Here is a 72,089-nt window from a genome sequence, read left to right as displayed (position 1 = left end):
ACGGAACGATAGAAGAACTGGAGAAGACCAGAAAGGAGCTAGATCAAGTTACTAAGACTATGCTCAGTGTAGAAGAAGACAATGATATGTGGAAGAAACTGTTTGAAGATTGTACCAAGAAACAGGGTCAAGAAATAGAACGCTTGAGGCAAGAATATAAAAAGCAATGGAAACGGCTGGCGCTGACGACGGCAGTAGAGAAAGCGATACCAGCAAGGAATGTTCCTCGTGGGCAGTCCCCGGTGGAGCTCCTAATGCCTCGCGGACTAAGTCAGACGGTGGAGGTGCGACCCCCGACTACGACAGGAAGAGTGACAACCCCGGACCCAAGTGATAACCTAGATGACCCAGTCATGGAGCAGACATTGCGGACGTTGATAGAAACAGCTGGACGACTAGTCGCTAATAGGAATGCGGCAGGTTCCGGGTGACTGCACCCTGTGGAAGAATAGACGACACGGGCAGAGTGGAACTCTCCCGAGAAACGATAAAGAAAACGGGAGTTGACTGTGTCAAGTTACCAGCAAAGACATTTGGAGCCCGTGAGAGTAAAATAAGAGAAATGCCGATGACGAAAGTGTCCCGAGTGTTTGATGTGCAGAAGAACAACCAGGTGTAGAATAACTTCACAGGAGTTCCGGATGCGGATTCGCAAGCCTGCTTTAATCGTTCGACTTGGCTCGGGTGATAAACATGCAACAACCGCCGCTCGGGTCATCTCATTTGATATTGGGTGCCAGTTTGGTGAGAGTTCTCCAAAACCTGAGAACATCTTGGATCACCACGATGATGGCATTTGGAGGTGCCACGATAGCCCAGCTATTTCGAATGGTGGAGCTATTTAACCCAGGGAGGATCCTTAACATAATGATCCTAATAGGGACAAACAACGTTTCCAGAGGCTCAGATGAGGAAGAGGCACAATGGGAATCGATGATGGTGTGCCTATTCACTACTCTCAAATTCAAGTGCGCGGTACTGACCGCCTGCACCGTACCGATGAGTACGAGAACGTTGACATCTGCAGGAATGAGGCATAACGAAGGAGTCATCAGGTGGAACAACATACTGAGATATCTGGCGAGTCGGAATGCTGGATGGATGATCCTTATGGACATTGAACACGAGCTCAGAGCTATGGATCAGGCCAGACTAACAAACGATGGAATCCACTTGATAGTAAGAAGGACAAGCCTAGATGAACCGAGTCTTCCAGAAGCAACTGGATGAAATGGAGGTCGAGCTTTTTGACACGGGAGTGCTAAAGAAAGAAAAACGACGAATGAGCCGGCACTCTCAACCTTCGTGCCCCCTAACCTAGAAACACGTCTGGGAGAGGTCTCAGCCGTGACTTACAGGTCGCAAAGCTTTAGCGAGCCAGGGCATTGAACGAACGTACAGGACCGATTGGGAGAAGCGCCAGCAAGAAGAACCATTCATCCAAGGTGATGATTAGGACTTGTCGACCCGACTACGGAGACAACAAGTACTTCGAGACCGAAAACGAGTTCGGAGACAAGATCAGAGACTACGAGTACCAGCCGAAAGGAGCGACGACCAGACTGAAGCTCTTTGATGTGGTTGAGGCCCATACTTTCTCCCTGGCATGTCTATAAACAGGACCTGATGAAATTGAGCTTTCAGACGGTAAGGTTTAAAGCCGATGCCATAAGGCTATCCGTCCTCAAAGAAGGTGCATTCTCCAAACTAACACCGAGAGCTGAGTTTGCACTGTCTCAGCGATATGCACATCTCTCGGATGGACTGAAGTTTGTATACGCAATGGTGGCCTTGCTCTCGGAAGGGAAATACGATGTGATCGTATCTGCCCCAAATCGCGGAATAGAGATGGAGAACCTAAGACCACTTAGGGCGGAATTATCTGCGGTGTGGTCTGACATCTCGAATGCGATGCGAGGATTTAAGGCCCTTCCACTACACATGTTAATGTTAGACGAAGTACTGGGGTTGGAACTGTCCACTTCAGCCGACAACTTAAGCTGAAACCAGGGATTGAGGATGACCATCGAGTAATTGTAGCGATGTCTAACGACTTATGGTTCCGAGGAATGAAAATAAAAGAGGAAGGAGAAAGAAGGAAGATTCCAATGAGACGAGAGCTGCACTTGACACTTCGAATAGCTGCATTGGGCACGGACGCTTTCCAGTGAGGTCCAGTGATGATCAGAAAGATTACTGCCTACCTGGTGAACGAGGTAAACCTGGCCGAAAATGCTGAAGAGAAGTCAGCCGAGTTTGTAAACAGAGTGTGCCAAGTTACTCTGGAAGCTTTCTGGGCACAGAATGTAAAAGGAGAAGAAGGCTTTGACCGGACTAACAGCATACTGGAAGGGTTGGGAGCCGGATGGACCGCGTCCTTCCTGGCAAAAATTTACCCATCGCTTTCTCGATACCTGATTAAAGAGTTCCTCTAAGCTGTCGTAGAAGTATTGATCGTGGAGCTACTAGCCCTGTTCGTGACGTTTGGACTGGAGAACTTCGTGAGAGGACCAGTGATATTGCTCACCAAAGGAGTGCAGAATTTGCGACCTGATGAACTTCTGACGCTAATTGCGATAACACACGAGAACTTGGGAGGATTGATGATCTGACCCGCTACCCGGTGCAGATGAGAGAGAACGTGAGGAGATTTGACGTGAAGCGACCCACTGATTCCTGGAACAAGATAAGAGACCTGCGTTATACTCTTACTCAATACCTCCTGCAGCAGAATCGCTTCGGAACAGGGGAGGATGAAACAATTCAGAAGGAAGAAGACGTGCGACGTCATGCTGGGGACATGCCCCTTTAACTGACCTGAGCTTGGCCAGTAGGAACGATCCGTTAGCACTGATCAGAGGAGCCACGGAGTTCGTGACAGTCACATACGATCCGGCAGTCACGGTTGCGTTCCCTGACGTTAAGGTGGAGGTGTACAGGAGGTCGGTGTTGCACCTGAACCTCATATCAGCAGTGGACGGAAGTGCACTTAACTGGTGTGAACAGCACGCCCTACGAGAGACAATAGAGAGGACTTGTTATTCGCTAAGATATCAGAGCCGGAGATGACCGTCATACATTTTGATGATCACTTCCGTGATAGGATGGGAGAAGTGGATAGAGGGCACATCGAGGTATTCCCGAAACTCTGGAATCTAAAGCCCTACAATAAGGCGAACGGCGAAACTACAAGAATTCCTAGACTGATTGCAGCATATCACAAATTGAGAGAAGAAACGAAAGGCTGGGGTGACTAGAAGAAACTGTCAGAAGAGATCCTTGATCTTCCTTTGATTAGAAGGATGTTGCACGAAGCAGACTCCGTAGTACAAACCCCCAGGTTAAGAGCCTTCGAAACTAACGAAAGGAGGGTAGCGAAAGTCTCCGAGATGATGGACCCGTGCTTTGTGGGCAGAAACGCCGCAGTGCTGCAGTATACGCAGTTCGCCTACACGGATGAAACAATGAGGAGACGGGTGAATAATGCAGCAACTCCGAAGCCTGGACAATTTGACGAGGAATGGGCGAAACTGGATCTGGCACCAATGGTCATGAGAGGCACGGCGGACTTACAAGAAGCCTCACTAACCTTGACGAGTGTAAAACCAGAGTTAATGGTGGGCGGAACACTACAATTTAGAACCATGCTAGCACCCTTCGGCTGTGAAGAAGTCAAGGTAATGCACGGAGAGGAGGAAGATCCGTCAGCTGGCAGACTAGTTGTACTGAAATTTCCAGATAGAGTAAGGGATGAAAAGCAAGGGCCCTCGAGTTCAGGAAAGAATCTAAGACGAGACGATGGGCAGGGAGGAAGCCGTCAATTGGAAGAGCCTATGCAACAGGAGCCCGATCAGGCTGAGAAATAGAACGACAAGGCTTCGACAGGCGGGATGTCCAGCCTGGACTTCAACTTCCTCAGCGCCTTTGAAAACGGCACAGGCACGTTAGAAACAACGACTGAGCCAGCAGACGAGGGAACTTCCACGCTGGAACCTCCGTCGGCCTTCATGGAAATGAACCGGAATTTGCCGGAGAGCAGCTCTCCGAGCAATTCTAAAAATGCCGAAAAGAAACTCTTAATGGAATCATCAAGGAGAAGAAGAATAGAAGGCACTGCCAGAGTACCTTTCTTGGGAACGCTGTCCGAAGAAGAGTGGGAAGTTCATCATAGAGACCACGAGATTAGGACGGATGCAGTATGGACAGAGTTGCCTTCATGGAAGAGGTCTGGACAGTCGTTCAGGGCAACGGGACTCAGTCTATCCTGAAAATAGGTCTCAGCAGACCACTAATGCGGAAAGTCCTTGACAAACTCGACTATTGTGAAGGGAGATTGAGCGAGTTATTGATTGACTCAGCCACTGACGAAAGTGAGGCGAATTCTCCTACAAAGACGACGCCGCAAGAAGGCAAGGAAGAAGTAGTATATCTGTCGAGAACCCGAAGGGGAACGATGCGATCAAAGATGGTGATTGACAAGATTAATGATATGAAAATGAAACTTGGCAGCAAATTGACATTGAGGAAAGCCGGAAAAACAACGGTGGATTCTGAAATCTCGATAAAAGCCGTCAACTCAGCCAAGAGAAAACGCGTCGAAGAAGCCATGGACATGGGACAGGGTGATGACCAATTTCCTGGCACTGACAGAATGTTGACTGACGTAGTGATGGTTCCACCCATTCTCATGGCAGGATTAAAATCAGCCAGTTACAAAACCAAGAGGATTGACCGCACTCTGACTGGAGCAACGTTAAAATGGAAATACTCAACCAATGTGGAGAGAGTACCCTACAAGATTTCAAATCATCTTCCATGAACCATGCAAAAGGAAGCGTCGTAGGACAGCTAGTCCCAGTGGAATATTACCGACTGACAGTGTCGGAAACTGTATCGATTGATGAACCCGCTGCTGGATACATGGAGATGATGGACTACAGAAACTCGGCTAGAGGACACTTAATTGCTCTGGAAAACAAAAGTGCTATTGAAGGTTATTTAGAGACAAAGATGCAAGGCACAACCCTGAAGCAGGAGGCATACGGAACTCTGGTATTGTCTGAAATGCAAGCGGAAACGATAGAGCAGTTGGTGAGCCTACCATGGAGAGCAGTAGTGTTACAGTACTTCGAAGAAGAAATGAGAACCACTCCAAAGATACCCGCTCTGATAGCGATACCCTATGTGAGAACAGAATTACAACTGAGGTTCGCTTGGTGCATGACTGGACTGATACGCGGGGAATACGATTCGGAAGAAAGAAAAAGATCAAAGGGAGAGAAGGTGTTCTTAATTACGAGTACCAGGGATTTAATCACCCAAGAAGGTTGATAGAACAAATATCAGTTCCAGCATTGAACACTTGTGTCAAGATGCTAAGAGAAGGCGATGAACGAGCAAAAGCCTTGCTCTTACTAGCACTTTTGGACATCCATCAGCGTAAACCGATGCGAGTGAGCATAAAGGAGCCCCTGGAGCTGAAACCGATGAAGAAGATTGACGAAATAAGGAGATTATCTCACAAGGAGATGAGGCTCATAAAAGAATCTATGGGAAAACTGCCGAAGTCCAGTGAATACTGTGGACCGATCAGGAAGAAATCGTATAGTTATGTATCTGAAATTGTAGGGATGGCGTAGAACCCTTTCATAAATGAAGACATACGCGATTGCTTCTTTGATTACGAGCAAGCAGTGTTGCTTAGATTCTGGACGTCAAGAATTGCAACGATAAGAAGCGCTGCTAACCAGCAGAGTAAGCCAGGACTTGTGTTGGAAGAAAAATTGACTGCCCCTTCAGTGCCAAAATCTGACAACCGAGTGGAATTTGGATTGGGATTTTCGGACGAGCTGCTAAGAACAAGTCTAATGGTGGTGTGGGAACTGATGAAACCATCTTGGTGTCCGAGTCCTAACGCAGATTCGATATTGCGTGCAACACAGGACGGGCAGAGGGAATTGAATTCAGACTGAAACTAGCCTCTAAGAGCAACAGAAAAGAGAAAGTAGAGTTGTCTGGCTGGGGACTAGAGGACTGCTCAAACCTGGTAGCTGTCTGGCGGAAGTCTGTGGACTGGAAGGTCACATCTGTGGAGGTCTGGATTGCGTAAAGACCCTAGAGAAACAACACAACCAATTAACGAAACGGAAAGCAAAAACGGAAACGGAAACGGAATTGATTGCAGATTGCCATGGAGGAACCGAGGTGAATCTAGTGACTGCACTAGGATTCTACAGCATGTTTGGTTCTTTAGAGTCACTATTGAATCTAGAATAAAAGCATGAGATGATCACGACCATCAGTGTAGAAGTGTTTCCGGTAGTAAAAGTATATTGGAAAGTCGATTGAAGCGCTCGAGGCGGAAATGAACATCCGGCATAGTGGAATTTATCGTAGACCGACGGGAGCGCGATATTTAGTGGGATCAACATTAGCTCCGATGTGCAAAAGCAGATACCCAGTGCATTTTGTAGCGGTGGATGTGAAGATTACGAGGACTATCGTGGATCAAGCCTTTTCAGTGCCGAAATGCTTAAGACTAGCGAATGTCAAAAAATTTGCAAAATGTTCTCAGCAGTTCCAGACAGAACCAAAGAAGAATTAGAATCGATACTGGGAAAGAAGTTCTTAGGGTACGCCCGTGGGAACTTCAGTGACTTTGAAAGACAGAAGCAGAAAGGGTCAACAGTCACCAATTACAATGCAGTAGATGAGAAAGATGAAGTCCAGCGAGTGATGATGGAAGTGGAACCACTACTGGAAGCGTAAGGAAAGCGTAATTGGAGGAGCATCATGTTGACACATGATGAGTTCCCCAGCCATTGCTTGCTACAAACATGGTGGTACCCCGGGCGTAGTAATCTGGTGTTGATCTGGGACTGTGGAGAGCTGCTCTCCATGGGTTTACCAGATTCATCACAACAATAACGATAGTTATAGTGGGAGTTATGATGGCGATACGATGGCTGGAAGCTCATGTAAAAGAGAACAATCGACAAGAAACGCCAACGAAAGAGCAATTGCAGGAATTGGAATGTCTAAAAGATTTAGATCTTTTTGAGACAACGTGCAAAATTTTGAACATTCCGATGGAAGTGAAAAAGATATGGGCCAGAAGAGCCAACATGACTGCATGGTTGTATGAATATGCCAAGAAGCATATGTCGAAGCACAGCAGAGTGTACAGTGCTAATTAGCTGGAGAATGGAGCAGGAGCTTTCAAGCGAGCTTTTGTAAATCATCGGAATGCAGTAACCACCGCAGTGAAGAGGGCGTCTAGGACAAGTGAATGTGCCGGGAGAGAAAGAGAAGAAATGTTGAAGGAAGACTTGGAGAGAAACGTGACGTTGTGCCTCCACAACAGCTTCTGAGGGAGACTAAAGTTGATCCTCTACCTTGTTTTGAATAGCTACCGACGTGTTGCAAGACACTGAGACTGAAAGTGCGGAGTCAATGTCGCAGGAGGAGGAGATGGAGCATTGACAATTAGCCGAAAAACAAGATGCAAAAAGAAGAAAAATTAGAAGAAATTTGAAGTTTTAGAACTTCTAAACGACGAAAACAAAGATAGAAACAAAGAAGCAACGAATGAGAAGATGTTAAAGATGTTTTGTATGAGAAAAACTCAAACGAGAGACAAAGCATTTAAGTTTGCAATTGAAACTGAAGAGAAAACATTTAATTGAATTTTGGAGATTAAAGAAATTGTTGCAATCATAAAATTGCATTGTGATTTTAGTTAGTGGCTTTAGAGACACTAACTTCTTATAGGAAAGGCTTGAGTGGCTAGTATATTAAATATTCCAGACTGCATGGTTGTTTTTAATCAACTAAGACGACTGATCACTTTGTTGTGACATGAAATGTTTGTGTAATCTCTTGAAAAGGGAGATTGTTTTATTGTTTCTTCTAACCACCGAGTCCCCTAATTTTAATATTCAGGACCAATAACAACTAATTTTCCGAAGGGAAGAAGCATAGTAGGATAATTTTAGTTTGTTGGTTGTCAGGACCGTCCTGCGTTCCAACACTGATTAAACCTAGGAGAAAAAGTTTTAATTCGGGACATAGACTTTAGAAGTCAGAAAAAACGTTTTATTTTAAGTCATATCCTCGAAAATGCAGATTGTTGGAAGAATTTGGAAGGCTATAATAGTGTAGTATGGTGCCTTTGTATTTTGCAGTGAGTCGATATGACGTGGATAAAAGTGATTTCATGCATTTTGTAACTTCTGTTCGATGGCACTGTACAATTTTGATGAAGACTACGAGACTCAATGAGGACATTGACCGGGCTGTCCGGGGAGTATGTGACATTCGAACACAATGTACGGAAAAGCAAAGTCAGAATTCGAAATTTTATTGTGACATCGGAGTTCGAAGATTAACGGTTTCAACGAATTAGAGGTCTCACTCGTTCATTTCGACGAACACGGAAGGGTTAATGTGAAGATTCATGTTACTTTTTAAAAATTCGTTCAAAAAGAAAGACACAAGACAACATTGAAATTTTGCACCAGCTGAAAAGGCGAAAACACAGCAACAACAGTATTTTCGACGAGAACAACTTTGAAAATAGACAGAGAAGAGTCAGACGAGAAATACGAACGATAAAACGATTATTGTGTTCCACAACCATTCCGAGTTGTAACGATTGTGCCGCTACAATCGTTACAACGCGAATCCCCAGAACAGGTAAGGGTGTTGGGACGGCGTGTCCAGCCTTCCTGAAAGAAATAAAGACGTTATTTGCTCGGAATCCAGAATCCGGAGGGGTCTCGGGAGGAGAACCAAAACTGTATTTTATAAACTTTTAGCTTCCTGGAGATGACCTGATTTGAATTAATAACATCTAAATTCGTTTTCAGATCATGCGAAGCTAGGAGTTGAGGGAAAGGAATGATTCATCTTCGATGGAGATAATGATTTTATCTACTGAACAAAAACACAGGTAATATAAAAAATAAGTAGTAGCCTTAATTTTAGGAGTGACTTCGTGGTCTGGGTATACTGAGACCCAGCCATGAGCTCACTATTTTTTCAAATAATTAAGTTAATTAGAGCGTTTGATCGAAGACGGAAACAGTAACTTTTTTTGTCGACCAGATGTTAGAAAGACTACCAAAAGAAGTGGCTTTGGCAGAGACGGTGAAAAGCTTGTAGAGCTGTGTTTAGACGCTAGCCAGTTGTTTTAGAACCTAGCTTTTTCTCCGTACTTTCGGGCGAATGTTAAATCATTCGTTGTTTTAGAGTTCATGACGTCCTTTTGCTGTGCGTTCCTGGCTCTTGCTGCTCGAAATGTAAAGTAATGTTTCCGTTCTTCTAGACTTGCCTTCTTCAATAAAACTTTGCTGTCGTTTGTCCTAGTGTCTCGTTTGTTTAGGTGAAACATTTCTTTCGTCGCTTTCGGATCATAGCGGTTGTACCCAATATTGAACATTTCAATCGCTTGTTCCTCGTCTTCTACGGTACTCAAGGGACGCAAGATCTAGTTTTCGCAAAGGCTGGTTATGGCTTAAATCTTGTAATCCAATAACCAATCGTGTTCCCCGTCGTTGAACATTTTCTATCAATGTTACATGTTTTTTTTTATCGCGGATGCCATAGTTGGTTAATATACTCAAAATCTGCATGTTTTCTTAATTTTGCTTTTTTACTGTTTTTTTTTAGGTAGTATATTACTTTTTTCTTGGTAATATAATGTTCTCTGTTTGGTTTCCGTTTATATATTTAGTTCTGTTTGGTCTTGTACCGCTAAAGGAAGCCTTTACAGTACGGGAGTTTTTGGTCTTAACTAGATTAAAAAGGCAATTCGATGAATCGAAAAAGTGTTTGCAGAAGACAATACATAACGACGGAAAATAAAACCCTCAAACAAACGACAAGCGTCAAGTTTAAATCCCACTTGCACTTCACCGTCTCAACTCTAACTAATTCGGCGTAGAAGTAGTCTTTCGTAAGATCAGGCCGACAAAAATGTCATGATCTAAAGCCCAGCGGCCGAACCGCGCAAGTTAATTAGTTATATAAAAATTAGTGAGGTCTCAGCATCATAGTTGGGTCTCAGCATCTTCAGAATACGTGTGCCATTCTGCCAGATGACACAGCGCAACCTTCCGGCGACATAAAAAAGAGTGACTAAAGGCCTTATGAACAAAAAAGTGTTGCGACGGAGGGTCAGAATGTTCTGGAATTTTTATTTTTAAAATTTCGATTGGGAGAAGAACATTTCTGAGAAATAGAGAAAAGACGGCCATTTTGAATAAAAAGACGAAAAACAGAACCACGATAGAGATTGTGAAGAACAGTCGTGCAAGAAAATTACGGAGCCTCTTATCGTGGCAATAAGACACGATAAGGACCTTAGCGACAGATATTTGTGGAGACGGAGGCTTCAGTGGGGGGAAGAGAAATACCACGGAACCCTCCCGGGACACGAAATATAAGAGATAAGAGTGTTATCTCAAGAAAATCACGGGAGCGGAGGCTTGGTCCCCCCAGAGACTGTCTATGTGAAGGGACTGTATAGACTGACTATATAGCTGCTATAATGTCATAGATCTTAATTAACACCGTTATTATTTAATATTTCAGAGCATGAGTAGCTAGAAAAAGGAAAGGGTCAATCCATCTCCAATGGATTTAATGTAAAACTGTCACACAAAAACATGTTAAAATAGGTTGTTCGAGCCGTGTTTTTAATGACAATCACGTAGTCTGAGGATCCGAGACTCAGCTATGTGGTTGTTTTCGCATGTAAACGAAAGCTGATCAAAAGTCGTTTGACTGATGGCCTAAAAATGGTAACTTTTTACTTTGCCCTAGACAGACCAGAAAATCAACTGGCAAGGTCGAGACGGTAAAAAACGAGTAGAATGAAGGTAACTGACGCCTGCCAGTCGTTAATAGGTACTTTTTCTACGCTCCGTCGCTGTGTGATATTTGGGCGAATGTTACATAGGCGTTTTTATGGCGCTCCTGGGTGGGCCTGTTAAAGGCATGAAACCATCATGATCAGCAAGCGTTTCAGCGACGAACCCTCCGCTCCGGGCGTATGCCCGAGTTAGAGGTCTTAATGACCGTTATTGTACTAGGGGGAAGGTGCGTACCCTCCGTCTAGTACAATTTAGCTTTTTAACTTGGTTAACACCGAAAATTCCGGGGGCCGGAGGGTTAGGTGGGAAGTCATGAACCCGCTTGTCCCGAGGTCCCGGGACCAAAAACAACTAAAGAGAAAGCGTAAAACCAAACAAAAACAGTGTATAACCAAGAAAAAGCCAAAAACATAATTATTTAAAAACAAAAAAGTACAAAAAACAGTAAAAAAATCCAAAAAAGACCAAAAACAGTAAAAAACATAAAGTGACAGTTTGTATGTTATTTCCGGACGAGATGTGATCTGACCTTACTATTTGTTGTTGTTTCAGATTGATTTATATCGTTTCTGATAGAAAGATTGTGTGTTTTGGTGAAGGGTTGGATACCCTCCCTCGAGTGTAATTTGAGTGTTTAAGCACGTTAATGGTGATTTTGCCGGTGCCCGGAGGGTAGAGTGGCAAGCTGATCAGCGTGTTCCACACTCAACAGGGACATCAAGGACAACATCCGCAACGACTGTTGGGTATCGTTGAAGCAATTTTAGTATCGTTCGGGTACTATTTCATTAAAACTTAAGTGGTGGGGGGCACGATTGGCGCGGTCCGATTGTACCCTCCATCGATTACAAATTTCCGAGTTAAGGGCCTTAATTCGGATATTTTGGTGCAAAGGAGGGTATAGTACTATTCATTAACGACTATTAATAGATTATTATCCTTATTATATATTACTTATCTCCTATTTAGACCCAAGAAACACCCATTTTTTGTCGAAAATTACCAATTTTCGACCAAACTGTAGACCCCCAAATTTTCGGATATCCGAGCTTTTCCGATAGGCAAAAAGCTTTTATATAGAGAGTAGCTACGTAGTTCGATCCCCTTCACTAAAGAAATCGCGTGAGCAAAGACTCAGTAGAAGTTAGAAAAACGAAAATTTTTCGATCAAAATTTTGATAAATTTTTGTATTTTGTCAATCTGTTTTGGGGATCGAGTTTTTGAGTTTTTAGAGTTAGAGCAATAAAATTTTTTGCGTAAGGAGCGTGCTAGCATAACGTGCTCGGTTACTAGAGAAATTTTTGGGTAACCCTCCGAGTAGCTCCGTGGATAGAGCTAACGACTTAAGGTTTGGAAAAGGAAGGAATCGGAGGGTCCAAATTTGATAGTTTTTGGCCAAATTTTTGTTTCTAAACCAATTTTGGTCCGGTTTTTTGCATTATTCCAGTGCCGTACAGGGCTGCTACGCTCATTTCAAGTATTTTTAGGCATTTTTGACCGGAATTGCGGAAAAAGTCTTTCAGAACCTATATAGGTGGTGAAAAAGGCCATTTTGACGAACGCGTTTTTGGCGATTTCTCAAAGACTAGTTATCCGATCGGGATAATTTTGGTACCATAAGTCGACGTTTTTGACCACTTTTCCGAATCGCAACCGTTTTGTGGTTGATTAATTCGGAAAAGAAAAATTTTTTAGGATTTGTTTGTTCGGAGGGTCCAAATCACGGGCAACCCTCCGAGCGGCGGAAAAATTTTATCAAAACATCTTTTTATTCAACTGGGAAGGTTGACCGTGTCAGACAACCTAGTTTTAAGTCAGGTAGACCGCTTTCAGAGGCTTTACTGCGGTGATATAACCCTTTTTCTTGATTTTGGGGTAACCCTCCGAAGTGGCCCTCCGGAGTCAGCTAAACCCTTTAGCAACCCTCCTTAGTGGAAAATTTCCACGAGATCACCCTAAGAAGTTAAAACAGCTCCCCTGAGAGCTCCTAGCTTGTTTTGACGCTTTTTGAAGCTAGTAGGAGAACCTTCTAAGCGAGATCAAAAAATTTGAAAATTTTGGAGGTACCCTCCGAAGTAACCCTCCGGAGCGTATTAAGCATCTTATTGACCCTCCTTAGTAAGTTTAGGGGGACCCTCCGAAGTAACTTGGGTGATTAAGGTACCCTCCGAAGTAACTTGGGTGATCAAGGCACCCTCCGAGGTAACCCTCCGGAAGGTCTTAAACCTTCAACGATCCTCCTTGCTAGAGACTTGAGTAAACTTTCTGTGGCAATTTGGGAAACGGATAATATCCATTTAATTAGGATCATATTAGGATATTAGGCGTGCTTATCAGGATCATAAGAACCCATTCTGACCCGGAAATTCGTGATCAACTTTGGATTCTACATTGGGTGTATCAGAAGTACCCGAACAAAGAAAATTTTTTTTTTGATTGTGATTTTGGTTGTGTGGTTGCCTTGAGCTACTTAATAGGAAAGTTCGGGCAATCCGGGAACAAATAAAGGAAGACCTCGGTGGGTGTATTAGGCAAATACACACCCACTTGAGAAGAAAAATTGTTCCCTACTCTCGTGCACTTGGAGCAGTCCGAGTGTGGGAGAGCTTTTTCATAGATTTGAAGAATTTTCGATCAGAGGTTGCCTTGATCTACTTAGTAGGACAGCTCGGGCAATCGCAGGACACCTAAAAGAAGACCTCGGTGGGTGTATTAGGCAGACACACACCCACTTGAGAAGACTGTGTCCTGGGCTTCGTTCTTTCGGATCGTTCCGATTGGGGGAAGTCTTTTTCTTTAAGACTAAGTTTTATTTATCTATTTCTGAATCATCACTGCTTTTTATCAAAGATTGTTTAATTTTAACAAAGCAGTGACTTGATAAATTGTGTGGCGATAAATTGATACTGACAAAAGGTCGCTGTCACCTGTAGGATATTCTTATCTGATTATCGATTGTGTTTTGTGTGTCGATTATATCTTGTGGAAACTTAGTGATACTGTTATACTATACAACCGGGTTGAGTTAGCATTATATCAATACTGGGTAGACCCTGTGTGTAACTTTAGCTGAGTCACTAATTTAGTCGTGAGAGATCTAAGAGACATTTTGATACTGACGGAATCGAGTAGGCAGCGTTAAGTGATTTAACTAAATCTTGTTTGTGGTACGTTTGCATTGCCATCAAATTACGAATACTTTCATTTTGTTAAAAACTATGCAGCGCAGGGACTCGCTAGGATCGACTACTAAAATTCCCAAGCTAAGCAAGGGAAGCACGCGGAAGTTTAGAACTAGGCGTAGCCAAACCTCGTTTAGCAGCGCTTCCGACGCGTTTGCTGAAGACGAATCGACTAAAGGTCAACCTGATCTTTCAGTGAGCGAAATGAAACTAAGGAGCGAGAAAAACCTCGATGGCAATCAAAGGCGGAGCGCCGAGGCCGAGCCTGCGAGCGAAACGCTGGTGGATCCCTTTGACGAAGGGGAGCGAACGCTCATTCGACCCGACTTTGAGCCAGACGAGGTCCTCGAACGGGAGGAAGCCGAGAGGACAGAGGAGACCAGGTCGAGTATAAGCCCGAGTGGAGAACAAACGGGTTCGAAGGCCAAGAAGAGTTGGAAGTCCTTGTACGACGAACGCATGGCGTCACTACCAACTGTCGGTTTGACTTCCAGTGATGACTACCCGGAGATAACCCATCCGGATGTGAACTTCACACCGTGCCCAAGGAATGATATGAGCAGGAAGGCGTCATCAACCTCGCCGACCAGGCCCATGTCAGATGGGATAACAATGGGAGCGTCGTCAACCTTCGACAGATTAATGACGTCGATGAGCAAGCAAAGAGGCGGTGCGTCATCAAGCACCAGGCTGCAGCCGCCGTTGACCTCATCTTCTCTGGGATAACCCGGTCATTTGGGGCCACTGGCGACATAAGTGACATGTTCGCTGGCGTAATGAATGGTCTGGATGAACTGAGACGGGACATGACTAAAAGAATAGATCAGGTGGATGAGAGGGCTCACAAGGGTCAAGAGAATCTGAGAGATGAACTAACGCACGTGAAATCGCAGGCGAGGGTTGATCAAGCTCAGTTGATTCGCAACACCGATCAATGCCTGGCGGAGAGCCTGGCACAGGCAAACAAAGAGTCAGAGGAAAGAGAGGCTAGGATGACAAGAGAGATCGAGCGATTGTTGAATGATCATGATAATACCTACGCCCAAACGATGACTGGCCTGGAAAGGAGGTTGGACGCCAAATCTGACTTGATGATGCGGAAGCTTGACGCGATCCTGAATGGGAGTAGTTGGCAGGAGCGTTCCAACTCAAGGGAACGCTCACGCAATGCGAATGTTGGAGATGGTACGGGCAACAGTGCCAGAACCCAACAAGGCTCGAGAACGAACTACGAACATAGAAACAAGGAGCGGCCAAGGGCAGCCCCGCAGAGGCCTGGCTGGACGAATCCAGTCCCGTCGGAGGCAGATGCCACCCCGGAGACAAGATTGCCAACCGTGCCACAAGTCAGTTCAGTACCAGATCTGACTACAGTCTCGCAAGACACAACGATGTATGCCTCGATGTTTGAGCCTCTGAACAGATCTCTTGAAACATTCATCACCAAGCTCTCGAAGTCAACCGAGAGAGGAGAGAGGTCAAGAAGAACACGGTCATATAAAGACGAGTCAGACGGCTGCATTGATAATTGGATAGAGGTGATGAAGTTACACTTTGAGGAAGAGAATCTCTCCAAGAAACAGGAGTGCAGCGCGCTGACAAGCAACCTGGAGGGTACTGCATTAAATTGTGTAATGGCGAAAAGAGCCAATGAGAGAGACAGCGCTCGCAAGATATTCGACATCCTGCTGAATCGTTTCGGCTCTGGAGTACAAGGGCACCAGGCTATGGTGAAGTTCGAGAAGAGGCGTCAGAGAGATGAAGAATCAATAGATAAATTCTTGGACGACCTTGAATTGCTCAGGAGGAGAAGCAACCCGGATGAGAGAATATCCGAGCGAAACTTGGCGATTGCTTCGAAGTTTATGGATGGAGTAAGGAGTGAGGAGCTGAAGACGATGTTGGCCACTCATTTCACCCTGTCGCTTGACCAGGTACCCACGCCCGATGACTTGCGTATGAAGTCACGCGAGTATTTACTCATAAAACCGAGGGCGCAAAACCGTTACAGCAATTATGGTAACTATAGCGGGACAAACACTGGTGCGAATTCCAGTTGGTACAAACCTCGCGATGACATGGACAAGAGGAGGTCGTGTGCGAATTGTGGTTCGATGGACCATCACGTTTCTGCGTTTTCTGCATACAAACAGAACATGAAGGCCATAGGCCACTTTCTCGAGGACGCCAACGCGACCGACGAGGATCATGAGGAGTACGTCAGGGGGCTCATCATGAAATATGGTCCGAGGTGTTTCTTCTGTTATTTGGAGGGACACTTCAAGTCGGATTGTACTCAATTTTGGGACGCAGTAGCGGACGCGAAACATCCCCGCCACGAAGAGGCGCTTTCGGGTGTCAAGGCCAGTCGAGCACGTCTGATGAACGAGGCTGAATCTCGGAGAAAGGAAACGACACCGAGCACCTTTGCGACCAAAAAGGTTAAGACATGGCCTGACGAGGTGGTAGCCTCGAACCTCGAAGCAGAGTCGTCTAGTCCACTCAAGGTGGATTACGGCCTGGCGGCAAGGACAGCGCTGCAGAATGTCAAACAGGACCTTGCCACGAAAGAAGTGGAGCAATGGGTAAGGTCGGAGCTGGAAAGCACAGATCTTCGGGAGAGTCTTAATGTCCTCGGTAAAGCGACAAAAGCAGAAGACAAAGAGGAGCCCAAGAAACAGGGACTAAAACTGAACGTTATATCTGGCAAGACTTTCGGCATGACGAAGGCGGGGACCAAAATAATGTCCATCATCTCAGTCGCAGGGCACCAGGTGGTCAAGAACTTGAGTGAACCATCCGAGATTACGCTAATCCACATGGACATCTATGCCGACTACCTGAAGGAGAAGGATCCCAAACTGGACTCCAGGGCAGTGCGAGCGCTGCTCACAACGGGAGGTCCGAGGCTGATGAAAGTGGACGGACATTATATCGATGTCTATGGCCCTTACCCGATTCTGATGAATGTGGATGGCATCAATATCTACACGAAAGCTCACATAACTGATGCGAACGATCAGGTTGGCCGGATATACATTGGTCAAGAGGAGCTGAAGGTCAGACGAATCGGACACAACGCGATGCTCGAACAAGATGCGGTGCATATTGGTTGCGAGGCCGATCTGGCCGCACATGTTCTGGACGTGCAAGGCAGACAACTTTCAGTAAAGGGACTGCTAGACACGGGAGCAGTGGTTAGTGTCATGCCAGTCAAAACTTGGACCAACATGGGTTTCGAAAGGTCGGATCTCATATCGACAAACATCAGGTTGGCAGCTGCCAATCAGGGAGCGATCTATGTCGCCGGACGAACCCCGATCATCTCACTGCAGCTCGGAGGGAGACATCTTTGGATGAGCTTCCTAGTAGTAGAGAATTTGGACGAATCCGACCAGTTCATCCTAGGAAGGGATTTCGTTCGCAACTTTGACGTCACGATTGATCTCAATGACGGATTGATTAGGATCAAGGATCCTGATAGAAAGTATGAAAAAAGACCCCTTAATAAGATCTTAATTAATCAGGCCAAGGTGCCGATCTTTCTGGATCGAAAAGTTAGTTTAAAACCGAACCAAGCCTTAGTAGCGACGTTTAGGATGAGGAACTTGAATGAACTCAGCAATGACAGACAGGTGTGTCTGGTACCAAATCCAAACAGTAAAAGCTCGGCTATTTTAGGAAGAAGCTTCTCACTCACTCAGAGCGGACTGTGTGTGAGTGTGTTATTGAACACAGAAGCAACGACAGTGACAATACAGAGGGGAAAGAAACTTGGCTACGCTTTGCCTCTGAACACAGACTTTCTGAGTGTGGAGAACTTGAAGAAGTTTGATGTAACTAAATGTCCATTACATGCGAACCAAGAATGTATAATGAAAAGAGTAAATGAATTGAAATCTTCTAGGAAATTGTTTTCAATGAAGTCGGAAACAGATGATGGGCTGTCTAGTTGTTCCAACTTTCCTGAGAGGCCGACGGAAGCAGAGTTAGCAGCGAATAAGCCTGTCCTACCTGATATAGAACATCTGAAGGGTAAAATATCTGACAAGGAACTAGATTCGCTCAGGGCGGTGCTAAATCGGAACGCAGACGTTTTTTTAAAGCATAAGGCCGATATAGGTTGTTGCAATTTTGTATAGCACGAGATTGAGATAGAAGAGGGCTCGGTACCTCATAGGGAAGGGGCGAGAAGAATGACCCCAAACAAGTCAGAAGCGTGTAGGAAGGAAATTGAAATGTTAATGGAGTACGACATGATTGAGCCGTCGAAGTCCCCATGGGCTTGTGGCGTGGTCATGGCGAAAAAGAAAGGGGGACAACTCAGATTTTGTTGTGATTTCCGTTATCTGAACGCAGTGACTATAAAGGACGCATACCCGATTCCCCGCATCGATGAGAGCCTATCCAAGCTGGGAGACGCTAAGTTCTTCACGACGTTGGATTTGGGCTCCGCATTCTGGCAAGTGCCACTCAGAAAGCAAGATCGAGAGAAAACAGGTTTCGCGTGTGAGCTGGGACTGTTCCAGTGGAAGAGGATGCCATTCGGATTGTGCAACGCGACGGCCACATTCCAGCGACTGATGGCCCAGGCACTCACGAGCGTCACTAAGAAATACGGGAATCTCATCATGTGTTATGTCGATGATGTAGTGATTGCAACACCAACCTTAGAAGACCACATAGAGAGGTTGGAGGAGGTGTTTTCTTGCATGAAGCAGGCGGGTCTGAAATGCAAACCCTCTAAGTGTGAAATCCTCAGGGATTCCATAAAGTATCTGGGCCGCCTGGTTGACAAACATGGAGTGAGACCAGATCCCGAAGCGGTTGAAGCGGTGCTGACCTGGAAGGCACCTAAAACAGATACACAGCTGATGAGTTTTCTTGGATTCGCAAATTATTATCGGGAGTTCATCAAGGGGTATGCTGACAAAATATACCCCATGCAGAGGTTGATGAAAAACAAGGGCAAAAAGTTCACCTGGACTGATGAGGCACAAGTCTCATTTGAAAACATCAAACGTGAACTTTGCGAGGCACCGGTCCTCGGTATGCCAACGGAGAAGGGAATGTTCGTGCTGGACACGGATGCATCAGTGGTTGCGATATCGGGCATACTTCACCAGGAACAGGAGTGGAACGGGAGAACAGTTCTTCGTCCGATAGCCTACGGGAGTAAAGTCCTGAGTGATACTGAAATGAAGTACGGCGCACCAAAAGCGGAGATGTTTGCAGTGATCACGTTCGTGGAGAAATACAGGGCCTACCTGGGGAGTGCTCCCTTCAAGTTACGCGTGGATAATCGTGCCCTTGCCTGGCTGAAAACCTATTCGATGGACCAAAGCTATATTGGTCGTTGGATTGTGCGCCTGGATGGATACCACATGATCATAGAGCACCGTACCCGTGACAAGCACCAGAACGCAGATAGCCTCAGTAAAAAGACAGAATTTTATGAGCGCCTCGAGGAGAAGCAGGCTAACCAATCAGAGATCAAAGACGGGTTTTCCTTTCTGGACAAAGAAACCTACGATAAGCTGCCACTTACTTGGTGGTTAGACAAATCAGGACATCCTATACCTGGACACCCTGACCTTCCAGTGGAGACGGCCGCGGAGATAAAGCTTTTAGCCAGAGGCGAACCCGTTCCGTTGGACCTGCTAGTCCGATCCAACTTGGTACAGCAAGAACTGACCAGGCTGGGTATAAACAGCATCGCTTTATTGAATAAGACGGTGAACGTGGCGCCCGACGTCATGGGAAAACTCCGTGACTTGTTGGATAGGGAAGTGGATAGGCATGATCGTGAATGGATGGAGACCATGCAGAGGTTGACTGTCACCGAGAGAACAGAGAAGAGGCCAGTGTCCATTCGCAGCCGAGGCGTTGAACGGGATTGCAGGTCGATCGTCAACCAGCTGGTGACCTCGATGCCGAAAGAAGTCTTGTTGAGAACTTCGTTCACTGAATATGGAACATTGAACCAGAACCAAACTACTGAGGAAGTCAGGATCAGATCGAAATCTAGCTTCACGAGGAGAGTGCACTTCACGGATGCAAAAGAGGAGTACGAGCCAAGCCCAGATTGTTCGTCCGTGGACGAGACAATGTCCGGGGAGTCTGACACCTTCGAGCCAGTCAAGGACGTCTCCTCTGAGGAGTCAGACACCTTTGAGCCCGTGCAGGACGACTTGTCCGGGGAGAGGCTGACTAGACCACCTAGGGGCAGAATTTTGTCCGGGGAGTCGGCTTTGAAGCGACCGATGGACAGAGTTTTGTCCGGGGAGTCAAGAAACATCTCAGACAACTTGGAATATGATGTTGAGGAATCAGTCGACTCAAGTGTTGACTCGGGACCCCAGTCCCGGGACAACACGTCTGAAACAACTTCCAATTCCGATGTGTCAGAGATCGCAATCCACTCCTTATTGGTAGACTGGAAGCAGCGTGGGCTGGACCGAGAAACACATCAGGATCCAGACAGGGACAGATACACCTCAGATGAAGAGGGCACTGTGATAGATAATGCCGCGGACGAGCTCGAGCTGATAGCAGTTTCAAAACGCCCCACCAGATTGCTGCCACATGGTACGGTCGTCCGTACCAATCTGGAACCATCTGTGCAAGAAGCGACGCCTTTGAAAAAGATATGGTGTGTCAAGTTGATGGACGATGCTCATGCTCCGGAGATAATGAGTGGGCAAATGAACGTGGTGAAGACGTATTTGAAAGCCAGGTACAGGCTGTCGGATCTCCTAAGGGCTCAACGAAATGATAGAATGACGAGCAGTCTGAAGAGATGGATTGAGAATGGAGCACCTGATAAGGGAGACTTGGAAGAAGACAGCTACAAAATCCTGAAGCAATTCTACCTGAAGCGAAACGACTTGTTGTACCTGAATAAGGACGGAATCGTAGCCTGTAAGCGCAAGGAGGAAGACAAGGTCCTTTATAAATACAATTCAATAGTGTTACCACAGTTGTACCAGACCGAATTACTCTTTCGTTCACATGATCAGATGGGTCATCAAGGCGTGGACAAAGTGTATAACAGGATACAGAAACTATTTGAATGGCCGGGATTGAAGAAGGCTTGTGAGAAGTGGATCGCAGCATGCCTGTCATGTCAGCAAGCGAAGGATCCCAGGAAAGTAAGGTTCCCCCTACAGTCAATAGAGTCGTCAGGTTTCAACGAAGTGGTGCAAATTGATCATCAGAAAATTTGTATGACAGCAACGGGTTATAATCAGGTGCTGGTAATGATCGACCATTTTACAAAGTATGCGGAGGCAGCACCCTGCATGACAGCATCGGCAGAAGAAACATGCGATCATTTGATAAATGTGTGGATAGCAAGGCATGGCTGCCCCATCACGTTCCAATCGGACAATGGCAAAGCATTCGTAGGTGATCTCACAAAAGAGTTAATGAAAAGGTCGCAAGTAGCGCAGGCCCACTCGACCACTTATCACCCGCAAACGAATGGCCTAGTTGAGAGGCAGAATCGCACTCTGGTATCCATGTTGAGAGTCTACTGCTCACGCTACATGGATGACTGGGACAAGCACTTGCCGCAAGTGATGGGTGCTTACAACAGCACGGAGCACTCCACCACGGGAATAAGTCCGCATATGATGCTGACGGGTCACGAAAAAGCACTCCCGTTAACGTTCTTCTACCCTGAATATGAAGGGAAGAGGACAGCACCGCAAACGTACGTGCGGGACGTTATTAGAAGACAACAGGACCTCAATGACTGATGCAGGTGGAATACGCAACAGGCGCAAATTAGACAAAAAAGGAGGTTTGATAAAAGGACAGCCGATGCAAAAGCCTACTCAGTTGGCGATTACGTCTGGGTGTTCCAGGAAGTGGTTCCACCAAAAGGAACCAAGAAACTATTAAAGAAATGGCGTGGTCCATTTCAGATAACAGAGGTGCATCAAGGAGGTCGTTTTTATCGACTGAGCACTGGAAGAGCGGCTCATTACGAGAACATCAAACCACACAATACCTCGTCAGAGGATTGGTGCATCCCAGCGGACATGCAAGAGGGAGACTATTTAATAATGGATCCTGCTTGTGAAGTAAATGAAAGGGGTACTCGCGACAAGAACGACGGGAATGAGGTGGTGGACGATTGCGATCTACGAGTTGACTGAACGAGTAGAGGTGGACGATGAAACTCTACCCTATGCCGAAGAAGACTGGGATTGCCCGGAACAAACCGAAATCGACAAAGGAATACAGCCTGACTTTCCTCTCACCATGGAAACACGCCAAAGCAAGAGAGGAAAAAACCAGAAGAAATACAATCCGTATGGCGAGGACTTCGTTGTAGACCGGATGGTAGTGAGTGATGTCATAGACTCGCTGGTGGGACTGGACGAAGTGGCGATGCTAGAAGAAATCGACCTGGTGAACGATATGGATCAAGATTGGATCGACGATCGATCAGAACCGGAAGTGGAGTTCGAACCAGAAGCGGAACAGACTCATGAGCAAGAACTAACAAACTTGCGCGTGCTCGAATGGCTCCACGATCTGCCGACAGATCCAAAAGAGACGATCCTGACGATTCAGGACGTCGATAGAGACGGCGTCAAATACATCAGTCATGACAATACCGAGTCCAACTGGGTCGCCCCAGATGGTCCTCTACGTGTTCCACAATCCAACCTCGGTCTCCTAGACTTTGGGCGATCGACGGGGACGTCGATGGATATTTTTGTCCGGGGAGTGGGGGTAGGACTCACCCACACCAAAAATCTCATAATAAAAAAATTGAAATCGGCAAGAGAAACCGGAGAACTAGAGACAGAGGGCGAGAATGCTAAGAAACCACCTTTTGGACGAATCTTTGAATCGTATTTTGATCTACCGAACCACTATTCGAACAATATCGTCATAACGGACAGCGATTTCATACTCACGGAACGCACGTGCGCCATAGCGATAACGGCGGACGTAAGCTTCAAAACAGCACTAGCGGCCGACTTTAAAAGAGAGTACAAGAATATCGAGTTTTTGTGGAAACAGAGGCCTGGTGTAGGAGGAATGATAGCGTTGCCCCCTGTTGCATCACAGATACCAGGGAAATATTTGTGTTTTTTGGTTACGAAAGCTACTGATAGGCAACACGTGAATCCGGAGAGCTTGGTATTGGCCTTGACTCGACTTAGGGATTTCCTGGTTGAGAGAGGTGTGACCTCTCTCTCGTTACCAGTTTATGATCCCAATAGAGGGAAGCTACACCCTAGAGAGTTGTACGCTCTTGTGCATGTGATATTTTCAGAGACTGACATAGAAGTTTACCTACATAAAAAATACTATCTGAGTATATGCTAAGAATTGCGCTCGGCGATAAGTGGTTTTTATTAAGTTATTCGATAGGAACTAGAGTCAAGTTTTAGGTTAGGTTAGGTTTTAGGTACAGTATTAGGAATTAGGTTTTTATATGATAGTATAGGTGTGTGATGTTTATGTGTTTATGTTATGTTATTGTTATGATATGTTTTATGTTTGTGTCATCAAGGTGACAGCGCTTATTCGTGCTACTCTGACAAAGATAAAGGTGGATGATCCACCTTGGTGCTAAATTTTAAATCAGAATTGTGAAGAGAATTTCAATGGAGACTTTTAAAGAATTGATTGATGTTGCATCCAAAAATGATGGTTCTAAGTCGCGACCTGTTTTTTAGATCTTGATTGATCGAAAATTGTTTACTGAACACTGAATCAGAAGAGGCAGAAAGAAATTACACGACACGACAACAAGAATCAACACGAAAAGAAATGGGTGACACGAACGAACTCATGGAATTCCTCTCAGCGAGTCTAGGAGCGACTCTAGACGAGATCTATCAGCGGCTGATCGATTGTGATTTTACACGAGAGGACCCGGGGTTGGCGATGTTTGTGGTCGCACTCCTCAATGCACTGGGAAGAGAGGGTCGAGGGAATCGCCCTACAGAAGTCGTGTTGATGTTGGCCTTCGGTGAGTCCGGGACCGCCGAGAGAGGCCGAAACCGATTGATGAGATGGAGGCGCGGAGAGATGTCTGGCCACGACCTGGCTCGTGAGCCAGGACTAGGTGAGCAAAGGGACCACCGGCTAGGTGAGATGCCCTTACCCGTCCAACCTGCTCAGCCACTCATTGGAGCGAAGAGACAGCGTGATGGGCCAGGCCCGTCACACTCGGTCGACTCTCCAACAGCTGCTCCTCCCCTGAAGAGAGTGAGAGTGAGCTAGATAGAGATCCAGACGTCGGAAACGATTGAGACACTGGAGAAGAAGGAGAGAGATCAGAGTGAGCTGTGTGCCAAACTTCAGGAGTACAGGGCCATAGCTCGGGAGAGAGACGAATGGAAAAAGAAATTTGAAGATCTGCAGGTGGCCTACAAGGACGATGAGATAAAGCACCTGAAGGAGCTATATATGGCGAAGGTGAGCCAAGCGTCACCGGAAATTCTGGCGAGCATGAGACCCTCGGAGGGATCTAACGACACACGCCCCAGGACAACAGCGCAGGAGCTGTGCGCATCGAGAGGACCTGAAGTTCTGGATTTGCGTGCATCAAGGGGGCCCGAGGCTCCTCAGCAGACGCGATCGTCTGCTTCGAATCAGAGGTTCACGATACCAGACCCTTCTGACACCTATCTAGCTCCTCAATTCCAGGAATCATTTAACCAAGTGGCCAGAGCCGCAATGGATGAAATCAACAGAGGCACTGAGCGGACACTGGCGAGGATCGTTCCTTCCCAGCGTCGTGATCATTCATCAAATAGCTCGGAGCGAGCAACCCGCACGATAGCGTGTTCTGCGCCTGGTGGAGTCTTTGAGAAGTCTCGCGTGGTAGACATCAGGAAGAATCTGATGACACGTCATCAGTTCACGCAAGTGCCAGCCGAGCATCCTCGAGCCTGTTTGAATGACATGAGCTGGAACCCCGCCACGAACGACCAGGTAATTCCCCCAGGGAGTCGCCATTTGATCATTGGAGACAGTTTGGTGAGAGATCTGAATGAGATCTTTGTCTATGGTCAGACTACCATTCTGTCCTTTGGAGGAGCCTCAGTGGCTCAAGTTATCAAAATGATGGAGTTCCAGAGCGAGGATCATCTGGATACATTAGTAATAATGCTGGGGACCAATGACGTCTCGAGAGCCCCCGTGACTCCAGAGAACAAGTGGGAACCTCTATTGGTGTGTCTATTGAACGAATTGAAAGAAAAGTATAGACCCAAGCTCGTGATCCTGTGTACGATACCACCAAATCCTTTGGTGGGCACTATAGCTGCAGATTTCATGAATGGCAACGTGACGCGGTGGAATGAAATGACCCGCAGTCTGGTGAGAAACAATCCTGGCGAGTTGCGACTCCTGGATCTCGAAAATATGCTGCGCATGACTGACCACATCGCGCTCACTAAAGATGGAGTGCACTTCAATACCCAACGAGGGAGGCATTGGATTAACGATGTGTTTCAGACGCAATTGAGAGAAGTAGAGCAAGAGTCGAGGGCGACCGGTTCTTTGGCTCGGACCAATTTGACCGGAGGGAGTAGAATAAGGGCAACCGTGCCCGAATCCCTCGCCAACCGTCTAGGGCCCTTGGCAACGGAGACGGTTGGAGCCGTAACCGTCGCTCCGAGCTCAAACGTGAGAGACAGGCTGGGGACTGCTCCTCCTCCCAGGCCGCAGTCGATTGGAAGCCGACTCGGCAGATCGGTGGAACAGAATAACAGAAATAACTCCCAGACCGCGTCTAGGAGGAACGATTCGCCTGCCACGACAAATCCTGCTTCGACTGCGGGACCGTCTACAAGTACCTTGCCAGCGGAGGGAATCGAATCAGGCAGCAGGCTGCTTTGGAATAGATCAGATCCTAGTCATTGGGGTCAGTATAAGACGGACATGTCAGCGAAGTTGAATATGAATACCTTGACGTGTCGGGAGGATGCGATGAGAATGACTGGCGGTGAAAGTCCCACAGTGTCGCGACTTTATCGGATACCGGGCGTGGATTGGCTGCTAGCAGAGCAGGAGAAATTCAGCTCCTCGACCTCACTCCGAGATGCAGACCTGGATGGATTACCTCATGACAATACCTTTGGACCTTTAAACACCCGGTCGCTCACCGACGTTCGAGATAGGACCCGGGAAAGGACACCACCTGTGCGCAAGGGCAAGTTCCAGACGGAGAACAAGCCCAATAACAAACATCACAAGATGTACAGACAATTCGCTAAACCACCCGGTCAGACGCCGGGCGAGTATTCGAGGGACTACCCCCGAACGACAACAGTGGTTGGAGACGATAAGAGATACAGGAACCTGAAGGCCCCGATAGGCGATGGCCTTTTTGCAGCTTATGATCCCTTGGACATGAAGGCTGCCAAGTATTTGGTTGTGGCCGGCTCCGATTATCTCTACACGCCCCGTTCTCTATTCTGGCCCGATGTGATTTTCTTAACGGCGCCTAAACTGGACTGGGACAGGCGATAGGCATGATGATAAGTGTACGGAGAATGGTCAGCATGGAGCCGCAGGTAATAGTGGTTGCAGGCTCAAATGATCATCTACAAAGCAGAGGCTTATTGTCACGTCTGACGGATGGATCGATCCCGAGTAACGAAGTTATAGGGGAGGCGATAATGACACTGCTCTCGGCGATGGCCGAGGTAGAGGCAGCAGCAAGACAACGTTTCACCATGAATGTGGTGAAGGTGATCTTCGTATTGTCACCAGGCTACGCTGCGTTGCCTGAACCCCTTCAATTTGTGTACACAATGGTCACGACGATAGCAGAGGGGATATTTAACGTAATAATTCCTGCCCCAAACAGAGTGGTGGACCCGGACAATTACTATCCGTCCCGATCTGAGCTTCCCGCCGTTTGGGCTGACATTTCGAATGCCATACAGGGGCTCAGAGATTGTAGCACAACTCGGTTGGTGCTAGATGAAGTTCTGGGGTTGGAGCTGTCCAACTTCGCAAGATTACTGAAGCTAAGACCAGGGGTAGGTGACGATCATCTGTTAGTACAACAGATGGCTGATGATCTCTGGTTCAGACAGATGGATCATGCAGAGAATGAGCAGGGAAGGATGATCAGAAAGAATATGACGTCAGCAGAGGAGGACCTCATGGCAATAGCTTTGCGTACGAAGCCACACAACAACATATGGTTGTATCTGTCACAGAGGCTGTGCACCTTGGGTGAGGACGCGTTTGAGCATGCGCCGGCAATAATTAAAGAGATACACGCGTATCTGAAGAATCTACTTAATGCCCGGGAGTTGGCTGGAGGCAAGATGTTGAAACTGATGCAAGACGTAAACACGATGTCGTTGGACAAGTTCCAAGCTGACGTGCTGGCCACGAAGGCACAGTATGAACGAGCAGATGCTATCTTGGGTGGAATGGGAGTGGGATGGACGCCATCTTTCCTATCGACGCGCTATCCGAAGGCATCTAGGAACCTGATCACGAGCTTCGTCAAAGACATCAGGAAGTTGTTGATTGGCCTGGTGCTAGCCTTATACGTGACATTTGGTCATGAAAACTTTGTGAAAGGACCGGCAAACCTCTTTACCCAAGCGTTGGCAGATTTGAGATTGGACGGACTCCTGACTCTGATTGCCATGACCTATGGTCGACTGGGAGATTTGCTTGTGCTATTACGTTACCCTGAACAACTACAGGGACCCAGTCGTGAGTTCAATGCACAGTTGGAAACCGCTTCGCTCAAGAAGATGAAAGACTGGAGGACTCTCCTGCTTCAATACCTCTTGCAACAGAACAGAAGCGTCACAGGAGAGGACAAGGTGGCGACGAACGCAGGCGAATGTAAGCAGTATTGTGGCATGCCCTTACTAACAGACTTAGCTGTCATGATGCGGATTGATCCGTTGGCTCTGGTCCACGGACTGAGGGAATTCGTCACAGTGGTGTATGGACCGGTGATGTCTTTTGCGTTCCCGGATGTGCAAGTTAAAGCGTACAGGAATTCAGTGTTGTACGTCAACCTGGTCTCAGTAGTGGATTGTTCCGTGCTGAATTGGGTAGAACAGAGTGAACTGAGGAAGCTGGCTAGCGACGATAGGCTGTTCGGAAGAATAGCAGAGCCAGGCTGGGTGTTGATGGACTTCAACAACCACTTCAAATGCAGAATGGGCCGTGAGGATCTGTCCCACATCCAGTTTAACCCAAAACTCTGGAATTTGAGACCAGTGGTGAAAGATACAGGAGAGGCTGTGGGAGTACCTCAATTGCCGGGAGCCTATGCCCATGCGAAAGAGAATCAACAAACATGGCTTCCTGGGTCCAGGCCGCTGCCGGACCAATGCCATCGATATCCACCGATAAGGAGGATGTTGTTGGGAGTCACATCTCCCATTACTGCCCCTCGTATCGGAGCAGCTCGTGACGCAGAGAAGAGAATGCTGAAGTGGAGTGGAGGGATGGAGCCGCGCTTCATCAGCTGGAACGTTGCTGCCGCGCATACGTTCGACTTCTCATTCCCCGATGCCTGGAGCAGGAAAAAGATCAAAGCACTACCCTCCAGGAGACCAGAGGTCTCGGCTGAAACGTGGAACGAAGTATATTCTCCCGCGGATGACTTATCGAGACTGAAGTGGTCAGGAGAAGCGAAAGTGGTGATGCTGGAGGTGGCAAGGGAGAGCAGAGGAGGCTCATATATAACGATAGAGGACCTGGCCCCACATGGCGAGGAGTTGGTAGAATTCCTGGTCGATGATGAATTGTTTTATCATGCAGGAGACATGGCCGTACCGGCTCGGCCGGATTCGGGCACAGACGCGCGACAAGGACCCTCGGGACCTAGGCCGAAACCTGATTCGGACGACGATGAAGTGATGGATTAGGACGATAACGATGATGGGACCGGAAGTAAGACGGAGAAACCGGGAGAGACCGATCTAGGAGCGTTGGAAAGGGACTTGCTAGAGTACCGGTTCAGTGAAGATGACGATGGGGAAGTCGATGGGAGTTTATTGTTAATGGCACCATCGTCCTTCATGTCTCCTACAAAGGAGGCGTCGGCCGATCTATCTCCGATAGACCCAATAAGCCAGGCTAGAGAGTGCCGAAGCAGGGATCCGCAGAAACTGCTTTATGAATCACCAAGGAGGAGGAAAATCGAAGAGTCAATGAAGATATCGTTCCTCAGCACATTACCAGAAGAAGAATGGGAAAGATATCAAATGGAGTTGGAAGGCAAGACAGGAGCAATCTGGAGCCGAGTAAACTTCATGGAGAAATCTTGGGACGTGATAAGGCGATATGGGACGCAGTCCATAATGAAGGTGGGATTGAACCAACCCATCATGCGTGAGGTCCTAGAAAAAATAGTGAGCTCCATGGAGTCGGATGTTCTGACCGAGTCAGTAACAGAAGACAGTGCCGATGATCAGCATGTTGCAAAGAAATTACCTGTCAGACGAGCCAGGAAAGGGCTGAAGCGACTAAAAGGGAAAACAGGAAGTCGAGCCATGAACCCGAGAGTGGTGAAGTCGAGAGCCAGCGCAGTGGTGACCTCTTTAACGAGCGCAGGTCGTTCAGGCGAGAGCGGGCAAGGAGATAGCGCAACGCTGACAGGGGGAGAAAAAGAGAATCTGATACCCCCTATGCTCTTGGCAGGTCTGACCGTAACCGCCACTAGATCGAAGAAGACGGCGCGAACCCTGGCAGACACTAGGTTAGAAATGGAAGTCATCAGTCAATGTGGATCTGGAGGACTTGAAGATTATAGGCCCTCGCGAATCAACATGGCCAAGTTGAAACTGGAAGGACAACTCGACGTGGTCGAGTACAGTCGAATAACTGTGCCGGAATTGGTCCACATGGGAGATCCGGCAGGGGGTTATGTGGAGATGTTGAAAGCGAGGAACTCCGCGAGAGGGCACCTGATGGCTTGGAGTGAAAAGCGGGCCATGCAAGAATATCTGAAAGGGCTTACGGAGAACTCTAACTTCAATCGAAGAGAGTATGGCACAGTAATGTCATCAGAAGCGAACGAAATTGGATTGGAAAAACTGCTAGAAATTTTTTGGAGGGCGGCCCTCCAGAAATACTTCGATGAGACGATGAATGCACCTGCTACTGTGGCAGCATACCTGGCTCATCCTTGCGTGAGAACTGATCTGCAAGTACGACTGGCTTGGTGCTTGATGGGCATCAAAAAGGCGGAGTATGAAGCCAGTAATGACTCGAAGTCACGAGAACAGGAGCTAGAGTTAATGGAAGCTCTACGAGCATTGATTTCGAAAGACGATTCAGCGATAGCATGGGCTAAGCGTAAGGATGCCCTTTGCTTTGTCAGGTTCGTGGTGGATCGCATCCCCACTCCTGTGTTGGGAGAATGTATAAAGATCATTCGGCAAAAGGGAGTTGATTGCGAAAGGAACTTCCTTAGGGCACTCCTAGAGCTATATCAGGACATGCCATTGACCGTGCCAAGCAAGGAGTCGAATGATATGGAAAGCTATCGCAAGTTGGAAGAGATGAGGAGATACTCCAACAAAGAATTGAGAGTGAGCAGAGACTTGATTGAAGCGGCCAGAGGACAAAAGGAGTTTGCAACACTAGGGAAACTGAAGTCGTTCCAATATGTGTCTGGCATACCGGGGATGGCGTATAATCCCTTCGTGAACGAAGAAGCCAGGGAAGCGTACTTCGACTATGAGCAAGTCACAGTGCTCAATTTCTGGGTTGAACGAATTAAGGAAATCGGAATGCTGATGGTGGAACAACCCAAGCTGGGAATTATTCTTTCTGGAAGAACGAGCGGTCGAACCCTCGATTCCCGAGCTAAAAGGGCAAGTGAGTTTTGATTGTGGTTCTTGGGACGGTCCCTTGAAAACCAGTCTAGTAGTGATGTGGGAACTCATGAAGCCTTCCTGGTGTCCCCATCCTAACGCAGGCTTAATCTGGGACATGACCGCGGATATCATGTTAGACCGGGATGATGATGCGAGTTTACATGATCTGGCCATGATACATCACCTGCTGGCCATGAGATTGACGAAGAGGAAGAGCAACCCGTCCACGGAGCTGTCCGAGGAAGGTACACCGATTAATTGGTTGAAGCAAGGCACATGCTTGGCTCAACACAGTGGGATGGAAGGACATGTTTGTAACCTGGGACACTGCCTGATTACGCTGAGCGAGCAGCATCGACAACTGGCACGATTGTACGGGAGATTGAGCATGTCAGATAAGAGTGCCATGGAGTTGGTCGCAGACTGCCATGGGGTGACGGACGTAAACCTGATCCCAGCCTTGGGATTTTATAGCATGACGAGTTCGATAGAATCACTCGAGCGCTTGGAGCGTGCCCATGAGCTAGTGACGTCCCTCAGCGTGGAAATATTCCCTGGAGCATTACAGACAGAGCAGAAGATTGGAGGCTGGCGAGAAGCTCTAGAAAATGAAATGAAATGAATCTGAAGGACAGTGAAACCTATCACAGACCTACTGGTTCAAAATATATGGTGGGTTCAAGCTCAGCGCCGTATTGTAATAGCAAGTATCCTACGCACATGGTGGTGATGGATGCGAGGACGCAACAAGTGTTGGTTGACCAACTTTTCTCTGTGCCAAAGTGCGTGAGGTTGGCCAGAATGTCAGAGAGGTCATATGACTTGTTGGCAAAGATCTTTCGGGTAGTCCCGAAGAGATCCAAAGGCGAGTTGCAAGACGTTGTGGGTGAAGAGTTCATGAGACTGAACGAAGGCAACGTGAGTGAGTTCCAGAAACAGAAAGCGAGTGGAGCGTTACCCACTGAATTCCCCACCATAGAAGAGAAAGACGATTTACATAGAATTCTGATGGAAGTGGAACCGTTGCTGGGAGCCTCAGGGTATCGGACCCGAAGGAACATAGTGAGAACCCATGGGGAGTATCCTTGCCACTGCTTGGCGCAGACGTTGTGGTACCCCAAACGCGGGAATCTGATCCTAGTATGGGACGTGGAGGAGTTGTACTCCACGGGGTTGCCCGATCAGAATCAACAAGTGTCAATCGTGGTGGTTAGCGCCATGCTAGCAGTGAGATGGTTGGAGGCTAACGCGGACACAAGTCAGCAGGAGAAGGCCGTGCCGACTCCTGAGCAGTTGAGCAACGTGAAGATGAGTCATGAATTGGATCTTTTCAGAACTACCTGCAAGGTTCTGAGAATACCTAAAGCCATTGAAAGGATATGGTCAAGGCAGAGATTGATGCCTTGGTTCCGTGCAGTGATGACATCATGGATATATGAACGCGCGAAGCGTCACATGTCAAGGAACACGGAAGCCTATCAATCTTTCCAGCTAGATATAGGACCGGGAGCCTATAAGAGAGCTTTCTTGACGCACAGAAACGCGGTCACCACAGCGGTGAAGCGGGTAGCTGGAGCGCCTTGTGTTACTGAAGATGAGAAGAAAGAGGTCTTAAGAGCTGACCTAGAACGAAACGTGAGCCTATGTCTTCACAACAGCTTTTGCAGGAACCGGGAGCAGAAGGTGAATGTGGACTTGCTACCTTGTTGCAAACCGAGGCTGTTGGAACAGGAGGGTTGGGGCACGGCCCGCAACTCTCTGGACATGTTAGAGAAAGTCCTGGAAGACAGTGACGCTGAACATCAGGATGGAGAAATGATGGAGTGAAGATGACCAAAGAAGAGAAGAGAAGGAGAGAAAAACTTGATTGTATTTGTGTGCTAAAACTTAAACCAATCAACCAAGTTTTGATTATTGAACTTGTTAAACTTTTTGTTTTGATCTAGTTTGGTCAGACCAAACTTCGAAAATTGTTGCAATTGTTAAAATTGTTGAAATTATTGATTTTAGTTACTACTATCTATGTATGTATATAAGGAACATAGGTGAGTATATTTACCTATTTATTCACGTCTGAAGTTTTTAAACTGTGTAAGACACAAATTCACTGTGTGGCGACATGGTAAGTTTGAGTAAACTCGCTCGGGAAGGGTGGGTAACTCAATAACTTTCCTAGCCACAGAGTTTCTTAGTTTTAATATGGAAAGGACCGCATAAATGACTGATTATACTTGGTGAGTAGTGTTAAGTTAATTTTAACGGGTGCGTGGCCGTGCCACGTCCCACTTTTTAATCACAAAGAGCGAAAAGAAGTTTTATGGCAAGACGACGTAAGTAGTCAGAAAAGAAATTTTATCTAGGACACTCCTCATGGTGCAAATTTTGTGAAAATGTTGAAAGGCAGTGAGATGTAGTACGATGCCATTTGTGAACACGTAGTGAGTTGAGGTGGGGTAGATAAATTTCATTTTCTTATGCGATTTGTAAAATTGATTACAGAAAACTGGGTAACTACTTGGCGATAACCCGGTGTTATGCGATCAATAGGGACATTGTTGGAGACTTGTCCGGGGAGTATGTGCCATTCTGCCAGATGACACAGCGCAACCTTCCGGCGACATAAAAAAGAGTGACTAAAGGCCTTATGAACAAAAAAGTGTTGCGACGGAGGGTCAGAATGTTCTGGAATTTTTATTTTTAAAATTTCGATTGGGAGAAGAACATTTCTGAGAAATAGAGAAAAGACGGCCATTTTGAATAAAAAGACGAAAAACAGAACCACGATAGAGATTGTGAAGAACAGTCGTGCAAGAAAATTACGGAGCCTCTTATCGTGGCAATAACACACGATAAGGACCTTAGCGACAGATATTTGTGGAGACGGAGGCTTCAGTGGGGGGAAGAGAAATACCACGGAACCCTCCCGGGACACGAAATATAAGAGATAAGAGTGTTATCTCAAGAAAATCACGGGAGCGGAGGCTTGGTCCCCCCAGAGACTGTCTATGTGAAGGGACTGTATAGACTGACTATATAGCTGCTATAATGTCATAGATCTTAATTAACACCGTTATTATTTAATATTTCAGAGCATGAGTAGCTAGAAAAAGGAAAGGGTCAATCCATCTCCAATGGATTTAATGTAAAACTGTCACACAAAAACATGTTAAAATAGGTTGTTCGAGCCGTGTTTTTAATGACAATCACGTAGTCTGAGGATCCGAGACTCAGCTATGTGGTTGTGTTCGCATGTAAACGAAAGCTGATCAAAAGTCGTTTGACTGATGGCCTAAAAATGGTAACTTTTTACTTTGCCCTAGACAGACCAGAAAATCAACTGGCAAGGTCGAGACGGTAAAAAACGAGTAGAATGAAGGTAACTGACGCCTGCCAGTCGTTAATAGGTACTTTTTCTACGCTCCGTCGCTGTGTGATATTTGGGCGAATGTTACAACGAGGCAACTCCTGATAATTATCCTATCTATCGGATCCTATCCTATCTATCTATCCTATCTAGCGTAGACACGGTCACAGGTGATCTGGCCTCTTTTCGAAAGCTGAAACAACGATTCAGCCTCGCCATCCAAAGAGGCAACGCAGGATGCATCATGGAGGCGCTAGAAGCCTAGCAAAAATAAACCCCACCATGTGCGCAGTTTTGCAATATTTATACCTGTATCCTCTCTTAATTGACTTCTTTACATCTATCGGAGATAAATCAACTTTTTCTTGCTCCTGATAACCAAATGAACGCAGATGTTTCATTAATTAAACTCAGGGCATCAGGAGAGCTTAAAGTCAAACTGATACAGTTTAAGAGTTCAACGACAGACCTTTCCGAATTGCCTGTGTTCCTCGGAGAAGCGTCTGCTTCTTCACTGGGAACGGTTATTTCGCGAAATCCCAGCCTTCCCCATTTGTAGATTAACATCAGTAACGATTGTTACTGCACAAGCATTTCTGTCGGGAAGACTTCTTGTTTTCTTGTAATCATAATTCCTATTTTCTGTCGTTTTTTATGTTCATCCTCTGCTTTCTGGCAGCAAAACGTGCCCTGGTTTTCGCGGTTTTCAGTTGTTGCGATAAAATACGTAATGTGCTCTGCAACGCTAAATCGAAAAATTTTTGAGCCTGGTTCTATTAATCTTCACTTTCTGGTTCTTTTCATAGATTTAGCTTATCGTACGTTGCTGATTATCGCGTATCGTACGTTTCACTTTTCGAATAAAAACAACGCACTGTGATCGAATGGCACAACGAGAGATAGTTTGTATCGTTCAACCCCTTGCCATTAAGTTCTTACACGTTTGTGAACCAGGCTTACGAAAAACCACATTGATTTGGCTTAGGTAGAGACAATTAAAAGCACATGGAATCTAATTTGGACGCTAGCCAATCATTATAGGATTAGGTTTTACTGCCCGTCGTATATTTTCCGGACGAATGTTACTTTGCCTCTTTGTGATAGATTTTGCCTTAAGCTTAAACATTGCAAATGTCCATAACAGCCCGAACTTTGTTATTATAGATGCATTGAAAGGTAATTTTGGGGATTTCTGAGTCACAGCTGTACTAATCTTAGTTTCAGTAAACATGGTAAAGAAGTACTTCGTGTCTGGTTTTATGGCGGAAGATATAAAGGGAATATCAAGTATACTCGACGAAAATTGTTTTTCTGCGAATACTTGGCTTCCCTGGGTTAACGGAACGGTTAACCTTAATCGTCTACTGGAAACAGAAAGTAATTTGTACATCCGATCGGAACGATTTTTAACTGAAAATGAAAAGTGTTATGGCGTAACCATCAAAGGTTTTAGTGCAGTTCAACATAAGTTACTTCCTATTCACAAAATCGATCATACATTCTGCGAAAATTTTTTATTTGAATCAAGTTATGATGACATAATCCTTATTTCATCTGACATTTCACATGAAACGGGCTGTTCTCGTGAATCAAGTGTTTTTATATACAAAGTTTCGGAAAATTATTCTTTAACAAAGAGCTTTGTGGTGCCCGAACTGGTGAAGCAGATTAGCGTTGGGCATGCACACGCAATAGCTTTGGCAGATAACGGTAAAAGCCTGTTCACATGGGGTTGCAACACAAGAGGAGAGCTTGGGACTTCATCAAACAAAGTGAACTCTGAGAAGTTTGAGTTGGTTGAGCAACTGAATGGAATGAATTGGGCAATGGTAGGTAATAAGTTAAAGATTTTTTTATTGGTCAGCTCCTACTCCAGTAAAGTATGTTAAATCAATTTATAGCCAAGCATTAAGCTTCTTGGACCGAATGAGTGAAAAAAAAACAGCCTGTGAAAAGCGTCGTCGCATTGAAAGACAAAGCAAATGAATTCAAAATCGGTCTTTTTAGTAAAATAACAGTATGCGCTCCACTTTCAATGACGACTCTTCTGGCGTCAGGAGCTTCTACATTACCGTCAGTCGCGGTTCTTCGTGCAGCCATTTTCAATGTCTGAAACGGGAAGCGTGTAAATGAACACAACTTATATTGTGGTAGATAATCTTAAGTAATGCAAATAGAATAAAAAGTAAGATTTCAGAAGTTTTTATTTCCTTTAAAGTATGTTTGGTACAACAGTAATTATATATCTTTACAAATCTATATAAAACCGCCAACAAAAACATAGTACAAATCATAAACTGTTACATCATAACCAGTTAAGATCTTAATCATCGAGTTACGCGTCGACGCAAAAGCTTCTTCTGATTTCTTGTAAGTTATTAATTGCATCTGAGGTCCAAGGCATAATTTCGACGTTCGCTCCAAGCAACGGAATCTGTCCGTTAAAATTTCGCTTGAATATTGCAGTCAGAACAGCGTCATAAGGCGTGAAATCCCTAAACGCGGCTATTACTGTCACGGATCCTGTCGCCAGAACTGCTGTGTCATTGACCTTGATGGCTGTTCGTGTGGGAGAGGGCCCAATAGGCAGTGCCCGTGTCAATACCACTCACGGTTGTCGTGTTCCAGAACGGTCTGTTACCAAATCTAACTAGATTGGCGAATGACGCCATGTGGTCCAAGTCGAGGGTATTTATACGATGAGCTTCCTTTACTTCTGCCGGCTATGCGTGTGGGCAGATAGTAATATCTAACGTTCCGCAATGGAACGCTCCGATAGTGTTCAAGACTTTTCCAAGGCTGGTCGGGACTTCGAACGGTTTCCGGAGGGCGATGCGTTGAGCAGGTCTTTGTCCAGAAATGGACGAGAAGACGCAGTCAAGGCATGCCTTCAACAAATAAGTGCAAACTTGTCTAAACTCATCTATGGTAATCATATTTTCAGGCTCGTAGCCTGCCATTTCGAACGCTGTGTCCGTAAGAGAGTTATATAGAGTATTAAAGAAATTGTAAAACGAATTTTTCGGGATAATGATGTAGGATATCGATCCACGGGGATTAGGTCCGATTACAGTCTTAGCTACTCCTTCTATTACTCCAGTGCTGGTTTGTGGAGTTATAACATCCCGTTTTTGGTTCTGGATGTTATGCGGCGGTGGCAAGTTATTCCCCGGTTGCGGTCTCGCAGGGGCTGGGGCTCCGGCTCCATTTTCAATGACTCTCCTGGCGTCAGGAGCTTCTACATTACCGTCGGTCGCGGTTTTTCGTGCAGCCATTTTCAATGTCTGAAACGAGAAACGTGTAAGTTAACACAACTTATATTGTGGTAGGTAATCTTAAGTAATACAAATAGAATAAAAAGTAAGATTTCAGAAGTTTTTATTTCCTTTAAAGTATGTTTGGTACAACAGTAATTATATATCTTTACAAATCTATATAAAACCGCCAACAAAAACATAGTACAAATCATAAACTGTTACATCATAACCAGTTAAAATCTTAATCATCGAGTTACGCGTCGACGCAAAAGCTTCTTCTGATTTCTTGTAAGTTATTAATTGCATCTGAGGTCCAAGGCATAATTTCGACGTTCGCTCCAAGCAACGGAATCTGTCCGTTAAAATTTCGCTTGAATATTGCAGTCAGAACAGCGTCATAAGGCGTGAAATCCCTAAACGCGGCTATTACTGTCACGGATCCTGTCGCCAGAACTGCTGTGTCATTGACCTTGATGGCTGTTCGTGTGGGAGAGGGCCCAATAGGCAGTGCCCGTGTCAATACCACTCACGGTTGTCGTGTTCCAGAACGGTCTGTTACCAAATCTAACGAGGTTCTCTGCCGTGTTGATTTTCGCGTCGCCGCTTCGTGCTGATTTTTATTGCGTCTTCCCCCGACGGGTCGTGGTGAGTTCACACTAACCGACGGTACATCCTGTCCTTCGTTCGTCGCACCTAGGGTTGGTTGCCTTCGGCCGATTTCCCACTCACTATCGTATTCGTCGTCGTCGTCTTCGCTCTCGTCCGCCTAGTATTCCACTATTCGTTGTTTTGTTGCTATTCTTGCATTTTCCATTGCGGCCCGGTCCTTTTCCGCTTTTCGTTTATATTTGTTCGAATCGCTTGAGGCTGGTGTACTGGTCACGTTCCTACTCGGTCCAGGGATGCACTCCTCGCTTTTATTCCCAATTAGGCCTTCTTGAGCCGCCGATCTAAACGACACACCACTCCGCCTTAGTAACGACCCTTTTTTCATTTGCACCGTATGTTTAGTCATTTTGTCAGTTTTTAATGGCAAACGTTTATACCTCCTTGGGTCCTTTGGATCCGTCTTCCCGGTCCTTTGATACACCGTCGTAGAACTTGCTTTTTGCCTTTTCAGCCATGTTGGGGTCTTGGGTGGGCCTGGTTCCTTGGGGTTCACAACTTCCGGAGCCTTAGGATCCGCTACCTCGTCATCGTCCAACATGATTGGAGCTTTCCTATTTTGGGGGGGGGGGCGAACACTAAGTCACTTCTCTTCTCCCAATCTAGGGTAAGTTCAACATCTGGGAGGTTTCCCGCCTTGTCTAAACAAGATAACTTTTGATTAACGACATTGTTCCAATTTAGGTTTTTTAATGACGGCCTTTTCGTTAAGTTTCGCAGTGCCGTATTAGCTTCTCGACCATGGTATGCTTCGAATGGCGTTCGTTTAGTTTTAGAGTGTGTCACGAAACGTAATGCACTAAGCGCACGGGAGATCATCTCCCCAAACTTGTAGTTCTTATTTTCCTGGAGATAAGTCAACACGTAATTTTTTATCGACCCAATAGTCCGTTCAACCATTCCTGTTGCACGATGGTCCCTAACCGGAGATTTAATAAGTTCAAAACCTTCGTAGTTACAGAAGTTTTGAATTTCGTTCGAGAAAAACCCCGTGGCTTGATCCATGTGCAATTTCCTTGGGTGTCCATGAGTATTTATGTACTTCCTTAGGAATTTCAATACACTTTTTGATTTGTTGCTTGAACAAACATACGCTGACGGCCAATGCGAGAAAGTATCTACTGCTTTAAGTACATATTTTTTTCGACCCCTAACATAGTTTACTGGACCCCAGAAGTCTAATTGGACCAAATCATTTGGTTCCTTAGGATTGTACGTTTCCCCCATGTCATTTTTGGGAATGTCTGGTTTAAGGTTGTTACCTGCTTCTACACAGCTTTTGCAGTATTTGGCTGTGGCCGCGATATTTCGGCGCATAAGAGGAATCCACACGTCCTTTGCCGCCGCGAACATTTTATCCCTCCCATGATGGTTATAATGGAGACGATTTAGAATTGCTGATGATAGGTCCTTCGGTATCGCTAACCGGCCGTCCATCCACAGGCAATTCTCCCTTACTGCGAAATCGTTGTAATGCTGGGCGTAGTATTGTCCTAATTTTGTAATAATCTCCTTTGCTCGTGGGCTCCTGTCTCTGATGTTGTCTCGGATGGTCTTCATAATTGGGTCTCTTTCAATGTTTGCTTCGATTAATTTTAAATTCAAAACTTCTGGGTGTTCAATTTTCTTCACGATTTTACTATCCGACGGCACTATGGAATAGATCCATTTTTCATTTTGTACAAGTGGGTACGATAAACCGGGGAACTGATGTGGAAAAGATATAATTGTATTCAGTTTTTTAGAATTAGTTTGTTTAGTATCAAGTTTTTCAGGTGGTATCATCTGAATATCGGAATCCGAGCTAACGCTGGGAGGTTGACTTAGACGGTTTAACACAATATTTAGATTAACATTTCCCGAATTAGTTGATGTGTTGACTATTGCCGAAGTTGGAGGATCATACTTTTCTGGCGAATTACTCATGTTATTTCTCCCAGAGTTGCTACTGTATTTTTTCAAAGTAATTGGCTTTTCACTATAATCTTTACTACTGTAAATTTTCAAAGTAGGTGGCCTTTCACTGCATTCTTGTAAGATGGGTGGTTCGCACTTATAATTTGTTGGCACCGAAGGTTTGTACTTGTAATTTGATGAAATGGAAGGGTTTCGAGGGTATTGAATAAATTTTTTGTTTTGGCAACTGTAATTTAAGCAATGAGAACAAAGTCTGAATCTCGTTCTTCGGTATTTGCATATTTCCTTCGGTATGCAAATATCTCGACGCTGATTGGTTAACCGTCGGTTGCATGTAAATACGCCCTCTATTGAGCGTTTGTGCTCACGGTGAATATTTGCATAATTGTCTGTTCTTACATTCTCATTGGATGAAACTGCTTTCGCTGTGTCGACACATGACTTTACGCCCCCTACCGTCGGTTTTCGCTGAATGTTGTTCACTTCTTGACCCCTAGGCTTCATTTTGTCCTTAGGCTTCAACGCCGCGTTTATCATTCTTATCTTTGCTACTGTAAAATTTTCATCGTAATGGCTCGTCTCGGGTGCCTCTGCGGTCGGAAACTGAGACAGATAGTCAGCCATCCCCATTTTTGACCCTTGTCGATGTTCAACCTTGAAGTCGTATGGCACCAGACGATCATACCAACGAGTTAAGCGACTGAAAAATGTTTTATTTCCTTTTGGTGACGAATTCAACAATGTGAGTAGCGCTTTATGATCAGATATCACTGTGAAATATCGACCGTATATATAATTCCGAAAATGTTCCGTGGCCCACACTACCGCGAGTAATTCCAATTCGTTTGTGGAGTATTTTTTCTCAGCCGGATTAAGGTAACGAGATGCAAACGAAATCGGATGCCATCCGGAGGCGCCATACTGTTCTAAAACGGCCCCTAGGCCATCGTGGCTAGCGTCACAAATGATTCTAGTTTCACGGTGAATGTCGTAATTCGACGATATTTTTCACAAGCGATTTTAATTGTTGGAACGCATTTTCGCACACGGGCGTCCAAACAAAATCATTATTTTGGCTCAGTAATGGCCTTAACGGTGCGCTTAACTCGGCAAGTTTGGGTAAAAATTTGTGTAAGCTATGTAACGAACCCATCAAGGATTTCAACTGCTTTCGAGATTTCGGGGTTTTCAAGTCTTCTACAGCTTGTGTTTTTCTTACTAAGGGCGTTATACCACTTTCCCCAATTCGAAATCCAAGCCAATCGCACTCAGTTTTCGCATTTTCGCAATTTTAACGCGACATTGGAGACGTCCAGCTTTTTCAATATCTTTTCCACTAACGCAATGTGTTCGATTTTAGTTCCTTTTGAAGCAATTAAGATATCATCAATAAACGCGTTAGCCTGGGGGAACTCCTTCAGTAAATTATCTATTACCTTCTGGAATTCCGCCGGCATTGACGTAAGTCCGTAAAAACCGTTTTTAAAACGATAACTCCCCGTGGATTTTCCGCCGACTAATGAGAAATTGCATTGCTCGCTTGTTTTCTGTTCTAATGCGACTTGTCCGTACGCATATGTGAAGTCCAATGTTGTAAAGTATACATTCCCCGATTTTTTCTCCGCAATAATCTGACTTACTCCGTCAATTAATTCGTCAATATTCGGCATCTGGTACTTATTTTTGTGTACCTGTTTATTCAATTCTCTTGATTCTAGTGCTAGTTTTATGCTTCCGTCCTTTGTTACTGTAATGACGATAGGAGAGACGAAATACTTATCTGAGCACTCTTGTAATTTTATGATATGTCCTTCATTTATCAGCCGATGAATCCACCTTTATCCACCTTTTCTTGTAGACTGATTGGCACCCTACGCCCTTTTTGTTGTATGGGCTTCAAATTTTCAAAAAATTCAGCTCTTACTTTCGCATTTCGGATCTTCCCTATCCTAGTAAATAAATTTGGGTACAATTTACAAAAGTATGTTTGCAATTCGTCGTATTCCTCCTCCTGTGATCCCACTGGTCCCTTCCCCTGTGATTCCCATCACTTTCTTTCTTTGAACTAGCTCGAGACCCAGGGTGCCCATCAGGTCGCGCCCGAGGATTGATTGATGATTTCCGGATATTACTGACACCCGCGCTGGTGCTGCCCAGCCATTTAGCGACATCATCACTGTTACCTTCCCTAGTATGTTTATTCGATTGTTGTTGTAATCCAGAAATTCCTCCTTTGACGGTTGTAGTTGAATGTTTGCTTTTCCTAACGTTGTTTTTAGGTCGTTTATGCTGAAGATAGTTACTGGAGATCCACTATCTATCCACAACCACATCTTTTTACCTGACACCTCCACTTGAACGCGGGCCCCAGAGATCTTTAATTCAGTCTCATTTTTCTTCCTTTTTATCGACATTACCATGTAATCATCCGATCCCGACGTCATGGACTCGTTTTCCCCACACCCCTGCTGATTCACCCACGATACTGGGTCTTCGTTCAATTCGTTTACGTTCTGCGTACTTTGATGATGCTCATTTTCCTCCCTGACCAATCCGACTCGTCCACGTCCTCTCCACTGGTTAGTACCCCTTCTAATTCCTCGGCATGTTCGTTCAAAATGTCCCAGTTTTCGGCATGAGTTACATGTTGCTCCTTTTGCAGGACAGCTCGCGATGTGGTCCAGGGTAAAATTTGGCGCGTCGCAATTGTAGCACCTACGGTTATTTCCGCTTCCCCCACTACTACTTGATCCTTGGGTATATCCTCCACGTCCCGCACGTCCTCGGCCTCGAAAAAATCCTTGTCCCCTTCTTATATTATTTACTGGTTCCTGTTTTATTGAAATTGCCGGAGCTGATGATGCTGGTTTTCCCGTATATGATTTGTATGCGCGCTCACCACGTTCATATGATAAGGCGATCCGGTAAACTTCCTCCGGTAACTTAGTTGATCGTGACAATTCTCGTTGGCAGTCCGATTCCCGCATATTCATAATGAAAATATCACGAACGTTTTCGGCCGCGTTGGCAAAATCACATCTTCCTGCTAGGGCACTAAGTTCCGCATGAAATTTTTCGAATGTTTCGTTCTCACGTTGTTACATTCCTTTCACGTTGGAAAACATTTTGCATCTCATCTAGAACCCGTGGGTACCGTTCAGTTTTAATGTTAACCGTCGGTTTCCGTGCTTTGAATATCCGTTGCGCCTCGTCTCCGATACATAGATATAGATTAGACTTTAACTTCTTTTCCGACTCGAGACGGTTTTTCCCATTTACTTCTTCTGGCAACGCCGTGATAGCCGTCGTATTTTGCTATCATCCCCCAGTGAATTTTAATTATCCACTCCTCCCAATATACTGGAGGTTCCGGCGTTCGTGTTTCCCAAAATGCTACTGTATTTAATGGATTTTTCCCCCTCCTTTTTTCTCTGCTGGCTGCGCCATGTTAAAGTCGTAAGTTTGGAATTTCAAAAAGGTTGTTAATAAGTTGTATTGTAGACAAACTGTTAGGCATCAAATCGAAATCTTACTGCACTCTTTTATTTCAGATCCCATCGGACATTAGAGATCGCAAGGTCAAGACAGCAGGTCCCCAGACAGAAAGAAGAATTGATAGCACTTACATAAACTCAAACTGGTGTCTATCTAGAAGAATTGATAGCACTTACATAAACTCAAAACTGGTCCCTATATCAATTACTGTCACGGATCCTGTCGCCAGAACTGCTGTGTCATTGACCTTGATGGCTGTTCGTGTGGGAGAGGGCCCAATAGGCAGTGCCCGTGTCAATACCACTCACGGTTGTGTTCCAGAACGGTCTGTTACCAAATCTAACTAGATTGGCGAATGACGCCATGTGGTCCAAGTCGAGGGTATTTATACGATGAGCTTCCTTTACTTCTGCCGGCCATGCGTGTGGGCAGATAGTAATATCTAACGTTCCGCAATGGAACGCTCCGATAGCGTTCAAGACTTTTCCAAGGCTGGTCGGGACTTCGAACGGTTTCCGGAGGGCGATGCGTTGAGCAGGTCTTTGTCCAGAAATGGACGAGAAGACGCAGTCAAGGCATGCCTTCAACAAATAAGTGCAAACTTGTCTAAACTCATCTATGGTAATCATATTTTCAGGCTCGTAGCCTGCCATTTTGAACGCTGTGTTCGTAAGAGAGTTATATAGAGTATTAAAGAAATTATAAAACGAATTTCTCGGGATAATGATATAGGATATCGATCCACGGGGATTAGGTCCGATTACAGTCTTAGCTACTCCTTCTATTACTCCAGTGCTGGTTTGTGGAGTTATAACATCCCGTTTTTGGTTCTGGATGTTATGCGGCGGCGGCGGCAAGTTATTCGCTGGTTGCGGTCTCGCAGGGGCTGGGGCTCCGGCTCCATTTTCAATGACTCTCCTGGCATCAGGAGCTTCTACATTACCGTCGGTCGCGGTTTTTCGTGCAGCCATTTTCAATGTCTGAAACGAGAAGCGTGTAAATGAACACAACTTATATTGTGGTAGATAATCTTAAGTAATGCAAATAGAATAAAAAGTAAGATTTCAGAAGTTTTTATTTCCTTTAAAGTATGTTTGGTACAACAGTAATTATATATCTTTACAAAGCTATATAAAACCGCCAACAAAAACATAGTACAAATCATAAACTGTTACATCATAACCAGTTAAGATCTTAATCATCGAGTTACGCGTCGACGCAAAACCTTCTTCTGATTTCTTGTAAGTTATTGATTGCATCTGAGGTCCAAGGCATAATTTCGACGTTCGCTCCAAGCAACGGAATCTGTCCGTTAAAATTTCGCTTGAATATTGCAGTCAGAACAGCGTCATAAGGCGTGAAATCCCTAAACACGGCTATTACTGTCACGGATCCTGTCGCCAGAACTGCTGTGTCATTGACCTTGATGGCTGTTCGTGTGGGAGAGGGCCCAATAGGCAGTGCCCGTGTCAATACCACTCACGGTTGTCGTGTTCCAGAACGGTCTGTTACCAAATCTAACTAGATTGGCGAATGACGCCATGTGGTCCAAGTCGAGGGTATTTATACGATGAGCTTCCTTTACTTCTGCCGGCCATGCGTGTGGGCAGATAGTAATATCTAACGTTCCGCAATGGAACGCTCCGATAGCGTTCAAGACGTTTCCAAGGCTGGTCGGGACTTCGAACGGTTTCCGGAGGGCGATGCGTTGAGCAGGTCTTTGTCCAGAAATGGACGAGAAGACGCAGTCAAGGCATGCCTTCAACAAATAAGTGCAAACTTGTCTAAACTCATCTATGGTAATCATATTTTCAGGTTCGTAGCCTGCCATTTTGAACGCTGTGTTCGTAAGAGAGTTATATAGAGTATTAAAGAAATTGTAAAACGAATTTCTCGGGATAATGATATAGGATATCGATCCACGGGGATAAGGTCCGATTACAGTCTTAGCTACTCCTTCTATTACTCCAGTGCTGGTTTGTGGAGTTATAACATCCCGTTTTTGGTTCTGGGTGTTATGCGGCGGTGGCAAGTTATTCGCTGGTTGCGGTCTCGCAGGGGCTGGGGCTCCGGCTCCATTTTCAATGACTCTCCTGGCGTCAGGAGCTTCTACATTACCGTCGGTCGCGGTTTTTCGTGCAGCCATTTTCAATGTCTGAAACGAGAAGCGTGTAAATGAACACAACTTATATTGTGGTAGATAATCTTAAGTAATGCAAATAGAATAAAAAGTAAGATTTCAGAAGTTTTTATTTCCTTTAAAGTATGTTTGGTACAACAGTAATTATATATCTTTACAAAGCTATATAAAACCGCCAACAAAAACATAGTACAAATCATAAACTGTTACATCATAACCAGTTAAGATCTTAATCATCGAGTTACGCGTCGACGCAAAACCTTCTTCTGATTTCTTGTAAGTTATTGATTGCATCTGAGGTCCAAGGCATAATTTCGACGTTCGCTCCAAGCAACGGAATCTGTCCGTTAAAATTTCGCTTGAATATTGCAGTCAGAACAGCGTCATAAGGCGTGAAATCCCTAAACGCGGCTATTACTGTCACGGATCCTGTCGCCAGAACTGCTGTGTCATTGACCTTGATGGCTGTTCGTGTGGGAGAGGGCCCAATAGGCAGTGCCCGTGTCAATACCACTCACGGTTGTCGTGTTCCAGAACGGTCTGTTACCAAATCTAACTAGATTGGCGAATGACGCCATGTGGTCCAAGTCGAGGGTATTTATACGATGAGCTTCCTTTACTTCTGCCGGCCATGCGTTTGGGCAGATAGTAATATCTAACGTTCCGCAATGGAACGCTCCGATAGCGTTCAAGACTTTTCCAAGGCTGGTCGGGACTTCGAACGGTTTCCGGAGGGCGATGCGTTGAGCAGGTCTTTGTCCAGAAATGGACGAGAAGACGCAGTCAAGGCATGCCTTCAACAAATAAGTGCAAACTTGTCTAAACTCATCTATGGTAATCATATTTTCAGGCTCGTAGCCTGCCATTTCGAACGCTGTGTTCGTAAGAGAGTTATATAGAGTATTAAAGAAATTGTAAAACGAATTTCTCGGGATAATGATATAGGATATCGATCCACGGGGATTAGGTCCGATTACAGTCTTAGCTACTCCTTCTATTACTCCAGTGCTGGTTTGTGGAGTTATAACATCCCGTTTTTGGTTCTGGATGTTATGCGGCGGTGGCAAGTTATTCGCTGGTTGCGGTCTCGCAGGGGCTGGGGCTCCGGCTCCATTTTCAATGACGACTCTCCTGGCGTCAGGAGCTTCTACATTACCGTCGGTCGCGGTTTTTCGTGCAGCCATTTTCAATGTCTGAAGCGAGAAACGTGTAAGTTAACACAACTTATATTGTGGTAGGTAATCTTAAGTAATACAAATAGAATAAAGAGTAAGATTTCAGAACTTTTTAATTCCAAGACAGAATTAGAACAATTCCTCGAAAAACTAGGTACGAACAAGGCATGCGCTGCCGATAACATAGGCAATCCTATCCTGAGAAAATGCCCAAGATTTAAAGATGTTGACATAGAGCAATACATACCAATCAGCTAACTCTGCAACACCTCAAAATTGCTGGAAACAGCAATAATCGACAAACTTACGAATTTGTTATAAACACTATGCACTACTCGCAATATGGTTTTTTTTTTAAAAAAAAGCGATCAGTAATAACTCAAATGCGTGTTTTTCTTAACCAACTTTACAAACATTACGACGACAACGAGAACGAAGTATTCGTTTTATGCTTAGATTTCAAAAAAGACTTCGACAGTGTCCCTCATCAATACAGTTCAGGAAGAAAATACTCTCAAATTATCTGACAAACAGAAGCAAAATGTAAATGAAATCTGCTCTGAAACCAACGAAGTCATAAGTGGTTTACCCCAAGCATCGCTAGTTAGACCTCTACTTTTTATTACCAATATCAACGACTTGCCTTAACAAGTAGAACAGTGAGAACCATTTGGCTGATGACTATAAATTTTTAGCAACCGGTCTGGAAAACCTCTAAGTCGGCAACGATAAAATAGAAAAATGCTGCAAAGAACAAAATGAATTTAGGTGAGAGAAATTGTTACATATTACCAATCAAAAAATAAAAAAATGAACAGGAGTTTAAGCTTAATGGTCAAAAATTGATACGAAGAATGAACAGAAGGACTTGCTTGTGATAATGTCAATTACATTCTTGGATTTCAAACTGCGAAAAGCGATGCAACAAAGCCTGGAAAACGCACTACTTCCTAAAGGGCAAAATCTCTACCAAGTCTGAAATCAAAACAAAATTGAATGCATATGCGGGCTATATTCTACAGGTGATTAGCTGCGCGTCCCAAGACCGGTCTGTAAACACAACAAATGAAAGAGCTAGAAAAAGTTCAACGCAAAGCTATCACCTGGATCTTGAACGATTGGAGCTTAAATTATAAGTCCAGACTAGACTGGTAAAGCTGGAAATCTTAAATGTTTCTATGTTTTTTGAAATACACGATCTCCTTCTATTACTTTTTTTTCTAAAAGAAAATTGTAACATTGATCTACCAATAAGATCAAAAATAGAAACAACCACTGCGACTATAACTAGACAAAATTAGTCCTACCAAAATACGCACAAGAAAGGCAGACAAAAACTTCTGGCTAAGATCACGCAATCATTTAAAGATAATCACAAAGCACACCAAAATATCAAAAGCGAAATCAACAAATCTCTATCAAAATATACTGGAATAAACTTTACCAAAGGCTATTCGGATGCTAATACATGTTGGTGGACTTTCATGTGCAATTGCGGAATTTGTAACCCAATTCAAAAAGTCAACTCGGCTGGATCCAAAGTCTATACTACTACTGCTACATAACCATCAAAGTTTTTTTAAGCAGTTCAACATAAGTTTGCAAAAGCTTAGCGTTGAGCTTGAAATGAAACTTGCATAGACATCGCCACAAAATGTATATTCAAGCCCGTACAAACGCGACTTAAGAAGTTTTCAGGCGGCCGAAGACGTGAAGCAAAGCAACACGAAACGATTTCATCTTCAAAACATTTCGAATCATACCTCGGTTTGAAACTTTTATAAATGTTCAAAACGATGTAGAAATTATTTGAACAAAAATTTTCTGAGCGAAACCTTTGTTGGTGGCGTTTATTTAGTAACTGTTCTAATTTGTAACAAAAGGGACTAATCTAACCGACAGCATTGTTGTAAATCCACGACATTGACAACAATACATGCAATACAAAAGTTGTGCAAGAAAAATTTTCATTTTCAACTAGAACAACTCCTTATTTAACTCCAAATTTAAGCAATTGCCTGAAAAAACGATTTAAAAAAAATAACAAAAACTTGTACCTGAACTAATTGGCAAAGCAGAATCAGTCAGCAGCAAAGAGACATATTTTCTCTGTCATTTATTAAGGGCGGCCTCAATTTGAAATTGCCGGCAGAACGTTCCAGTGCCTAAGGATTGTCTAAAGAAACATCAGATTTTTTAGATTCCAGCGATCCACTTACTGCATTTCGACCTAAGGAAAAAAACTTTTGAGGAAACCAAGAAAACGAAAACAGGATGCCAGGAACGAAAATGATTAAATCTCCAGGAAAAATTTAGCGAAAGTAAAATAACACTGTGAACATGGCCCCAGAAAAAAAAGCACCAAATTAGCTAAATGCGCTGCTCTTAGCTAAATTCAATTGCAACCTAGAACCAATTTACCATAAGTGCATAAAATTTTCCAAATACTTTCAAAGTCTAGGTTTTGAGAAAAGTCGCTTTAGACAGATTATCTTCTCATACGTCAGCGGTGCACAGCATCTACAGGCACAAAAACGATACAGAGACTTGCTGAAAAACTTAGCGAGAAACGACAAGAGAGCTACTTTACATTAAACTATATCAACTAAGGTCATCTTTGCACTCCTCATGGGTGAAGTCTTTTGCATCAGTGGATGCAAGTCACTCAAAAACACCAATTTCATTGATAATTCAAAAAGTGCCGCAAAAGAGGAGGGACTGCTTAGATGTTATATTATTTCGATGATGAATTGAATACTGAAGATTTATATGTGCAGATTTTTTGACATTTTCTTATGACTTGATTAAATCATTCTAGTGCTTTGATGCAACTAGAGCTAAATCAACTCACGTTTTTTGAAGTAAAAATTGAAAGAAAAGCAAAATCGAAAGGGTGCAATTTTTAGATGTGATTTTTCACCTGAAGTTAAGCAGTGTTAACTTTAGGTGGCAGCAGGTGGTTGGCACAGCGCTTGTTTGTCTCCAACTGGAGATGTCTATCTTTGGGGTTGGAATGCTGATGGGCAAATTGGGGCTGATCCCATGACGGAAGGGTCAGTTATTTCCTCGCCTCGGCTGCTGGATATCAGCATGCGTCCAGCGGAAGTAAAATCGGAAAATTTCGTTGATTTCCAGAAAGTGGCCTTGGGGTCCAGGCATTCAGTGCTGTTAGATGTAGATGGAAATGTGTGGACCTTTGGTTGGAATGCATATGGCCAATGCCAACCTGGACCTCCTAATGACGAAAATAACATGCGTAATTATTACGAAGAGAGCAGTGCAAATTGGCAGCCAAAAATAATGGATTTTGGAACTAGCACACCTGTTGTTGTTGTATCAATAGCTGCAGCTCCTTGGACAACAATATCGGCCTACTACTCTGACAAATGACAGCAGCCCAAGGGTAAGCGAAGAGCGCAATAAGTGGGCAGGAACTTTGTCTTCGAGTGTGTTTAAGTTTTTTCCACCCAAAATACTCGCTAATCTTTCAATTTTGTATTACTGTATTTTCGTTTATAAAATTAAAGAATGAATTGATTTAATACATTTAGGTCGTTGATTGTTTTTTTTTGCTTAAAGAATTCTAAAATCTATTCAGGAAATTTTTTTTTGCGATTTGACTTGATTTCTTTTCGAATCCAAATTCAGTATCTAAAAAGAAGAAAAGTTACGCTCTGCGGTTACAAAAGAGCAAAACGCCTGAAAAAAAATGGATGACTTTTAGTTTCTAATAAAAAATTACCTTTTGACCCAGTTCTCTGTAAAAGTATCAATCATAAAAGGTGTCTCAAAATTTGAAGCGCTTCAACGTGACATTTTTCTCCCGAAATTGATAGTCGAATATATTTTTTTGTTCTTTGTGTGATTTAATTGATATTCATTGGCAAAAAAAAAAGATCATAGCGAAGATTCTTTACGATTTTTTATATAAAAATGAAATAAAATTGTCAGCTACCAGTTTCTTTTTAAGAGTTAGTTCTATCTGAGTTGCAATTTCTAATCCCTCCCTTTTGTATTCAGTTTTCAAAAACAGTTTTAACATTTTTATAATGTAGTGACATTTGCACGGTGAACAAATAAACAATTCTGAATCTATTTTATAACAAAACTTACCTATTGAGCCAAAATGACAGGCATAAGTTGTATGAAATTGAAATTTTCAAATGTGGAGGAGGGAAGAGGCAAGGAGCCTTTTTTTGACGCTACCTGTCAATAAAAAAACTACGCGTTTCAAGTGTAAACGCAGATTTTCTAGAGTCTTCTATGGAGATTTCATGGCTCTTTTCTAGTCACCCTCGTGAAGTTACACTAAAAAGTTGTTAGCAATTGTAAATAGGGAATTTTGCATGTAACAAATCTTGTAAAAATCAGCTCACTTGTCCACGTTTACAAGTTTTGCAGCTGCAGCAAAGTGAAAAAAGAAGGATCTCTCTAAATTTAAAATAGGGGAAAAATGATTGTTGATTTACTACTACATAGTAATTTTCTCTCGGCTCTTTTTTCCGGACGAATTTTATGGTCTAACGAGTGGTTTTACAAGGAAAGTTATGAAGACCAAATATGTTTGTCATGGCCTAATGAGTCTGCCTGTCAATTTTCATAATAATCGAACAAAGTGAACAGTAACTTCAAATATAAAAATTTGCAGGTGGGAGGGGGGAAGGAAAAAGAGCCATTCTCTCAAATTGACACGTGCAAACTTCATAGCTTGCAGTACTGATTTATTCATACTTTGAGACAATTGGTTATAATCGTAACGTCATTACAATCGCACCCTATGAGCGACGATAAATGTTTGAGGAGCAGAATTGGCGAATAAAACTAAGGGGTGATATAACTCTGTGGGAGTTCGAGAAGGTGTCGCTGTTGTTGACGTTGCCGACCAATGAAAGACAGATTAGCAGAGTTGAAAGGAGTAAGTGTTCAATCAATGCAATCTGAAGGAGTGGTGGACTCTTTTCCACTTCCCACCCACATTGCAAAACTTCCAGCTTCATGCTAATTATGCGGCTCTTTACCAGATTACCACCCAGTTTGAGCATATCAGCGTTTTAAATACCCGTTTTTTTAGATCTACTCAACAACCTAACTCTATGGTATCTACTAAAAAGTTTCCACCCCTATAAAAGCAGTAAATAGCACTACAGCTTTTTATTGAGATTTCTTTTTTTGCTGCTTTCTGATTGGTCGAAAAGTCGCTGATTTAACATATTTCACAAGCTCCCTCCCTTTTTTGAAGGGCAGATTGTTTGTTAAATGGATACTTTAATTTTTTAAATATGGTTCAAAAAATGTTTAGGCTTAGATTACAACTTAGTGGCCTGATATTGTGATGGACGGTGGCTTTAATTTTTTCCTTTCCCCACCCACCTCACTTGCGCACCGTTTTTGGCTCTTTTCCACTCACCTCCCACCCCCCCCCCCCCTCACATTTCAAGTTCTCCATTCAATTGTCTGGCGTGTTATTATGGCTGAGCGCGTGATGTAGCGAAGTAAGTTATGAAGAACAAATGTGTTCACAATAGTTAGTTTGTTCACCATGCAAAATTTCATCACATTATGACCACGTAAAACAGGGGGCAAAGGAAAAAGCTCCAATTTTTCTTAAGTTTTTTTTTCGACATTGGCGTTTTCCAACTTTGTTTATTCTTCTTTGCTGCAATTGCAATCAAATGGTCTCAATTAATGTTTATGAAAATTTTTCGTATAGAAAAATTGATAGACCTAAAACTCGAAAACGACCCAAACGTCTGTTTCAGTTTGTTTTGAGATGAACTCTTATAAATTTGTTGTTGATGAACAATTTGAGCCTGTGATTTTGTACTTGATCGTCTGTTATATACTTCTAAACACTTAGTACCTAGGTTGCAACATCCGGCTCTTTTTTCCTTTCCCCCACCTGCAAATTTTTATATTTGAAATTGCATTTCACTTTGTCCGATTAACATGAAAATTGACATACAGACTAATTAGACCATGACAAACATATTTGTTCTTCATAATTAACCTTGTAAAACCACTCGTTAGACCATAAAATTCATGTTCGAGTGAGATAGATGGGGAGGGAGGGGGGGGGGGGGAGGGAGGGAGGGAGGGAGGAGGAGGAAAGAGGAGGAAAAAGAGCCCAACACCCTTGCTAGTCGCATCAGTTTCTTTTTTAAATAAGAGAAAACAGTCTATCGTGGGCTGCATAGTTTTGAGAAACTCCTTAATCCAAAACTACTAGTTCTCGTCTTATTCTTAGCATCAGTAAATTTAAAAATAACTGGGTTGCAATAGCTGAGCTCTGAAGCAACTGTTTTAGGAAGCATAAGTTTGCAAGGCCTTAACAACAATAAAAACAAGTGTGAATAATAAAAACAAGGAGATTAGTTAGATCCCGGGATGACAAAAAATGCTTGTCATACAATTTCATACTATGAAAAAAAAAAGATTATCATACAATTTCATCGACTAAGGGAAATTGTCTGAAAAGAGAAAAATAATTATTTTTTTTGCCACATTTCCATACTTTTTATCACCAAATTTGTGTAAAAATAGCAGAAGCAACTTATTACTATGAAATTGTCTGATAAGCAATTTTGCCGTAATTCGAAATTTTGAGTTTCATCCAAAAACTCAATAACCAAGTTATTCTATCATAAGAAAACCCAGAGTGTACGTGGCAGTTACAGCGCAGATAAACTGCACTTGGTGCTATTAGCCATTTAAGTTAATGTTAACATTTTCACTCAGAATAATGTACTCAAATACAGCTTTAAAATAACAGAGCGATGAAAGACTCGCAGAGATAAAGTTCCGTTATTTCTTTATTCTTTTATGTTTCCAAGCATTGGCAATTTGATAGCATCGGTAGCTGCTTTGTTCGTGGTTAGTCTTAGTGTTTTTTCCAAGCAACGGTGGGGCAGATTCGAGGATGTGGGACTTGTAATCTACAAGTTGGAAATCAAATCCGGCACGTGGCCTTTTTGCTGCATAACATACGCAATTCAATAGCAACTCTAGCTTTTTTATTGGCATCTAGTGTTAATATTTTTGCGCAGTCGTGCCGTTTATGCGAAAACGTGAGGCTTCTTATCTCTAAGTACGAAGATGGATTCCGGCATATTGCAAAAGCTTTATTTTTCGAGGCTTGTTTTTTTTTACTTTTTCTTTCTTTCCTTATTTTACATTTTTAGAGCTATTTCTTGTGATTTTCTTGCTTATTTCTGCAAAGTGCAGCTTTTGTGGGTATCTTTGAAATTGACCATTATGCTTTTGGTTCACTGGTGTCACTTGCTAGTAATTAATCGGTAAAGAATTTTACATGTTTTCAATCATCTTGGTCTAGATTTTATTTAGGAAAAGTTTACGCTCAAGTTTGATTTTTGCGGTTTGAATCATGATTAATCCTTTAGTTCAGTTCATTTCTTTGTTAGAAGGGAGGGAAAAATCCACGCTCGATCTGCGAAAATGGTAAGGTCAAAACGTGATTGTCTTCTAGTTTCAAAAGTGGATTTTAATTTTCAGAATTCGCGAGGGATTAAAAATTACCTAGTGTTGAAGTTTTCTCTGAATTGCATAATGTAAAGAAAAAGTGCAAATCATAAGCACTTCTCTGAATTGGATAATGTAAAGAAAAAGTGCAAATCATAAGCACTTCTCTGAATTGGATAGTGTAAAGAAAAAGTGCAAATCATAAGCACTTCTCTGAATTGGATAATGTAAAGAAAAAGTGCAAATCATAAGCACTTCTCTGAATTGGATAGTGAAAAGAAAAAGTGCAAATCATAAGCACTTCTCTGAATTGGATAATGTAAAGAAAAAGTGCAAATCATAAGCACTTCTCTGAATTGGATAGTGTAAAGAAAAAGTGCAAATCATAAGCACTTCTCTGAATTGGATAGTGTAAAGAAAAAGTGCAAATCATAAGCACTTCTCTGAATTGGATAGTGAAAAGAAAAAGTGCAAATCATAAGCACTTCTCTGAATTGGATAATGTTAAGAAAAAGTGCAAATCATAAGCACTTCTCTGAATTGGATAGTGTAAAGAAAAAGTGCAAATCATAAGCACTTCTCTGAATTGGATAGTGTAAAGAAAAAGTGCAAATCATAAGCACTTCTCTGAATTGGATAATGTAAAGAAAAAGTGCAAATCATAAGCACTTCTCTGAATTGGATAGTGAAAAGAAAAAGTGCAAATCATAAGCACTTCTCTGAATTGGATAATGTAAAGAAAAAGTGCAAATCATAAGCACTTCTCTGAATTGGAAAGTGTAAAGAAAAAGTGCAAATCATAAGCACTTCTCTGAATTGGATAGTGTAAAGAAAAAGTGCAAATCATAAGCACTTCTCTGAATTGGATAATGTAAAGAAAAAGTGCAAATCATAAGCACTCGGAAATCATAAGCATACGGATCAGTTAGCTTGAATATGCAATTAAAGTTAAATAGTAAGATTTAGGAGCCTTTTTCCGCAGCCTTTGCGAGTTTGCACGTAATTGGTTCAAATTGTTCGATTTTATCAAACTACATGCCAAATAATTAGGACATAAGAAACATAATTGGTCGTCATACTTATCCTTGTAAAATTTGTTACACTATAAAACTGATGCTAATGTGAGTTGATGGGGAAGCCGACTCAGGAGAAAAGTTATGAATGGCTAAATGTCTACTAATTTCAAATTTATGAATGGAATTGTTTCCAGTTGAAGGAATCAGGTTTGTATTTTGATTAGGAATGTCTTTGGTTTTTTATTGTATTTAAATCAGTAGAGATCTATGTCGAATTTTATGGTCTAATTAAGTGTTCAATGTTTCAGTAGACCAGCTTAAAGCTCCCCAATTGCTTCAGTTTACATAAATTTTTGTCAAATGAAAAGTCAGCCATTTTGATTTCCTTGGCTCCAATAGGAGTTTTTTTCGCATTCCCTGGTTATCAAACTGACTGTTGCGTATGGATTTGCTTACGATAAGAAATTGTTGTTAGGAATCGATTAACGTAATTCAGACTTTAATAGGTCTTGAGGATTTGTTTCCGTTTTTTTATTTCGGTTTTCCGCAAATGTCTTCAAATGCTCTTATATTTTACAGAAGTGCAATCATACATATTAATGCATATAGGAATGTATTTAAATTTATGTGCACTATTCGAGTTTAATTCAATTTGATTTGCCAAATATGAGATAAGATAAGCTCTCTAATTACGAAAGTGCAAAGGTCGCTAAAATGTGATCGAATTCTAGATTCGATAGTGGAGTTTAGTTTTCAGATTTTCAGCGCAATAAAAATTTTACCTATTGATCCAGTTTTCTCATTTTGAATTATTTTTGTCTATAGAGTATCAATCATAATATTTTCTTGAAATTCAAAGAGCTGTAAAGACATATCTATCTATACTATATTTAAATGCGCGTGACACGTACCTTGCCATGTTTAAGCGTTTTTTGGCAACAGTTAAGAGCATAACGTATGTAAGCTTGGCTAAGCTATATCGTATATTGCAATGCGTAAGAATTTGTTTTCGATTTTCCAGGGAATCGAATGTTTGTTCCACTGAGCTAAAAGTTAGCAGCACAAAATTGGGATGCTGTCAGAGTTTCTCCAGGGGTTGGGTATCCAATTAAGAATGTCCAAATCCTTTTAGAGAAAAGACGATTTTTTCGAAGTTTTTTCAGAAAACTCAACTTATAAAATATATACAAAAACTTGAATTTTCCAGCCCTGTAGTAATTGCTGTCAGATTACTCTCAAGGATTGCGAATTTGCCTCCAAAAATGACTACTCAAATCTTTGTAGTTTTTGAAATATGACGTTTTCAGTGATTTTTTCAAAAATTTTCAGCAAACGCAAATTTAGTATATATTTTTTTCAAATTTCATTTGAATTTTGAAGCCCTCTTCTTGTAATGAGGAGAGGGGACTGTCAGAATGTTTTAAGAGCTTGCTAATTTGCCTCCAATAACGACTGCTCAATTCTTCGTAGTTTTTGCGATATGACATTTTTTGCAATTCTTTCAAAAAAATTTCAGAAAACTTAAATTTAATTTTTTTCAATTTTTGAAATTTCCAATTCTTTAGTTAGAGGCTGCCAGTTTACTCGAGGGTTTCGCGAATCTCGCGGCCACATATAACTGCTCAGGACTTTTAACTTTCCAGATGTGACGTTTTTATGGTTTTTCAGTTTTTTTGCGGTTTTTATGTGAGTTCTCAAAATGTGAGTTTTCAATATGATGTGAGTTCTCAATATAAGAGGTTTTTTATGAGTTCTCAAAAATTAGAAGCACCGGAGGTGCGTTACACGCTAGTCTTTTTTTATTTTATGTTTCCTTGCGTTCATTGACTCTTTTCCAGTTGTCTGTTGGCTATGTTTGAACCGATACTAGTTTTTTTTGCTCAAACATCTCAAGGTCATGTTGTAAAACAGACTTAAAGATAACTTTGCATGGTGAATTAATCAACTACTCTGAACTTTTTTTGTTCTTCATGCTTTACAGCGAAATATACGCATTCAGCCATATTAGCATGTTTTAGAAGTGGAAATTTTGAAATGTGTGCGTGATTGTGTGAGTGTGACGAGGGGGTGGTGGAACAGAGCCAAAGTAAAGAACCATCAGATTTCGCCTGCTTGAATAAGCAAATAAAACTTTTTTTGCACCCGCCTATGCAAAGCGCTTTTTCGTGAATAGGTGACTTTGATTCCGAAACAACACAATTGCTTGGGTGGTTAAAAGAATCCGCAATTTTATTTTTTGAAAGTGTCTGTTTTTTATTCAATAGAAGATAGGTTGCAGTGAAGAGTACGTCGGTTCAAAACATTTTAAGTGTAACAAAACTTTATTCGCTTTAATCAACTCTAAAACCTTATTTTTAGGATGATTTTATATTTGGCTGTTTATACGGGTTAGTATAACCGGTTTTGGAAGTGTAGTTATTTTTTTTGAGCTTTAGGGCTCCAGTTTCAGATTACGATGAGATGTTGTTCTAGGCTGGTGGCCATGATGACCACTCGGACGATGAGTTTGAAGAGGGGGGCAGGAGGGACCAGGATGAGTATGACAAGTATGGAGCAGGGAAGCACAAACAGGACAGGAAGAAAAGCAAGAAGGGGGCTGGCGGAGGTGCAGTCTGTTTTTTTCTACATTATTGTAATTTTTGTTAATTCATTTTTAAAATTTAATGTTTACTTTCAACTTAATTTATGACCATATTAGGGCAGATGCTTGGTGGATCCCAGGATCCCGTTGTCTGTCCTCTCCTAGTCTCTGAATCTGATGCTACATAATCGTATTTACACAAGCAAAGCGTGTGTGATAGTATGAACTCTTTTTTTTTCCAACCTAAGTCGCAAATATTAGTGTTCATTTTGTACACAAGCAAAGCTTGTGTGATTTTGAAAGTTTTCATTTTGATCAATAACCAGCTATGAAGTAGCCAATGCCAAGGATATTAACACAGCTAAACTTTTATATTATAAATAACACTTAAACTTCAAGGTTTCATGAATCTGTAGCGTAGAGATAGGGAAGGAGACCCGCAACAAAATAAGAGGGTTCGAACCTGGGCAGAGTTGGATGTTTTTAATATAGTAGTTGAACTTTTTCGTATAGAAGTTGAAATGCGTTGATGCATGTAAGTTAAATTGAGGCATGTAAGATGGTAAATATCTTTTTTTTTTCAAATTGACTGGTACTGCTAATGCGTCATAATGGGCGTGCGTCACTTTAGAAATTTTGTAGACTCATTCTGTTTTTTCCAGTAGCGTTATCCGTCATATTTTTGCTTGTGTATGCGAAGTACAACTTCGCCTCCGTGTGAATAATGGGTTGGAGAAATTAGTTCTTTCTTTCGTGCATTAGGTGCACAGGGCAAGAATAAGAAGGGAGACGGAGGAGGGGGCGATGAAGGACAGGCAGAGGAAGGACAGTTCATGAAGGAGTTCTTCGCAGAGGTGAGTTAAGATGAAGTATCTCTCATTTCACAACATGTGTACACTTTGCATCAATTGCTGTACAAATATTAGGTTTGATCTGTCATATGTACTTAAAAAAAGTCCGCTCTTCTGATGCCCTAGAGCTAAGAAAATTTGGCCAAAGGCAATTCAGACAAATTGAAGCGCAGACCTTCAGCCAAAATTACGCAGACACAATGTAGACAAAATTCAAATTGGATCATTTGTTGAAGTTATTGTTGATTTTAAAGTTAAATCGTCAAAACTGAATAACCACCTTTTTATTGGTCGTGCCGAATATAAGCGCAGCGGAGCAAGAGTTCGCTACTTGCCAATACAATGTTAAAAACTACTAATTACTCTTTCGATTTTATAGTTTGGGAATTAGAAAACTGGATGCATTGTATGTGACTGAATCTGTTTTTTTGGCCGAATTGTTGTGGGCTGTCTATCTACTAGTAGTATCTTTAAATGGGAATGTAGAGTTTGAAATAGTAGTAATTTGTTCAGATTGAGAGATTGAAAGCGAGCATTGGAGTGATTGAGGAGAATGCGGGCAAGCTGGGAGCTGTACATCAAAGGATGCTGGCAGAGGAAAAACCAGCCGATAGTTAGCACCGCTTGTTCTTTCTACCCATTCAATTATTCTCTGACACTGATATGGGTGATGATGGTTCTTGAAAACCGTTCTTGTAAAAATGATTTTTGTAAAAGTTTTTGTAAAAATGATTATTCAATTTATGATCACGTGATTTCAGAGGACAAGAACGAGGTGGAGAATCTAAATGCAGAAATCAGAACAGAAGCCTCAAATGTCAGGTCCAGTTTGAAAAGTTAGTACTACTCAGGCTTTCAACTTATCATAAATGGTGTGAAACTGACTGAGCTGCCGGTAACTATGAGATAGTAAAATTCGAGGATTACAGTAGAATTGTCTCCAATGTTGATCAATACGCTGTTGAGTTTTCTGCTGTAATGGGCAAGTTGCCATTATATATGTGAGCAGTTGTAGTTTGGATAATTTTCTTGTTATTGGTCAAACGCTAGTTTTTTAAAATTGTGCTCATTGGTCCTACCCGTTCCAGCAGAGTGAAACTATTACTGCTACTACATATTTATCTAATATGTCTGCTGTGTGTAGTGTATGTGCTGTATAACTGGGACCTGATGTGTGTAATATGTCAAGTGAATGTTTGTGTGTTTCTGTTGTAGAGATGGAGACAGAGACGGAAAAGATGGAGGAGGCGAGTAACCATCAACTCACTGTGGAGATCCGACTGAGGAAGATCCAGCAGGCCACCTGGTCCAGGAAGTTCATAGACCTCATGACAGAGTACAATCGCATACAGGTAAAAATAAAATACTCTGCACTACGGAGTGTAATACACTTAGCTTGCACTGGTTCTAAGATTGGGTGCCTCTAAGCGGCTGGACCATGCATACATCCCCCAATCAGAAGTTACCCAAATTCTATTCACCATACATCCGTTTCGTGTCGAGAACCTAAAAGAGACCTGAAGACGAGAAAACAGGAGAGAAGACTAGAAAACAAAGAGACGAAACAAGACATGTGTTTTTATTAAGCGAGCAATCAGTACCATTCTACCTTCTCATTTTCTTGTTACTGGCTCGAGCTTTAGTTCTCACTCTCTGTTCGGAAGATCAATTGAACAAAACCCAGGACCAACTAACAGTAGCACACGTCACAGAAAGTTCGCCCTGAACCAATATGTCAAAGAAAGTTTGCTCGGGAGCCATTTCTTTGGATGGATACACCTAAAATGCTCCACTCTTAAAAACGCAAATCAGTGGTCCTTGTGACTACTTCAAAATAAATCCCACTGATAGCCTCAACAAACAACAACCACCCCTAACCATTCATTAACAACAACTACCGCCAAAACCAATTCTCAGTTCTTCAACTCAACGCTAACTGTCTCACACCTAAACTAGACAATATATTCCATTACAAGCGAACAACTGACACAGAAAATGGAGCGATACAATTTCCTATCTTTTGGATACCAATTCGTCGGAAAAAGTAGACCAATAATTGCAGCAAAGGAGGCGGACTTGTATTCATTATCAAGATTGAAATCAGTAAACCGGCAGTTCATCTTACAGAAAAGGACCTTCACATAGAGCAAAAAGCAGTTGAAATAACAACACCCCAGTCTAACAAGATATCACACCTACATCCCGTTACATTTATTTCAGTTATAGTATCGGTTACTCCGTCTCACTTCAAAATCTGCTAACAAGCACTAGTTTTCGATGATTTCAACGCATTTGTTGCTTTATCACCCGAACTAGAGCTTGACGTCGGTGGATTTCAGCCTGAGAAAAAAATGACGCATCTGTTTTTGTTGTACTCGGTGAAAACAAACCCACACGCAAAAGTAGATACATCAAGTTAAGCAATGTCCACTGATTAGCTGTGAAAATATACTTGGGTCATATCATTCAGCTATCACCCTATAATTTGCCTGCGAAGTTAATACATGCTACAAAGAAAACCTACTTTGACTTTAAAAAAGCAGACTCGTAAAGCTTTTGGGGTGAGAGTTAAGAAGCTATCCGCAAATTAGCTTTGCCTTAATCAGCCATTGAAGGCGAGAAAATTGTCCGAAAAAAAATTTGCTGCGTGGCCTTTAGTTACTAACCTCAAGGTTGCATGAAAGAGGCGATGCAGAACTTTCCGACAAAAGCTGTTACTACTCAAAATAAGCAGACTCTAGCAATAATATACCGTAGTCCCCCCAAATAAGTGAATTTACAGGAAATTTTTTTTAACTAGCTGAAGATAACTAAAGATCAACATGGATCACGTTTCTTAGAAGTGTCGACTATCGAGGGGCAACAGTTAATATCTGGTCAACAGTAAACAACATACTATCCAGAACCATCGGCGGTTTTCAGAAAAACACATCACAACCATGCACTCTGTCAGTAAGCATAACAAACAAATTATATGCAATAATTTCAACCAACTGTTCATATTAGACGCATACAACAGCAAAGAAGACGAAAGGGACAATGATACAATCAACTAACTTGAATTGAACGAAAGTCCATGATGCAATTAAGTCAGTAAGAATTCAAGCCTTAGAATTGATGACATTGCCCAGATCATTTACAGTTTATTGATAAATAATCCGTCAACTACCCAAGCAAACTATTAAACCTCTCAGTAAGTCTTGCTATTATACCTGAAAAGTTGAAACTTTATACGCCTATAAAACCTCACTGGAAAAAGTGCGTGAACAGAATAAGAGCTAACGACGAATGGCATTGCTCTCTCCGGTAGCTAACCCCGTATTGCGTTTTTTTTTACTACCTGAGTTTATTTAATAACTTTTAATAACACATGCACAATTTCACAGAAAAAAGATCGACAACATTTGCCCTAAACTGCGTCATATTCTACTTACAAGCTGGTTTGGACAATGCTAATCTGTGCCAAACAACACTAATATTCACCCTAGACATGATTGCAGCCTTTGATATTGTTGATCTTTACCATCTACTCAGCAATATCGGAAAATCGAACCTATCTAAAATCCAGAAAAGTGGTTACTCGCTTACGTTAGGGGAAGGCACACTTGTATAGAAATCAGAATTACCAAATCAAAAACGGGAAGGTGTAACAAGATGGTGTTATCGCCGGTCCCATTTAACTTCGTGTCCAAAATGCATATACATAACAATGGTAACATCATAGCAAATACTTATGCAGAAGATATGACCCTCATAAGATGTGGCCCAACATCAAAATTTTAACTGAAGTTATGACTCCTTATCTGGACAGCCTGGACAACAAGTGACTTAAAGTTAAAAATTTTTCTTTCAAAAGACGTTTATCGATCCCTTCAACATAGACTTATGAATATTTCCTTGAAGCAAATGTAATGGTTGATGGCATCAAACTACCTGCAACTTGTAGCCCAAGAGTTTCTGGAGCTTTATTTGACATCTAAATCAATTTCCATAAATTTTGTATAAAAAATAAAAACTGCGGCAAACTTCAATGAAGAAAGTGTTCGCAAAAAACTTGCTTGCAAAACGTCAAGTTGCTACAAAGAAACACTCATTGTGAAGTTCAAGGTAATTGGAAGAAGAGTCATGACTCGTGCAGCTGCTGTTTCGACCACCATCCTTAGCAGCGCAAACTGCAGCGTCTTCTAGTGAAACAGAAGAAAGCGCTTAGAGCAACAAGATGATACTTAAGAAAGAGTGAAATCACACATCTGCATGGCGCAGACAAAATCCATTCCGTCAGATAACACAGAGATGCTTTCAAATTAGTTTTTTTTCGGCTGATGCCAACATCATAGATGACCATCTCACTGTCGTCAACAAAGGATTCGATCAATAAACCTGGCTTCATGAGCGGGCATGTTTTACACATAAAATTCCGTCTCAAGCGTTGTATACCGGGAGGTGTCAACACCAGCGTGAAAACGCCAGTGAATATGGAGGAAATGAAGTGATATTTTCGATCAAACGACCCAACAAACCAAATCGAAATAAAACGAAACTTCCCTATTTTCTCTATATTTCTAACATAACCAATCTCTCTAATTCAATCTTTAGTTCAAAACAGATCAATGTAGCTACAACAACAGCTATCACAATCGACACTCTTTTGAAGAGAACAAATAACTAATAAAAACCTGATAAATTTGTTTGATTTGACGAAAATAATTAAATTAATGCGTAAAGTAAACCACACGTCTTCTGATTTCGCGTCACATAGCTTATTAGAACTGTTCATAGTCAAAGAAGTATTCTTTAAAATCCCAGTGATACTCTCATTTCCTGGAGGATGTTTCTTCACAAGGTGCAGGGAAAATTTATTGGGAGATATTTACACTAGTTATTTTCAGTGAGCGTTAGTGTTGTACTACGACTATTCTTTTTTTTCTAATCACTTTTTGGGCACTTTGGCGCTTTTTAATCATGTGCTTTCACATTCGAATAGTAACAAGTTAACGCAGTTGATGCGATTTAATTTCCTCAAATGGACCGAAAAAGAGCTATTTTTTTCAAACAACCAATAAAAATTCGATTTCGGACTCAATATATTTCGCAGTTTTTTGAAATGTATAGTTGATAGATAATGTGGCTGTATGCTCTCAAGTTTATTAAATGCAAAATTATTGTGCGTGCCTTCAGTTTGTTATATTCCAAACTATTACCTGCAAAATTGTGTCTGTTTGTATTTGGTGCCACTTTTGCTGCATAGATTGGCAATTTGTTAGCATATGTAGCTGCTTTATTTGTGACTAGTGTTTGCCGGTTGTTAAGCGTTCGTGGCCGAGAGGGCAGGGCGTGACTCTCCAGTACTCAAGGTTACAGGTTCGAAGCCATAGGTAGCAAAGTTTTACTAATTCGATGTTTATTTCTTTTTTTTCTTTCAATTTATGAAGCTGCTTTTTTGTCGTTTTCTCGCTAGTGTTTGCGAAGCTCAGCGCCGCCTCTGTGTAGAAATTCATGAGCATAAAACAATGGTAATAGAATAGGAAATCAATCTGTTTTACCGAGAGAATTAAGATGGTGTGCGGTCCAATAGCTTGCTTCTTCAATTTCGTACCGGTCCACGAGCAGAGCTTTTTATTTAAACATTCAGAATGGTTTGGCCCAGATGAAAATTTCAATAAATGGCAAACAAAGGATAGCCGGAGAATTTTTTGACTTCGGATAGCCTGATAATTAGCAGCGCTTAAAATGCAAAAACTGAGTCATGTGCACTGGGCATCTCGTACCGAGTTTAAGCGCAGCGTAGCGAGCGTTTGCTCTATAACCATGTAGTATTTTTTTGCTTTGCTGCTTATCAATTAACTTAAATTTTCGCCTTTATGGCACGCGACACCTACACTATTCTAAATTTGTTAACCTGAAATTCTTTTTATGAAAATGCGCGTCCTCTATGTTTAAGTTTCAATGAACGAAGTGAAGATACTTATTTAGGTCGTTTGGTTTTGTCGTTTTTTATGTGTAAAAAATTGTTCGCTGGTTTGATTTTTGATTTCTTTCTAAGTTCAGTTTAATTTATTAGATACATGGAAAGCAACTGAGGCTTTCCAGTAACAAAATTGCAAATGGCGCAAAGATAAACGTGATTGGCTGATAGTTTCACAATCAGGTCTTTTTAAGATTTCCCAGCGAATTATCAGATTTCGCAGCATTTATATTTTGAAAAGGCTTGAAAAATGATCAGTCGTTTTTTCGATTTTCGTGAGTTGATTGACACTTTTCCAATTGCATTGTGGCTAAGTTCGACCAATCAGATTCATATTATTGCTTGTGGACTAGTATGAATTTTGAGTTGTATGCAGCTTACGAATATTTGCGCATTTGCATGAAATGAATATTTTATGTAGGAATAAACTTGGCGAGGGGTAAATTCTACGATAGGTCACCTAGAGAGGGTGATAGAACATTTGATCAGTACATTTCATTGCCATGGAAAACGGATATCATCACTGGAGTCGATTATCAAACAATATTAACAAATTGAATGTGCTTCAATATAGTATGAATGTTCGCTTCGCATGTTCGAAAGCTATATCGATGTTCCTTTTTGTCGTGGACTCGTTTTTATTCTTCTGTTGAGTAGTTTTTTTTAAGATTTAATAATTTTCATATCATATTTGATCGCATCTTATTTTTTGCGCATATTCTCATTTGTTCAGAATTCAATTAAACCACAAAATAAAACCAAAACATCTGCAGCTGTAGAAAATGAGGATGATGATTTGCTACTGAATTTCTGAAGTTGCCTGTTTGTATAGAACGAGTACAGAGATGGGTGCAAAGAGAGAATCCGCCGCCAGATGGAAGCGATGGGCAAGCCACACGACAACAACGAACTGGAACAGATGATTCACTCGGAGAATCCGGATGTGTTCAATCAGGAGGTAAGCAACGCACAAGAGAGGAGAGAAGAGAAGTGTATCGCGAACCATCTCATAAACAATAATAAAAAAGAACAGATTTAGTGTAATTATGATTTAAGTGTATTTTCATTTTGGTAGTTTTTTGTTTATTTTTTTTTCACGCTAAATAATCAGATTTTTGCTTTTTAAGTGCCAGTGAGCGTTAAGTGCAAGACGCTTTTATACTTCCTGGTGATTTTTCTTTGGAATTTTTTAAATACTCTGTTAACTATAGATGTGCAATCATACATTAAAGTATTTATGAATGCAATTATGTATATATTCTCTTTTTTAGTTAATTTAGTTCATCTGCTAAAAGTTGTAAACTGTGCTCTCCAATTGCGAATGTGTAAAGTTTGCGAAAAACGTTATCGACTTAAAGTTTTGAAAGTGGAATTCAATTTTCAGATTTCCCAACGGAATAAATTTTTTCCTATTAATCCGGTTTTCTCCAATTGAGTTAATTTTCAAAAAAGTAAATCACAAATTTCTTTCAAAATTCAAAGAGCGTTAAGGCTATATAATTTTCTCTCGAATTTCGAAAGTTGATTTTTTTTCGAAAAACGAGTCAGTCTTTTCTCTTTTTACTTGCATTCATTTACTCTTTTTCCATTGCCTGTTGGATATGTTTCCAAGTTGTAAATAGCTATTGGCGATGTAATTTGCTCTATCAGGCTTGAAAAAAAAGAGAAGTTAATTTCCGAACTTTGGCTTCTTTGTTGATATCAATGTGTACTTTACATGATGAGTGTGTGATTGTAGGTGCAGCTGTTGAAACTATGTAGTTTATTGTGATTTTTTGTTAATAAGCTTACGACTAGCAAGCGATATCAAATCGAAGTATACTTTTTTTTCGGGTTAACAGACATTTAAACAATATCAGTTGAGGTACCTATGATGCTTACATGATCACTTTTATGAAAATTCAACTTCATCAAGAGGGTACTAGTTGCCACTGACTGGTCCATGCTATATATCGAACTCAAACCATTGTATTTATATTTATAGAGTTTCGATATTTTTTGCTTGTGTTGGTTTTTCGGCTTCATGGTTGTCGACTTAAGCTCTGACGGTTAAGTTTCCAAATTCTGTAGTTTACTTTGCTCACACTACTTATCTAGCAATCGTATATCCTATTTGGGCGCTACATGCAATTTTTCCTCTCTGATGTTAATACGGCATTTTTTGGCTAAGGTTTAGTTTATGGGCTGTCGATTTTAATTCTGGCGGTCTATTAAACCATGTTTGTTCCTTAAAATGTCCGAGTACTTTTTAAAACGATTAGAATCTGGCACCCAATTTTTAATGCCCGAAGTTTTTTTCCCCTTCCTTCATCAGTTGTAACATCGTTCGAAGTTCTGTTTGCTATTTTTTGAGCGTTATAATGCATTCATCCTATGATTGTTTTTTGCAAGTGGTGCGAAGCAAGTGGTATGTCTTTTTGCATGTATGCGTTGTGTGTGGTAGGTGATGGTGGATGATAAGGAACAGCAGAAGAAGTTGAGTGAGGTGGAGATGAGACATCGGGAGATCCTGAAGCTGGAGAGGTCTCTGAAGGAGCTGCACGAACTGTTCATGGACCTCGCTAGACTAGTCGAAAACCAGGTCAGGTCAAAATATTCAACATGCATCATAATATATTATATTATAGATTAGATCAGATTATATTACGTCATCATAGTAGATCACGCATCCGATCTCTTCGCTTATACTCTCACTGAAAGAGTAAAAAAACAGGTATATGAAATAGAGACTACTGTGACGATAGATTTGTAGGTTGGAACGAAGTGATTGTGATCTATTAGAAGTGAGCGTTAGAAGTGTGTTCAAAAATGTCGTCGGTTTGTTAAGGGAGAGACCATCGACCGGATTGACAACAATGTGCAGGAGTCCTGCAGAGTGATTACGGCGGCCAAAGTGGAGACTAAGAAAGCGGTCAAGTACAAGAAGGCCGCCAAAAAGGTAAAACCCCCACCCTTTATCTTCATCTATATGTTGCATTAGCAAAGGAACTACTATCAAGCCGCTGAAGATTCGGACGAAAATAACCAGGAGACAAAAATACTGTTTTCTGAGCAAAAAAAAATCTCAAAATCAATATAGGTTTGGAAAAAGAATTATTTTGTTTCAGAAAAAGATCATCATCGCATGTGTGGTGGTGGGAGTGATCCTTATAATCGTCCTCATCATTGTGCTGAATGTCACTTAATCGTTTCAACTGTCACAGAATACATGTCCTGCAAACACCAAAAGACTAGATCACTCTTAGTGATTTGAAGATCATGGACTAATCATCTAAATTTTAATATTTGAATTTAATCAAGTGAGGTTAATGCAAATAATTAAATTTTGTTTTGAATGTTAATTGTGCTTATGAATTCAAAGTTATTGTTATACCCTCAGCCGTTAGGTGAGGTATATACGGTATAATCTCGATAGTCAAAGTAGTCAAATAGGAATACGAAGAGATTGAGAGCAACTTAAATTCAGTTTAGAAAGTTAAGTCTGATTCGAATCTGACCTCGAAATCATGAGAGAGACAGAGACTCATAAATAACTATTGAATATGGTGTTAGGTTTAGTAGGTACTTAATTTAGATCAGACTTCTATATAGTTCAGTTTACATAGTGTTAAATAAGTATATATGGTTAGCACTTGGGATGGATGTAATGTTTTAGATACACATAGTTCTAGTATATCCGAATGGATAACAGTTCATATTGGTATGTACTGTATCCGTGTGGATAACATTCCCCTTGTTTCGTATATGATGAATACATCATATATCTTTTGAATTATCCGTAGCGTCCTTGTGTGAAGTTTTGGGGTCGTTTCCATCCAATGATAATTTCGATATCGGTTGAGTACATGCTTCCGATTATGTCTGTGGGGTTTGTGTAGTGCTTGGCTTGTTGTCATTCTCCTCGTTTACGTATTTGTTTGTACGTTTAGGTCGCTCTTGTTTCTCGAATTCCCTCTGGAAAGTCATTGAGTTTTTGGGTGGAGAGATGGATTGGAGTATTTTCATGGCATCGTTAAAGTTGTCAATGAAGGATTTATCCGGAGAGTATGTCGTTTCATCCGATCTACCTATGACGTAACGTGAACTAATCGCTCGTTGTTGGGGGCTATTCGGGCTAAGAGACGTAGTTGACGTATCTATTCTTGAGGCGAAATTAGTTCGTGGGCTATTTTGTGGTGACGCCGTGTGTGTGTTTTCGTTGGTGTTTTTACGGTATCTATGGGTTCGTATACCACTTCCGTTGGGCCGCCTGTTCCTTCACAAGATTCCGTAACCCTCATCTGTTCTGGTGTTTTCTCTGATGAATGGCACGGTGTTTTGTCACTTGATTCTATTTCTATACACTCTGTCTGTTGAGGATTCCTGGATAGTGATTGTCTGGCCAGTTGGTTCTGTTGTATCTTGTTGCACCGCTATGAGGCATACTTCACTCATTGGAGTGCTCTTTGTGATTGTATTGATCGGGATTGCATTACCGAATTTTTGTGCCAGGGCGCTTGTTTTGGTTCGTGTTGATCTACGGTTTGGAACTAATGGTTGTGAATTTTTGCTGGCATTCGTATCTTGAGGCGGCGTGGTTTTCCGATCTACTTTTTTGGCTGGCGGCGTTTGCGGTGAATGTCTCAATTCTTGGATTATTGAGTCGTCTGATGAGATGGAAATTGATATATCACATTCGAATTCTATGTTTTTGTTTGCCTCCTTTCGTATCTTACTCGGGCTGCCTTGACCTTTTCGGCTTGGTGACTTGAGATTCGTGGTTGACGTTTGGGTCTTTGTCGTCGGGGCTTTAGCTGTTGTTGGGATTATCCTGTGGATCCTATCATGTCCTAGTTTCCGTCTGCTGGTTGTTTGTCGAATCAGTTCCTCGACATTCTTGGGTGGTTTCCGTTTTGGGCTTGTTGTTGCAGTTGAGTTTTTTCCCCCCCGGTTTCCATGGTCTACTGTTTTCTTCTGTGGGAATTTTGAGCCAGTTGGTTCTTTCTGATTGATGTTTTTGTCTAAAATACGGGATTTTGCTCTTGGTAAGTGTTTGTATGCTACGAAATCTTTTAGTTGAGCCGGTCTACATTTCCCGTACACCCTTGGGTCAGGTACAAATGCTAGTCCGTCGTGCCTTATGACCCTTGGTTGTTTTCCGTCCTCCCGGACCCATGCCGTGTGCGGGGAGTAATTAATTATCGACCCGTTTTCAATAACTTTGAATTGTGGCCCAAATACCCCTGGATTTTTTGTTTTGCGTGCAATGGTGCCCGATTTCCGAGCTATTTGTTCAATGCGTTTTCCCACCGCCGGATCTATAGTTTTTTGGGGTCCTTTAAATCGATCTTTCAGGAACACCAAGGGAGCTTTTTCTATTCTATGTTTTTCCTGTTGTGTAAGCCACCGAATTGGTTTTCGTGTTCTAAGATTTGCTATGTCATGTTTTGGGTTTTCTGCGAGAAAGGACCGTTTTACTTTTTGTAAATCATACGGTATATTATTAAGCGGAAGGTGCGCACCTATTGGAAACTTTCGTAGCAAGGCCTGGTCGAACAGTTCATCTTCGTCTGTGTCCGACAGTGAGATTTGCTTCTTTGTCTCGGAGGGAGTCTGTCTATGTAGTGTTTGTCCTAGGGTTTTGCTTCGAACCGCCTGTGAGGATGGTCCCGCTGGTTCACACACTGGTTCGGGAAGGTACGTTTGTTTGTACACCACACTGAGTTCATCCTCGCTATTGGTTTCCCTATTCCAGATGGCCTCCGGCGTGAGGGCAGGTTTGGTGAGCACTTTTTCATCTAGGCACGAAAGTTTTGTATTTTCCCATGAGAAATTAGAAATTTTAGGTGTAGTGCAAATATTAGTTAGTGGTGTGTTTGGTTTACGCCCGTAGTGCGCTTCAAACGGCGTAATTTTTGTTGTTGCGTGTGGGGTAATGCGTAGTGTTTTGATTAATTCCGCTACGTCTGACGCTAGTTTGTACGGTGTGTTGTTTTTATCGATCTTCATTATAGAGAGACGAGTTTTCAAAGTTCGAATTAGTCTTTCTACCATGCCCATTGAGCGATGGTCATCCACTGGGGCGAATATTAACTTAATGTTATTGCTTTTACAGTAGATTCTAAATTTTTTAGCCCGAAACCCTTGAGCTTGGTCGCACCTGACATTTCTTGGTACCCCTTGATTAACCAAATGTGTTTGCATAAATTTTATGATTGTGTCTGCTTTGTTATTCGTTACCACTTTTGCGTAAGGAAATCGCGAGAATCGATCTACCCCAACTAGAATGTACACGTCTTTATTGTTTTCGTCCGGTAGAGGTCCAGCGAAATCCAATTGGATTTCCTCGTTTGGTTCTACTACGGCGTCAAGGTTAGTAAAGTGTTTTTTTTCCAGATATCACCCGAAGATTCTTACCTTTGGTGCGGCATTCCTTGCAGTTCTGTGCTGCCGTTACTATGTCACGATGTAGGAATGGGTACCAAATATGTTTGGCAGCTTCTAGCATACTGCCTTGTCCTGGGTGGGTCAAATGAATTGAGTCAAGAATAATCTGTCTAAGCTGCTTCGGAATTACTACTCTATCGTCATATAGTAGCACATTGTCTCGAACTGACAGACGGTTTCGCACGTTATAGAAATAAGGACCGTAACAGGCTTTTATTTGCTCCCATTTTTGATTCCGGATCATGTTGATCAGGGGCTGGAGGTTTCTATCTCGTTTTGTTGCGGCCGCAATAAATTCCACATCTAGTGCCTTTCTCAGGTTCTTTCGGAACAGTGGTACATCTTCATCTTCCATAGAGATGGCCTGGCACTCCGTTTGCTCCTCCGTTGGGTCTGTCTGACATATTTGGTCCGATTTCCTTGTGAATGTGAAGCTATCTTTGGAAGGAATTATCTGGTAACGCACATCGCTAATTGACAGTGTTGATCGGCCTGGTTCTTCTGATAACTCGTTCAATGATGTGACCTTAGTTGGTGGAATCGATAAATTGGTTTGTTGGCCGCTGTGGCATTTCCGCATAATTCTTTTAAAAGGGGGTAATGACATTCCTGTCTGAAGTTGGCGACTCATTTTGTCTGTTACCGGATCGGGGGGTGTTAACTTAGGGTACACTTGTTGATGGTGATGAATAGATGATGTTTCTTCTTTCCGTGCTTTTGCTATTGAGGGCTGAATGCAACTGTTTGAGTTTATCGAGTAAAACTTTGAAATAATTGGATGTGACTGAGAGAGATTTGAGCAATTTGAAAATGTTGAGTTTGAGAGAGAGTGACTGTTTGTTAGAGAAATATCGTTAAC

General features: G+C 42.6%; 1 protein-coding gene across 3 annotated transcripts; it reads left to right on the top strand.

Annotated features, from left to right (window-relative positions):
* Window positions 1-35,431: 35,431 nt before the first annotated feature.
* On the top strand, window positions 35,432-68,133 carry LOC134840435 (syntaxin-1A-like). 3 transcript variants are annotated; one of them, XM_063856232.1, is made up of 10 exons: window positions 51,734-51,830; window positions 57,880-58,012; window positions 58,751-58,842; window positions 59,353-59,452; window positions 59,601-59,675; window positions 60,055-60,191; window positions 65,637-65,762; window positions 67,248-67,385; window positions 67,632-67,742; window positions 67,912-68,133. In XM_063856232.1, the coding sequence occupies exons 1-10, from the start codon at window positions 51,801-51,803 to the stop codon at window positions 67,987-67,989; spliced, it is 1,020 nt and encodes a 339-aa protein (XP_063712302.1). In that variant the 5' UTR covers window positions 51,734-51,800; the 3' UTR covers window positions 67,990-68,133. The 3 variants fall into 3 exon arrangements, with proteins under 3 accessions (XP_063712300.1, XP_063712301.1, XP_063712302.1); XM_063856230.1 differs by lacking the exons at window positions 51,734-51,830; window positions 58,751-58,842; window positions 59,353-59,452; ... (4 more) ...; window positions 67,632-67,742; window positions 67,912-68,133 and adding exons at window positions 35,432-36,094; window positions 49,862-50,318 and having other exon boundaries at window positions 57,880-57,994; XM_063856231.1 differs by lacking the exons at window positions 51,734-51,830; window positions 57,880-58,012; window positions 58,751-58,842; ... (5 more) ...; window positions 67,632-67,742; window positions 67,912-68,133 and adding exons at window positions 35,432-36,094; window positions 49,862-50,318; window positions 51,564-51,624.
* Window positions 68,134-72,089: the final 3,956 nt, after the last annotated feature.

This window comes from Symsagittifera roscoffensis, chromosome 2, assembly GCF_963678635.1.
Source record: "Symsagittifera roscoffensis chromosome 2, txSymRosc1.1, whole genome shotgun sequence".
In the NCBI taxonomy this organism is placed as follows: domain Eukaryota; kingdom Metazoa; phylum Xenacoelomorpha; order Acoela; family Convolutidae; genus Symsagittifera; species Symsagittifera roscoffensis.
This window is presented reverse-complemented; position numbering and strand designations above follow the sequence as displayed.

Excerpts from the sequence above, each read along its gene's own strand:
- LOC134840435 (XM_063856230.1), top strand. The coding sequence starts at position 35,495 with ATGGTAAAGAAGTACTTCGTGTCTGGTTTTATGGCGGAAGATATAAAG. Across the intron at positions 36,095-49,861 it reads ATGGAATGAATTGGGCAATG|GTGGCAGCAGGTGGTTGGCA; the intron begins GTAGGTAATAAG and ends TGTTAACTTTAG.